A 59,642-nucleotide genomic window follows, 5' to 3' on the forward strand; every position below is an offset into this window, starting at 1 on the left:
GGGGGGGGGGGGGAGCAGGGAAAAGCAAACGTGTATGTGGATTATAGCAGTGCAGTCACTGCAGATTATATTGGTGCGGTCCATCGCACGGTGCACAAGGACACACTGACTTAGGGCTGGGTTGGCTGACAGCAGGTACCTTGTACTCTCAGTAGCAAGAGTGGGGCCTGGGCTCCTTACCCCAAATGACCTCCTTTCCATTAGGACAGCTGGCAGCAAGGGCTCTTGTCCCTTGCAAGGGCCTGGCACTCACTGCTCAGGGATGTCCAGGTCTGCAGCAAGATGGGTGCTCTGTGGCATGTGTGTTTGCAAGTGGGAAAATGTGGATTCACGTTTATTTTTTTATTAGTAGTGTGTGTGTGAGTGTGCACATGTGTGTGTGTGTATGTGCGTGTGTGTGTGTGCATGCACGCACAGGCTTTCCTTCTCCTTCATAAGCCTCATTTCTCTGACTGCAGATCCCTTCCCTCCTGCAGTCCTGATGGCTCGTAGCCTCCATACAGATCAGCGCTTGGCCAGGCTGCTCGCCGTTCTCTTGGGCTTCCTCGGCAGCAGTTTTTCGAGATGGGCCCAAGCAGCAGAGCTCCGATCCAGACCGCACTATACAGCAAGGGGTGAATGCCGGGGTTTGGGGGCAGGCGGTATAATTAGGACCCACCAAAGTGTCAAAGGGGTGGTTAGATACAGCAGTGTGCTTAGATCAGTATATAATGGGTGCATGCAGTCCCTTTTGCAAAGGAGCTTCAGAGAACTGCATACTTACAACCCAGGTAAAGCCAGTCAACCTGGGCAGGCACCCTTTTCCATTCAGGGGCTGGGATGGATTCAACTTGCCCCGTAAAGTAAGGCGATGTCATAAGGGCAACCAGAACCGGGCTCTGCCCTCCAGGTCATCCCAGGCGGTGTATGCAGGGCGCACGCGCACCCCACCCAGCCACGGGAAACACCAGGAAAAAGCAAAGCCCAAGAAAAATCTTCTTGGAGCACTGTTGTTATTATTCTTATAAACAAGGAAAGTACTTTAAAATCAATATGGAATTTCACTCGTAGCCTCTAGAGAGATTTCATCTCCTGAATTACACGATCGGATAAACTGGCCCCCAGTCCACCTGCCATCTCTGGTATCAGCGGCTATCTCTTCAAAGCCAGGCTGAAAGACCTGCAGAATTAATTAGAATAATCAATCCTAAAAATGACACAAGTATTGATTAGCATGTTCGTCCCTTCCATGCTGAGCAGTGCTGGGAGTCTGGCAGGTTTATCAAGGTGATAAAAAGCAAATGGCTAGAGATGGAAGATGCTTATCCAATGACACAGTGTGACAGCCTGACATCCAGCAGCTTTTATATTCAGAGAGGGTCTTGTTCTAACACTTTTATATTATGTTATTTTCAGGAATCATCATAGCCTTCCTCTTGCTCTGATCTATTTTATGCATCAGCTGGTTTTTAATGCTTGTTGATGCCTTAGTTTTCAGAAAGATAAGTATATGGGTGGATGGGTGAATATTCAGTTCAAATGTGAAAGGAGAAGTCACTTGTGCACAAGTCCCTTGCAGCCCATCTGTTTGATCAAGACAGTTAGTTCCTGGTACCTCCCAGGACACCAGGATTCAAAATCTTCCCCCCTCCCCGGCAGCCCGCTCCAAACATCCTCACCGAGCATCCGAGCCATTTGCTTGGTGTGCAAGGACACCATTTGCCTGGGAAGGTCCCACTGATGGGCCTGAAATGTCCTTTTCACCACTGGCCTTTGCACACAAGCATGCAGATGCTTTGCGTGTGCAACAGGCACCGATGAAGCGGGGCTCACTGTCCACATAAGTACGTTCAAAACTGGCCAGCTACCCCCTCTTCAAATTTTGGCTCTGGCATAAGCTGAACTGCAAATCTACCTGGGATGGCTAAGCGGCCAAACCTTGTGTCCTGCAGTGACACCAATGGCAAGTCCAGCTGATGCAAAGTCGCAGGCCTGGACTCTGCACCTGGACAGGATGGGATTTATCTGAGTACAATGAGGGACTGTACATTGGAGCATGAGATCGCCTTGCCTCCAGTTAGGAAATGGCCTAACACGCAGGAGGTCTGTAGCATCCAGAACAAATGATCACAGAGAACCGGGGTCCGGTAAGAAATTAATACACCTATTCTGTCTTAATTGCAGTGGCCAATGTGCAACTGGGGGGGTAACGAGGCGGAGGAAGGAAATAGAGGAGCAGAATTGTTTAAGGCCGACGTCAGGATTTGGTGATAGGATGCGAACAAGACTGCCAGGCTGCAAGATGAACCCAGCCCACCCCAGGCAGCCGTTCCCATCGCCAGCCAGGCTGCCACGAGCTCGAGCCACCTGGAGCCTGCTTGCCTCCTGAAGTCAGCCACAGCATCGCTCGCATCTGCTGAGAATCCCAGACAGAGCCCGCTTGCCGCGGCTCATGAAAAATTCAGAGCCCGTTGACTGTGGCCGAGGACGGCGCCTTCTCCACATCCGTCTCTTTCTCTCTCACTCGCTCTCCGTGTTTGCGAGCGTGTCTGAGATGTCTGCAGACATGGCCGCACGTGCCTGCCTAGACAGAACAAATCACGCTCGCTCCTTCCAAGGCCTCCGCGGGGGCCAGGAGTGCAGCTGCGGCGCAGCTCGGCGGTGACTGGCATGCAGGGAGTGCCCCGGGGGGCCCTAATACATTTTTCTGCACCTTCCTCATGGCCAGGGACTGCCCAGGGGCCCTGCAGCTAGCCGCCAGAGCCAGGGAGTCTGGCCTGCCATTGCTGTAGTCTTTGCTAGATGCAACACCACCCAGCCCTATAGACACAGGCAGGCAGGGCTTCACCTGGCTACCTGCAAACATTGGCTGGCTGCCCAGAGACCCCCAGGTCTAAGGTAGCAAGGCAATAAACTGGTTTGAGGATGGAGCTGTTCAGCCCCTTGCAGGGGACTCTGTGATGAGGAGCAGCGAGGGACCTGGGGAGCAGCCCCAGGGCCTTGGAGCGGGTACACCCCTACCCCAGGCAGATGGCTGCAGCGGGGGCATAGCTGGGAGGAGAGGTAGGTGGAAGGTGGATCAGGGCTGGGTTTGGGGTTCCTGGGGATTTATTCCCATGGGATTTCTGTTTGGCAGCCATCAGACCCGGCCTGATGTCTGCAAAGCTGCCCTGCCGTGCTACTCACTGACCCCTCGGAGAGCTCTGCTTTGGGGTTTGTTGTGGTTAATGAAGCTAGTCCTGTACAAAATAAGTCAGAACATGGTCGGCACCACCGTGCCAGCGCAGCACCGTCAGCTGGGGAGGGGAGGGGGCAAGAAGGGAGGAAGATATGGGACCAGGGGAGCAAGGGGGTCTTGGAGGAGGCAGGGGTGGGTTTGTGGCGGCATGGGGGGCTCGGTGAGGGAGTGCTGGAGCTAGGCCGGTGGGCACAGGCTCAGCACGGCCCTCTGCTCCCGGAGGGGAGCAAGGACCCAGTGGAGGACGTCACGGGCCAGCTGGCGTAGGTGGCAGCGAGGGGATGGGCCCTTTTTCTGCTCTGCTGAAGGCAGCTGATGACCCAGGAGCAGTGTCACGTGCATGTGTGTAGCAAAATGCTCCTCCCGCCGGGACCACAAAGCCCACAGGGGTTTCATCCGGCCTCACAGCACCCCGCGAAGTTCGGGAGGGTGGCTACCCCCGGGCGGGTCATGCAGGCACGCAGAGAAGGAGCGACCTGCCCCAGGGCAGGCGACGAGCCCGCGGCCGCGGCAGGGCTGACTCTACTCGGCGCTGGCTTGTGCTGGGCTGTCGGCGCGGTGCTTCTCCAGATACAGGATCCCTGCGGACTCCCCATGAGGACAGGCCGGTCGAGGGCTCGGGTCCCCGGACAAAGCAGCGCTGGCTGTGGGCAAGTCTTCGGCTGAGTGCTGCGAATCGGTGTCTTCAGAGGAAAAGCTGCTGTGTCTGGACACCTGGAAGTACTGGGCTGCTTCTGGCCTCTTACCCGCGCACCGGCGGGGGGCTGAGCTGGGCCCGTCACGCACGGGGTGGCTTGCGCTGCCCTCCAGACGCTGCCCGGTGTCTGAGCAACAGGTCAGTGGAGGCTCCTGTGTGGGTGCGTCCCGAGGCAGAGCCCCTGCCCCAGTCAGGGCAGCTCCCAGGACCCCCTCGGGGCTGCAGCACCAGGGCTGCTGGACGTGGCTCAGCCCGGTGCAGGGGTCCGGGGCCGCGTCGTCCGCATCCCCGCTCTCTGACTCGCTCCTCTCGCTGCCTCCCGCGGCTGCACCTTGCTGCTCACGTGCGGGGGGTGCCAGGTCAGGGTCGGATGGGGCTTGGCAGGCGTGAAGCTCGCCCCCTGCGGCACCCGGGCCCGATCCTGCAAGAGCTGAGCCACGCGTGCCCCCTGTCCCGCTACGAGCTCCTCCAGTGCCTTGCGCCTCCTCGGCCTTGCCCAGCATCTCAGCCAGGACCTGCCGGGTCTCGCGGTACCTCCCCCAGGCCTCGTGCCAGAGCCCCAGCCCCCAGCAGTGGCGCAGGGCACAGGCCTGTGCCTTCATCGCCTGGAGCCGCGATGCCGAGAACTCAGCCGACAGCTTCTGCAGTGAGCCCGCGAGGCGCCGCACGGCCTTCGGGCTGCCCGCCTGGCTCTGCCCCAGCTGCGCCCGGGCCACCAAGTGCTTGCAGTCCAGGCTCAGCCACATGACCTAGAAAACAGGGCAAGGGGGGAATTTATTGTGTGCTTCCTCTTGCTCTGCGATCTCCTGCTGCCCTCCCAGCCATCGCCGACGCAGCACCGTCTCCTGCAGCGTCGGCCAGCTGGAACGGCCAGAAACGCGAGCTCTCCCAAGTCATGCTCTCTCATTCCCTCTCTGCTTGTGTAAGTCGTTAGCTGCTCTTTCTCTTTCGCGGCTGTCTTCAGTTTGAGGCATCCAGAAATCCCGCTCGTGCAAACAGTCGTGCCGTTGCAGCGCAAGAAAGGGCAAAAAACGTGGCGCGTACAAACGCCGACGGACAGCGTTTCATCTCCCATGATGACGAGGGGGGTCGCGATCCGTGTTGGCTTTCTCATGCTGCCTCCTTGGCTGAACGCAGCACGCCCTGCTCAGGGATGCCCCTGCCCTAATGGAAAGCAGCTCCTCGTTCTCCCACCCAGCCCCATCGCCCCGTTCGTGGTCGCGTGGCCGTGGTCTGAGCATATTCACCTTGTCGTAGAAGCGGTAGAGGTTCAGCAGAGTTTCCAGCTCCGCTTGCTGCCTCTCCACATCGGCGTAGAAACTCATCAGCCTCGCCTGGAAGGCCCCTCTGGCTGCCTCCAAGGCTTCTGCCTCCGGGCCTGCGAAGCCGGCCGCTTCCTTGCACAGCACCAGGCCTTGGTTGTAACAGGCCTAAAGGAAGATAAAAGGGAAATAAATCTCTGCTCCTAAACTGGCTCTGACTCATTTTGCCCTGGGGACCTGTTTGCTGAGGGCCAGATGTTCTGCAGCTGTGAAATCCCAGAGGATGCTTTCTGTTTGGGAACAAAATCCGTTGTGGACAGCAGCGCAGAGACGGAAGGGGTGAGGAACTTTCCCCCGTGGGCACTTCTTGCTCCTCACCCTGCCCTGGTCCCGACTCTGCTCCTGGCGCAGTCACAGCACAGCGCTCAGGGGCTGCTTGTGTGGGGCTGTCTGTGTAGGCTCAAGTCTCAGCAGCTGCAGAAAGGCCCTTTCTTCAGCGCACCTGCCTAGGGACAGCCACGTGCTTGCAAACGGCTGGCAGCCGGAGAGGAGACCAGGAGGGTAGGCCACCCGGATTTCAGCCCCCACATACATATCCCAGAGATGCAGGAATGGTCTCATCGGGGCCAGGGCTGGGCTAACCCGGGAAAGCTCCTTGCAAAAGGCAGGTGAGAACCTGGAACGAGCCCCTTCTTGCTCAGAAATGGTTCCCCAAGCAACCTCCAGCGGCGTTTTGGGGAGGTTTTCAGTGAAACCAGGCTGCGTACTGCCAAAGCACAGTGAAAGCTAAGATGCTGTAGCTCTGCAGGGCCTGGGGGTCATTCTGGATATCTGCCCAGCCCCGCGTTGCAGAGACAGGAGAGACACATCCAGGATACCCTGCAAGGACCTACTGTCGCCTGGATGAAGAACTCCTTGAACCGCCGGTAGGATTTCTCTGGGCTGTCCGCACCCCACTCCGCCATGCTCAGCTCGCGCAGCCGCGACTCGCCTTCTTCATCCATCCAGCTGCTGAGCTGCCGGGAGCAGCGAAGGACCCAAGTGAGCCACGAGGTCCACGTGGGAGCTCGGTTATTCACCCCTGCCTGAGCTGGGCCTGCCCCTCTGGACGGTGACACAGGATTTGCCTAGCGAATAGCTCAGCCATTCGAATGCAGGCTGCAAGACAACCCTTCTCTCCTCCGCACGGCACCCCCAGGTGTCAGGGGGGACGTCCATGCTGCCCCGGTGCTGAGCCAGAGCAGACTTCAGTCCGAGGTGTAGTGACAAGGGCCCGAGGACCCCCCACAGCCCCCGCAACGCCAGCCCTCACCTTGCCGAACTCGGCTTCCAGCTCCCTGATCTTCTGGACGTGCTCCAGGCGCTCCAGGCAGCGGTTGGACTTGGCCACCAAGGTGTGGACTTCCTCCTCCACCCGGTTGTAGAGACCCAGGGCTGCATCCATGTGGCTCCTGCAGACCAAGGGAGCCCTGGATGGTCAGGCCTTGCACCCTGCTACGGCCACGGCCTGGTCTGAGCCAGGAGCAATGCATGTGCCTGCAAAGCCCCCGCTCTTGCCCCTCGCAGGGAGCCAGAAGTGCCAAGGGGCAGCTGGGAGCCGACCACGCCAACCCTGACTTCGGGCAGCGGCACCAAGGGACACAGGATTTGCACCCGTGCCAGCCTGCCCTTGTATCATCTCCTCCTGTGCGGGGTCACCTCCTGTCCGCTGGCCGAGTCCTGGGTGCAGCAGCGGGGCCAGGCTACCGCACCCCCGGGAGCCTGCACCGGCCGTGCGGGTTGGAGCTGCGTGCGGGGCACCGCGGGAGGGTGGCACCGGCCAGAAGGGCTGCCTGTCCCCTCGTGCTGTCAGAGCAGGCAGGCAAACAGGCTGGATGCAAGCGCCGGAGTGGGACCAGTTTCACATCCCTGGGGCCTGGTGCCATCTAGCGGCCCTTCGGACAGCAAACCGGGGTATGATGGGGCCCAGGTTGCCCCAGGGCCTGGGCTGCCGCTCTTCCCAGGGGGCTTGAGAGAGCCCCCCGGGGCCGGGCAGCAGGAGCCGTCCTGGCCACCACGGGCCCGCGACGGCGAGGGGAGCTAGCAGGGTGGTGGGATCCCCCGGGTGGGAACAGACCAGGTGAAGCAGCTGCCGAGCCCAGCCCAGCCCCAAGGGTGCGGAGACGGACGGGGACGTCCTGTCTGCAGTACCTGACGTCGGGAGAGGAGCTGTGCCGCGTCGCCTCCTTCCTCAGCCTGGCCAGCGTGGCCCCCCCGTCCCTCTGCAAAGTGACCAGCTGGGGGTCGCACAGCACCGTCCTCATCAGCTCCCGGTACCGCTCCGTGCACTCGGTCGCTTCCTGCAGGAGGATCAGACACCCGGGCAGGACTGCCCTGCTCGTCCACGGTCCACCCCGTCCACACCCGTTCGGAGCCTCTGTCCTTGCCATGGCATGTGCTGGGCTACGTGGCCCCATTGGGGTGGCAGGGGGCTGTCCCTACCAGGCTCCTTCATCGGGGTGGCCAGGATCTTTGGGAACTTATCTGACCCTGCCCAAAGGTTTTGACCAGAGTGCACCTCCGGTGCAGCTGCCTCTGGGGTGGAGCATGGCAGGGTTTGGGGCCAAGAAAAGTGCTGCACCATGCAGCGCGGTGGGTACCTGCAGGCCGTCTGGCAAGGCGCCCCTCTCCAGCTCCCCGATGGCACGCCGCAGCAGCTCCGACACCGCCGTGAGATCTGCGACGAAGGGGTGCAGCTTCTGCAGGGGAAAGCGCCCGCGGTCAGTGTGTTGGAGGCCGGGCAGGGCCAGCAGAGGGGCAGAAAAATGGGCCCAAGGGCAAGGAGCAGGGAAGGGATCGGGCAGACCCTAGGGCTGTCGAACCAGGCGGCACAGGGTACGAGGTGGATGGCTGCAGCAGGTGGGAAGCCAGGCAGTTAATGAGCAGAGAGGGGGCTGCACACCTCTGGGGGGGCTGGGGTCAGTAGCTGTGTGCTCCCCTTATTCTTCACCTTCTGCTGAGCTCTTGGCCTCACATGGGAGCCGTGGCTTGTCCCAGGACCCCCCCATGCACGTGTGCCGTGTTGTTATGACACTGCAGCATCACCCGCCGGGTGGCCATGAGGCAGGCCCCCATGCCCTTGCTGCAGGGCACCGGCTTCCCCCCATGCAGCTTGCCAGCGCTGCCAAGAGCAGGGACTGTGCCCCGGCCCTTTCCGCGGGAGCGGTGCCGGTAGGAAGCAGGCGGGTGGCGGAGGAAAGAGGGGAGAGCTAAAGGCCATGATTGTAGACACCTGGAAGAATTGCACCCACTCGCTGTGGCAGTAAGGGAAGGTGCCGTCCAGGTCCCGGGTCAGCTGGCCGGGGTCCACGTAGCGGCTCAGGGCTTTCAGCGATGCCAGCGCCTCCACCTGCGGGCGACAGCGCGGGTGAGCTGAACGGGGAGAGCTGGAGCGCGCGGTGGGGGCAGCACTGCCAGGCCGGACACTCCCCTCGCCTTCTCCCCCCAGCTCGGGCTTGTCCTAACCCCGTCTGTGCGCAGGGCCGCCGTGGTGCAGGGCTGCTCTGGGCCCGGGAGACGACAGACATGCTAATAATCTGCTAGGGCAGCCGGCGGGGTAATGGAGCTCATTAATATTTCACATTAGATTAATTAAACGGAGCCACATTAGCAGAACAATAAACCCTTTCCAGTTCTGAGTTATTATCCCACTGCCTGTGTCCGGCGGGTGGAGGTAATTGCTAGAGCGCTCGTGCCCCGGGCAGCTGCGGCCATTAGCGCTGTCTGGCCGCGCTGCCTGGGAGAGGCGGGGGCAGGCGGCCCTTTGTGATGGGGAGAAGGGGTCTCTGATCCCAGCCTGCCCCGGGGGGGTTTCAAGCTGCCGGGGGGTCTGGGTGCACCGGCAGGACGGGCGGAGGGGCCGCCGGGCACTGGGGTGCGGGAGCATGGGGGAGAGACGTGGGCCACGCTGGTCCTGCCCTCACCTGTGTGCCAGGTACCTTCTCCAGGTGTGCAGCTGCCTCCTTCTCCGCCAGCAGCAGCAGGCTGTGGATGGCGCCGGGGGACGAGCGCTGCCGGGAGAGCAGAGGGGAAGTCAGTGCGTGGATGCACCGAGCCCTTCTCGGCCAGCCCAACCGCTCGGGCCCTGCGCAGCGAAGGCGAGTGAAGCAGAGGACAAGCTCCCAGCCAGGACGGACTGCGAATCGCTTCTCCCTCATGCACTTGTATACGCCAGGCCCCAGTTTGCACACCCCCATCCCACGGGCAGTTTCCTGCCGGGCCTGGCTCCTGGCTGGTCCCTGCCTGGGGTGGGGGCATCAGCTCAAGGGCTCGGCCGTCTGTCTGCTAAGACGCCGGGGAGTCTTTGTACTTCTGGGACTCCACACAGCCGCGTCCCTCCGTGGCCTGGCCTGCCGACGATGGTAGCTGCAGCTGCGGGGTAGGGTGTGCAAGCACCGGTGCACGAGCCGTGCAAGCACCAGCGTGCACCCATCTCCCACAGAGCACAGGACCAGGTGCCAGGAGGCATTTGGCGGCGGGGAGCGGAAAGGTCTCCAGGGTAGCAGCAGGGGGAGGCTTGATGTTTCCTAGATCAATGCATCGTGCTGCAACAGCGGGCAGCTGGGACCAAGCTGAATAAATCATCACGGTGACGCCTGTAGGCAAAGCCAGGGAGGAGATCAAAGACGTGGCCGCTGGGCAGAGCAGGCGAAGGGCCTGTCGAGCAGAGGTGGACGCCCAGAGAGCCATGCAGGTGCCGGCAGCGTTGGGGTGCGGGGTGGCGATTAGGAAGATCTCTTGCTCCGAGGGCGGCTGGAGCAGAAGCTGCAGGGAGGCTGGGGCGTCTCCGTCCCTGGAAGTCTGCAAGTGCCTTGTCTGGGGTGCTGCAGACAGGCCTGGCCCTGCCCTGAGCAGGGGTGGGTGTAAGAGGAGCCCTCCGCAGAGCCTTGCCGGCCCCACTTTGCTCCTATAACGCGACACTCTCCAGGCAGAGCTCGAGAGGGGCCTCGCAGGACAACAGTGATGGGCAGCACGTGCCGTTTCTCCATCTGCGCAAACCCCACGATGGCCAGAGCAGCTGAGAAGAGGCCTCTTGGCTACAGAAACCTCCCTGCTACGATGCCCCCCTGCCTACCTGGACTGACGTGAATGCTGCGTTCAGGGCAGGGGCGGGAGGCTGCCGTCTAGCGTCCACCACGACGGTCAGTCCCAAGCCTCTTGCCTTCCTCCTAGGGGTGGAGCAAAACAGGGTGATGCCACACGCCAGGAAGCCCCCTGCATTAGTTAACGACGGCAGGCGATGGGCAGTCCTGACCCCTCGGCTACTGCCCTTCCCCGGGGACCCCGACCTGCTCATTGGAGGATTCGGCACCAAGGACCGGAGGCAGATTGGAGAGGGGCAGTTTTTTTTCCCAGGGTAATTGTGCAGTTCTGGGACACCCAAAGCAGGGTGAGATTGAACAGTGTCTTGCAGGCCCATGCTCTGCCTGCTGATTGCACGTATTTCTCGCACAAACCCTGTCTGTGCAACAAGGGGATCCCTTGTTCGTACTCCGATAGGTGACAGTGGTGAACATGCAGCCGGCCCAGCCGTGCGAGCGGGGAAGCCAAGGCGTTGACCCGTTTGCACGAGAGTCGCCCCCGGGCAAGGAACCCGTGTCCCCCCTTACCTGGGGATGGAGCAGAGGTAGAGGAGGAGCCGGGCGACCTCTCTAGCCGAGCACCAAGAGGCTTCCCACGCTCTGCTGCTCGTGCTCACCTGGATCAGGGCCCGGCCAAGCTTGTCCGTGCTCCCTGCAGCCGGGGGAGAGCAAACCGTGGGTCTCTGCCCTGCAACACCACTGAGCCCAGTCTCAAACCACCAGAGCCAGGTCCCCGCGCGTGAGACCGGCCGACAGCTCCTGAGGTTGTGGCAGGGTCAGTGCCGGGCTCCCTTCCTTTGCCATTTGCTCTTTATCTCTACTTCTCAGAGTCACGCCTGCGCCCTCTTCTCTCTGCAGCCAGGAGAGCTGAAGACCGACTGGGTTTTTTTGTTTTTAAAATAAAAACAGCAGACGCCCTGCCTTGTTCGCGTGACTCCAGAAGCTGGGGTTTGGAGGGAGGCGTCGTGCACAGCGGTGCATGCTGCTGATGCTGCGTTCCCTGGTTAACTGGAGACTGCAAACTACGCCAGCACCCTCTGCGCGTGCTCCCTCCGATGCACGGCTCCCACACTTCCCTTGCCCGGCCTCGAGCGACGGCCCGGGCATCACGCAGCAGCTCCGCTCCATTTTCCCCGGGGACCACGCTGGAGCCCCGCATCGGATGCTGAGGCTCCAGCCAGAGCTCGCTCTCAGGGCCGTGCTGTTTGCAGGTCACGGCCCAGAAAGGAGAAGCTGTGACATGGAGCTGGGAGCTATGACCCCTACATTTTCAGTTTTCAGGAACCCAAACCTGAACAACCTTTTAAAAAAAAATAACATCAATTCATGTTTTTGTCTCCCTGTTTTAGGGTTGTTGGTTGTAGCCATGTTGGCCCAAGGACATAGGTTCTTTGGGTAGATGCAATGTCTTTTACGAGACCAACAAAATTGTTGGAAACATAGTTGGAGAAAGTGTTTGTGCCTGAAAGCTCGCAAAGAATAATTTTTCCAACTATTTAGTTGATCTCATAAAAGATACCGCATCGACCTGACGAACCTTGTCTGCCTTGGTTCCTTCGGTTCCTGAAAGCAGAAACATTCCCACTGGCCAGGTCAGGCGAAAAGCTCGTTGCAGTGAAGATGCTTTCCCAGCCAGCAGGTTTTGGGGTGTGTTTTTGGGTTTTCTCCATTTTGAAGTTTTAGGTTTTGCAGCCGAGTCTCAGCCAGCGCCGAGCAATTCCTTCAAACCCTCCCGCTCCGGCCACGAAGCCGCCTCGTTGCAAGGACGTTTCAGGTGAAAGCCCCTGAGCGGGTACCTGGCAGGCACGCTACCCCTGAGAGCAGGAGCTGGGTGCTGAGGTCCTGCCAGCGGGGCAGCTGCGGGGCACTGCCTTCTGCGGGCAGAGGGTCTGGGGCCGCGGCGGGAGCACAGGGCCCATTCCTGCAGCCGGTGCCGGGGGGCGAGCCGAGGTGGAGGACAGCAGCATCCGCCTGGTCAGCACCTGCCGGGCAAACACACCGAGGGTGAGGCGCAAGCGGGGAGGGGGCCGAGGGCTGTGGAGGACAGACATGATGCGCTGCGGTGGCATTTTACACCCGTGTGCAGGTGCAGAGCCGGGGGTGCCCTTGGACTCCTGCCCCAACCCCGCATTTGAACCCCCGCGTGGCAGCCACAGCAGCGTTTCTAGCCAGGAGTCACTTGACTTCATGGCTGTGTCCTGTACCGGACCCCTGCTCAACTCTTCATCCCACCAGGGTTCACAACCCGCTTCGCGTCTAAACGGTCTCGACATCCCACTGGCCAAGCCCCGGCTCTGCTCCTGGCCAGGTCGCTCCTGCTTCACAGTCCTGCAGACTCCTTCAATGAAGCTGTCTTGGTTTTTGCTTCAATCTTACACTGCCCCAGGCCCCTAGCATGTTAGCACAGCTAGTAGCATCTTTTTAACCGGAGAAAAATGCACAATGTTTTACATGGGACGATGCAGCTTACCCCCTTTTCACGGTCCTAGATCCACCCGTGCCCGCGCGTGTGCACGGCCCAGCGGGCTGTTACCTTTCCCCGCCGGCTTGGCTCTGCTCATCCTGGGAGAGTAAAGAACCGACATCTTCCTCCGAGACCCCTCGGGCCGGCTGGCAGAGGTCTCGGCAGGGGCAGCCGGCTGCCGCGGGCCCTTCGAGAAGGGGAATTTGTGGCTGGCGGTGGGAGACTCGGACCGAGAAGGGTTTCTCCCTGCACCCGCCGGAGACCTGAGCAGCTTGAGGTATCCCTGCTTGGTCGCCTCCTCGGCTTTCGCTGCCTGGCTGGCCGCCCGGGGAGGAAAGCCGGAGGGGGGGGACCGGTGCCCGTCTGGGGGCTCCACGGCGGCGCTGGCGGGAGGGAGGTCACGGCTGGGCCCATCGGACTCCTCCTGGATGGCAGCCATCGGCCCGGCGCCGCAGCCGATGGGGTTCTGGATAGCGGCCACGTAGGACTCGCGGTACCGGCACCTCGGCCCAGGGCCCTGGGGGTCTCTGCTTAGCTTCCTCCTCAGACACGGCGTGCAGGGACCCTCTCCTGCGCTCGGCCCTTGCCCGCAGGCCCACTTCTCCGCGGCCGGCTCCCCGTTCGCGCGCAGAAGCCCCGGCTCGCTCTCGGACAACGGCTCTGCTTCTCCCAGAGGCGCCGGCCGCTCCGACCGGGGGGGCAGACCGGAGCCCCTGTCCGCAGAGAGCTCCAGCAGGTCCACGTACTCGCCCTCCAGGTCCCCGCTGAGGATGTCGCACAGGCTCGGCGCGACAAACCCCCGGGCGCCGGGCTCCCAGGGGCCTGCCTGCTCCACCTTGATGAGCCCCGGGTACTTGCTCGGGCCGCGCCTCCGGGGCACGTCTTCACGCTCCCGCACCGTGCCTGCCGCGTGCCCACCGGAGCCTGGCACCGGAGCCTCTGCTGCACCAGGGCACTCCAAGCCGTCCCGGTCCCGCGTGGTGGTCAGCGGGGCGGCTGCAGCCTGGGCCGGGTTTGGAGTGACCTTGGGCTTCTCGACGAACTCCGGCGTGGCGATCTTGCTCCAAAGCATGGGCATGACCCCGTTTTCTGCGGCGACCAGGCAGGTGCGCAGCGGCGCCCGGTCCAGACCGCGGTTGACTTCCTCCAGCCACTCGTTGGTGAAGAGCAGCGAGCAGGACGATTGGGGGACGGGGATCTCCTCCACCGTGCGCAGGTCCCGGGAGAGGCACTTGAGGACGATGCCGGCCGCCTGGTCCTGGCAGGGCTCTGCCTGCAGGTAGAAGTCGCCCGGGCGCAGGAGGAGCGGGTTGAGGGGCGCGAGGTGAACGACAACCTTCTCGTGGAGGCACAGGGGCCAGCCCTCGTGCAGGAAGAGGCAGTTGCAATAAGGCGCCTACGAGAGGGGAAGACACGCTCGTTAGTGAATCCGGCCTGTCTCTGCAACGGTCACTGATCCCCCAGGCCTTTTGCCCTGTGCGTTTTTGCTACCTCCCCATGTGACAGAGAAGCGCGCTCATGCCCATCTCGCAATGGGGACTGAGGCACTAAGTGAGTTGCCCAAGGCGGCATACAGAGCTGTGGCGGAGAAGCACCTGAGTCCCAGGCCAGGCTTTGACCCAGCAGCTAGATGAGGTCCCAGCCCATCCCAGGAGCCCTGTCCGGGGTGGGGGAATGCCAGAGAGGGGCACGGACCCGCCTGCTGCAGGTGCTGGGAGTCCTGCCCCATTTGGGCCGACACCGGGTGAGCCCCTGGCCAGCTCAGCCTCGCTGACCGGAGGGTCCCGCCTGTGCATCGTAGCATGTCTCTAGGGCTCTGGCTGCAGGATGCATTGCTGTTGTGTGAAATCAGGGCTTGCCTCCCGGGCCGGAGAGCCAGGGCACGGGCAACGTGGACGCGATGACCCACGGACTTACGCAGGCCGCCTGCCGCACGTGCTCAAAGAGGCGCTTGGCGGGGATCAGGAAGTCCAGGAGGCAGCAGAGCCCGTCCCCGTGGTAGTCGGCCTCCAGCAGGCGGAAGACCTGGCTGAGGACCGTGGGGGCCGTGGCGTCGAACGGAGGGTACAAGGCCTGGAGGGCCCTCTGCACCGCGGCATCCAGGGACCGCGGGTCCTGCGGGGGAAAGCATGGCCCGTTAGAAAGCACAACACACGGGTCCGTCGGTTTCCCCGTGGGAGCCCCCCGTCTCCCCATGCTTCGTGGCCATCGCTAGAGACCCCCTACTCGGGAGCAGCATGCAACCGCCCCGGGAGGAAATCCTCCCCAGAGCAGCGGTCCAGCCGAGCCGGCGGCGTTGCTCGGGGGCTCACGCGCTTTCAGTGTTGGGAAATACCTACCTGTGTGCATGTGGCACGGAGGGGCGGGTGGCCAAGCTCCCAGACATCCTCTGAACATGCAGCCCAGGGGGCTTTGGGCTTACGCTGCCTGCAGCCTCCGCGGAGGTTCGTGGAAATGTCATTGCACGACAGACCTGGGACTCAGAGAGCAGCTCTGGGGCCAAACCCCAAACCCCTCGAGGCTTCGGAGCACTCCTGCGGGGTGCACGGGCTCAGGTCCACACTCCCCTGGAGTTTGGAGAGGCTCAGATTTAAGCCTGTAGAAAACGGAGGGGCTGGATGGATAAGCAGATGAAGGACAAATGGGGGCGAAGGGGGGTCTCGTCCAGTCCCAGTCCCTGGAGAATCCAGTATGAATCCACTGCAGGGTTTAGGGTCTGCTGCACTGCGGCGCAAGCCCCCGCACCCAGAGCCGCGGCTGCAGCGCTCTTCCCAGCACTCTGCACGAGGTCCTTGCATGCTTCTCGCTTGCAGGGCTGCTGATGTAGCCGGGGCACAAAAGGGAGCAATCGGGTTGAGCCCAGATTCAATTTCAGCGGCATTAGGGAACGTCGAGGGGAAAATAAAACGACTGGAGAACTGGGCGCTGGTCGGAGGCTGTCGGCTTTTGGCCCCACGTTGAGGCAGCATGCAATCTGGCTCCCGGCTCCTGCGTGGGTCGAGCCAACAGCGAGTTGACGGGAAACACGAGCTGGTTTCTGAGCGTGGGCTTGCTGCAGATCTGGGAGCACCGCGCTTTCTCACACAGGTCCTGGAAAAATCTTGCTGGCTGCTCGCACCGTCTTAATTCAGCCGTTGGGGATGCAGAGCTGCATCTCCGGCTGTCCGGCCTCAGCCGCGTGCCCGGGGAGGAGGGTCATCGCCCCGGTGTAACTGTGCTGGACATGGATGGATTCCCAGCTCAGAGCAGGCCTTCACGCAGAGAGGCGGCTTGGTTAGCACGAGGGGTCCGAGACCTCATTTCTCGCAGCGGGTGAGTTGCACTGGCGGTGGCTTCGTGGTACTCGGGGGTGCATGGACTCTGCCTGGCAAGCGTGGGGCCGGGAGGTGCATCTCCATGAGGACATCCCAGAAAGTAAAGAGGAATTAGCCAAACATGCAAGTATGAAGGGCTGAACCCTGTGCAGATGCCCCAGCCTTGGACCCAGCCAGGGCTGGGGTCTTCAATGTGCTTTATGTCCTGTGCTTCGCAGTGAGTGCCACAAGCCTTCCTGGAGCGAGGCTCCAGGGCCCCATCTCCTGGCATCTGTGGCGTGGGAAGGTGCTTGGACGCTGCCTCCACGTGCCCTCACCCTGCGCTGGGCAGGAGAGAGGACCTGCTTCCTCCCAGCCCTCTGGCTCTGTGCAGCTTCGGACTGGAGATGCAGGACCACTGGTTTTCTCACCCCAGTTGCATTTGTTTTGCAGCGAACTGGACGACGGGCTGCAGCAGGGCTCTTGCAAGTGGGGTTCACCGCTGCCTCACGCCTCTTCCAGTGCCACTGGCTGACAGTGCGGCCTCAAGAGCAGCTACCGTCTCTCCCAAATCTCCGCGTCTTGCCCGGGTGAGGGAAGGACTCCAGTGCACGTCCCACTGCCGCGTCCTGCGATGGAGGCCGCAGCGCTGGGGCATCAAGGGAACCCGGCCAGCTCCTCCTGTGGCCATTAGCAAGAGTCTGACCCCAAGACCAGCCTCAAATCGCCTCTTTCCTTCCTGGTCGTGGCCTGGGCGAATGCTGCCAGGCTCAGGCCTTGCTCAGCACTGCTGGATTTGGGGACAGACGTGGGGGCTTGGAAAGTTAAGGTGCCAGATGTGCCCTCTCCAGATGTTGCAAGTGCGGGTTGGGGGTCACGTCTGACGGTGCCTCGCTGGCGGTCTGCCGGCCCCGGGTGACCCTCCCGCATCCTCCGACGAGCTCCAGGACTGGCTCTTTGTGCCGCCAAGCTGAGCTCCTCCCGGCTGAGCTCATCTGGAGCTGAGAAAAGGGGAAAGAAAGACCCTTCTGGTGACAGGGCCCCGGCTCGGCCCCCTCCCAGGACAGACACTGCCGCGTTGTTCCTGCCGGGGCCGAGGTGCTGCGGACCGCGGCTCCCATTCAGCCCTGATTGCACGACCCCGCGTGCTTCGCAGCCGGCTCTCGCAGGCTCGCCCCCCACCTCCGTGCTGATGAAAAGGAGACGTCCCTTGGAGGGGGCAGAGGCCGCGCCAGGGGCGGTTGTACGAGAACGCTCCTCTGCCGAGTGCCCACCATCCCTTGCACCGCGTCCCGGCAGCCTCCTTGCACCCCATCGTGCCTCCATCACAGCCCCTGGAGAAGGCTCTGGTGGCATCGGTGCCGGCAGGATCCGGCCTCCGCTGCCTCCCCGTCTCCAGCCCACAGTGGGAAAATGCTCCACACTGCCCAGTCCCCAAGGCATGCGCAGGGCACGGGCATCTGCACGAGGATTCGGGCCTGGCTGTGGCCGGGAGGAAGGTGGTGGGGCTGGGGAGGATGCCCGGCGATTTGGACCATTTGCTGGCTGCACAGTCGCGCTCCCCTGAGCATCTGTGCCCGAATTCACCACTGGCCCGCCGAAGCCGGGCAGACCCGAGCCATGCCGGTGGGGTCTGGCATGAAATGTTGGTGGATGTGCGCCTGTCCTTACCCAGCGGGTTTGGCCTCGCAGCCCTCGTCTTTGCTCCGTGAGGTTTCCCTGAGCTCAATTATCCCGGTTTGCAAGCAGCAGTTTGCTCTCCGGCCCGGTCAGCCGTGCAGCCTGCAGGCCCTACCCCGTGCCACGCAAGCCCGCAAACTTTGCCGTGACCAAGACGTGACAATTCAAACTCAGCCCTTTGCCTGCTGCTCAAGCGCCCCAGGGCCCCCGGTGCAAGGGGCTGCCGGGAAGCAGCATCCCAGGCAGCGCGCCCCGTGCCTCGGTTGCTCTCACCGACTGAGCCGTCGGAAACTTGTCACGGGAACAAGCCAGGGAGCAGGACGTGGCTCACGTGCACCGGGAGCAGGGAGGACGGCTTTGCCGTGGGGGCCAGGACAGCCCCCAGCACCCGGGGAAAGGAGCAACTGGGCTAAAGAAGAGAGATCCCCGAGACAAAGCCCCTGGGGAAGCTGGCTCGGCAGGAAATGGCCCAGCCGCACACACGCAGCGTAGCGTGCAAAGGCATCGTCCATCACCGAACAGCAGGCCCCTCTCAAACCTGTGTCAGGGGAAGAGAGGCAGCTGGACCAAGCCTCACATGTTGATCTGCGGTAAAAAGGGGTGTGGGGACAGGGAGAAAATGGGGCTTTTCAGAGACGTACGGAGCCAAAGGTACCCTGGCTGGGACCTCCCTCGGCTCCGCCGCACCAAGGAGGACGTGCTTTCGGCCCGGGGCGACTCAGGACGTGGTCCTGCGACATTTGCCACCGTCACCCTCTGCGGGCGGGGGTCTCGGTGATCCTGTAAACGCAGCATCACGTCAAGCCCGAGGGGAACCAGGCCCTACTGCTCTTCTCTGGCTCAAGCGAAAGGCAAAGAGGAAACAAAAGGCATTGAGAGCAGAAAGAGATGCAGGCGCTGAAAGAGGTTTCTTTGCTGGCCGCCCCAGGGCTGCTAAGGCTCTTTCTCCCCTAAGAGCCGCCACTTTAAAGGCCGGCGAACGAAGGTGGCTCGGGGCAGGAACCGGAGCCCCTGAGCCTTTCTGAGCTCGCCGGGAGGAACGCAACTCGGAGCCGCGGCCCCCTCTTTTCTAGGCACAAAAAAGAGACGGGAATAGGTCTGAAAGCTCCAACTGGCAGAGAATAACCGTCCCCTCTCCCCCTCCTGCAGCTCTTCCCTCAGTGGGAGCGTTGCCAGCGTGAGGGTTGCTGGATCCAAACTTTTCAGTATAGCCAGGCCGCGAGGGATGTCGAGAGCAGCATTCGGGAGAGTGGCCGGAGCGAGCCGGGGACGGCCAGGAGCCCGGGGACCCTTCCCCTGCGCGGGGCATGTTTTCCGGGTCTTGTTCCTGCGCCCGAAAGAAGACGGCGGGGGAGGATGGCGCGGCAGTCGCTCGCCGTCTCACACGCTTCGCTCCAAACAGCTGCTAGTGATCTCTGCTCGTCCTTTGCAGCGGTGCCAAAGCTGTGCTCAGCCTCCCGGGACGCGCTCGGCCTGGCAAGGGAGCGCTGCCCGCCACCCCGCCACCCCGCCAGGTGGGCTCTGCCACAGGGACTCCTGCACCTTCCCACCCAGCCAGGAGCGGCCTCACACCTGGCGCTGCTGCCAGCGCCCAGGGCCCGCCAGGCGTGCTCGGTGCTGTACAAAGGGTCGCGGGTGTGCTCCGCCACCGACAGCTCGGCGCGGGCTGGGGACAGGTGACAGGAGAGGAGCAGACGTGGGGAGGGGGCGAGGAGAGTGGCTGGAGAGACAAAAGCAGAAGGCATTACCATGGTGGCAGAGGGGCTGGGGGCAGCGGGCAACGACTCCGCCGCTCCTCGTCCTTCCCGGGTGCCAGCGCGTTTCCCTATTGCCTCCAGCTGCCCCCGGCCACGCGACCCTCCTCAGCGCGGTCCAGGTGTGCGCGGGAAGTCCCGATGGGGCCGGGGCAACCCCGACTTCACTGCCCCGGCGCCTGCATCCCAGCGTCGGGATTGCTCCCGTCCTCCGAGAGCGAGGGGAGGGCGAGGGGAGGGGAAAGGGGGGTGGAGGGAGGGGGATGTCTGCGAGAGACGCCTTAAACTCCGTCTCGCTCGCGGCCGCGCTCCTCTGACTGCAAAACACCCCCCGTGCAGCGCCGGGCCTGGGAACAGCGGCTCCCATTGTGCCCACGGACACAGGCCCCGCTTCGTGCCCAGCCGGCGGTGGCATTGGCTCGGCGCACGCTGCGGAGAGGGGAACGGGCCTCGCAAAGCCCGGGCCAGCCCTGGCGTCGTGCGCGGCATCCAGCGCGGTCCCCCCAGGGCTGAGCTTGGCCCGCGGCGCCTGCCAAGAGGAACACAGGACGCCCACACAGGCTTGTTTTTCTAACCATTTCTGCTTCCTCCCAAAGAGGTTTCTTTCTTTCTCCCTGAAAGGGGCCTGCCAGCCAGCACCGAGAGCCTCCTCTCCTGCCGCTGCGCCGCTTAATTGGCCGCTCATTTCCTTTTGTCATGTGGCAAAATCCACGTCCCAGCTGGGGCAGCCGTGGGGAGCGCGGGGGGAGGAAGGAGCCCGCGAAAGGGACGCTGCGGAGGGGGAGGCCGCGAGGCCCCTGCGGCGAGCCAGGTCTCCACCTCTGCAGAAGCCGATGGGGAAATGGCCCTGGGAAGAAACCGCTGGAGCAAATCCTGCGGTAGCGCGGCATCGGGGCACGCCGCAGGGCTGGGACGGCGTCGCGCGCGTGTAAGGAGCGGGCACATGCCTGCCCCGGACTAGCTGCCGTAGACGCCGTCAGCGCGCTAGGCCAGTCTGCACGGAGCAGGCCGCTACCCCGGGCGATGGGCGCGGGGAGCAGCACGCACAGGGCGCTTCTCCGAGGGGGAACGGTGGGACCGGGCCTGGCAGGAGGCTGCCCACCCGTGGGAGAGGCACACACCAGCTCCGGGACTCGCTGCTCCCGGGTGCCGATTGCCCGCCCTGCCCCAGAGCGGCGTGGGCCTGCTGGGAAGGGGCCGCGGCGGGTCGGCAGCATCAGAGCGCCGGGACCCTGGACGAGCCGGTGGGGAGGCAGCTGCAATAACAAGCCGGCGGCCAGGGATCGGGCCACAGCTGCACAAAGCGCTCGGCAAACAAGCGGAGCCGGGGGAGGTCCGGCGAGGGGGAGCGTGGCGCTGCTGCCACGTGGACTCTGGCGTGGGGACCGCTTCTCCCCCTGTCCGCGCGGGCTGGACGTCCATGTGGCGCTTCGGGAAGAGCTGGTTCCAGCTTCGGACCCGAAGCCGCTGAGAGGAGGCTGCTGCATCCTGGAGGAGACAAGGGGACATCCTCGTTGCAACGCGGCCTGGCCCCAGCCTCACCCCCGCAGCCCAGATCCTCCCCCCAGTTAACCAGTGCCTTCAGCCCAGGCTCCCGGGCTTCAAACCACTTCCCCTCCACCGGCTGTGCCCCAGGCTTAAATCACTCCCGTGCTGAGAGTCCTCCAGCACCTTCCCGCAATCCCCCCCACCCCTGCCCTGTGCCAAAAAGGACAGGTGAGTTCTCCCACAATGCACTGGGAGAGCATCCTGGAGATGCTCGTCGTTGCAGCTCAGAGAGGGAGTGGTGCAGCGCTCCTGAGGATGCAGGCGCGCCGCCGGCCAGGCTCGGTTAGCTGAGCTGCTAAGCTAACCCTGGTGCCGGTTTCCCGGGTCTCTGCAGCGAGGGCGCAGCTTGCACTGGCAATCCCAAGGCTGCTGGGCAACGGGACCCAAATGCTGACTTCTGCGCCGGATGCGTCCAGGGAGGAGGCAGCCTGAGCATGAAATGGTTCCCCGAGGATGCCCCTTCCAGCAGGTGAAACAGCGTCCCAGCTGGGCAATGCCCAGATGTCTGGGCACCGCGTGATGCCAGGCAGAGCTCCTGGGGACAGCCGTGCAGCCCCGACCGGGGCAGACGACACCCCCACTCCCGCCTCTCACCCCCCTCCTCTGCCTGGCTGGGCTCCAGCAGCTGTGCGGACGGCTGGACACAGCTTGTCTGTCTGGCTCTTCCCAGCACAGAGGCCCATTCAGAGGCCGGGCGGCCTGGGGTCTCTCCGGGGTCACTGCTCCTGCGCCCGGAGCCGGATTTCGGCAGAAGCATCGTCCCCGCGGCTCTGTGTCGTTATTGTCTCCCACGAGGCTCCCAGACGTGGTGTCACAGGGAGGGGAGCGCGTCTTTCTGGCGATGATGTCACCGCCTTGGAGGCTTGCTGGGTGTCACAGCGATGCCGCTAAGGGCTGCGGCCACGGGGGCACGAACCCCGACCCCTGTGCAGCCAGCAGCTGGGTCTGCAACTGCCAGCCGCCTCTTGTGCTGGGGACCCGGGGGCACCCCAGCTCTGCACCCCGTGGCCTAAGACTGCGTGCACAGCACGGGACCCCTGCGGGCTCCTGCAGAGGGTCCCCCTGAGCTCTGGTACAGCTGCCCCCCACGCCGTGACCTGTCACTAGGCATCAACTTGGAGGTGCTGGGGAGGGGGGCAAAGATCTGGCCTCCAAATTGCCCGTTCTGGGGTGGGTGAAGGGGTCTAGTGTGCTGGAAAGCCTGGTGCTAAATGGTCCCCTCTGGGTCCAGGCGCGGCCTGTCTAGGAGCACGCGCGAGGCATGCAGAGGTCAGTGCACCGGGGCCTGGGCAGGTGGCACGTTTGCAATGAGATCCAGGTGAGCAGATGCCAGCCCCCGGGGCTTGCCCTGGCAGGGGGAGCAGGTGAGAGCCTGTGTGCAGGGAGCCCGTGGCCACGGGGGAGGGCAGCAGGCAGAGGACAACGCTTGGCTCCAGCTGCTGCCCAAGTTACTGATAAGGTTACTTCCTGGCGCATTTCCCAAGCGCCCGGGGTGGGTCATAGATTATAGATGTTAGATGTTATGGTCGGAAGGGGCAGGAAAGCGTGCCGCGGTAAGATAACCCCAGCCAGGTGCTTGGGTCAGCAGAGCAGCTCCCGGTGCCAGATCAGCAGCTGGCGGAGCTGCCGCGACAGCTCTCCTTGCACTATTTCCGGCTGCAGCGGGGAAGCGACTGGCACCGGCTGCCCCCCGCCCCCCAAGCCTGGCCCTGACCTGCAGTGCCGCAGCCTGGGCCGACCGCACGGGGTGCCCCGAGCGGTGCCGCACGCTGCTGCAGGCAAGCAGATTAGTCAGGTGTGATCTACCTGCTACAAATCCACGCTGGCTTCCCTGCTGCATTGTTTTTCCCGCTGCACTCCCACAAATATGATCCTTCATAATCTTTTCAAAGACCTTTGCAAGGATGGAGGTGAGACAGACTGGCCTATAATTACCCGGATCCTCCTTCCTCCCCTTCTTGAAAATAGGGACCACAGTGGCCCTTTTCCAGTCCTCTGGGACCTGCCCCGAGCGCCACGAGCTCGAGCAGCCGTGCCCGCGGTTCTGCTACGACACTGGCCAACTCCTTCAGGGCCCGCGGATGCAGCTCGCCGGGGCCGGCCAACTCGAGCATGCCCCGTCCAGCCGCGTGACTCCGCACCAGGTCAGCGTCGACGGCTGGTGTCCCTCCAATGCCCATCTAAGAGCCCGTTAGGAGACTCATCTTGCCCCTGTTCAGGAACACCGAGGCCAAAAACTCATTGAAGGGCTCAGCCTTGTCCCCCCTGCCTGTCACTAATTGCTCCTCCGTGTTCAGTAGGGGTCCTATGCTGCCCCGCGCCTTCCTTTTACTCCCTACATACCTAAAAAAAGACTTTTTATCTTTAATTTGTGTTGCCAGCCTCAGCTCTGTAGTTGCTTTCGCGTTTCTCGCTGCCTCCCTGCAAGTAGGTGAACTGCCCCTTGGTAGCTTCCCCCTGCCTCCACCGCCTGTATGCCTCCTCTTTTGCCCTTAGGCTCCCCTGGATTTCCCTGTTTAGCCAAGGACATGTTTTGGCTCCTAAAAGCCCCTAACCATACGAGTGGCCCTTCTTTGGACCCTCTTGTGAGCCCAGCATTCATCCCTGCCTGTGGCCGGGGGTCAGGCGAGATGACCTGTTCAGGTCCCTCCTGACCCGAGCTACTATGAAACTATGAAAACTGGACGTGGTATCCAGCTGCGGTCTGACCAGTGCCGGACAGAGGGGAAGTATCACTCCCTGGTTTTGTATCATCCGCAAACCTGGACAGAGTACACGTCACTCCCTCGTCCAAGTCGCTGATGAAGCCATTGAAGAGGATCGGTCCAAGGACCGAGCCCTGCGGGACCCCGCTGCCCACGTCCTTCCAGGTCAATACTGACCCGTCCTCCACCACCACTCTCTGGGTACAACCCTCGAGCCAATTTGCCACCCCCCAGGCTGCGCAATCATCCAAGTCCCAGCCTCGTAACTTGTTCACCAGTGTGGGGTGGGATGCCGTATCGAAACCTTCCTGAAGTCTAAGTAAATGATATCCACCCCTGCTCCCGCGTCGAGGTGTTTTGTAACCTGGTCATAAAGAGACTCGATCAGTCGGGCACAATCTACCCACTACGAACCCGTGCTGCTTTCCTCTCAGCATAATTTTTCGTGCTGGGCTCTCACATATATGAGCCTTAATAATCTTTTCAAAGACTTTGCCAAGGATGGAGGTGAGACTGGCCTGTAGTTGCCTGGATCCTCCTTCCTCCCCTTCTTGAAAATAGGGACCACATTGCCCTTTTCCAGTCCTCTTGGACCTGGCCCGTGAGCCACAAGTGCTCAAATGTTCTTGCCCGTGGCTGTGCAATGACATCGGCCAGCGCTTGCAGCACCCTCGGATGGAGCTCGTCCGGCCTGCCGACTTCAACGCATCCAGTCCTCCCCAGTGACTCTGCAACATCTCAGGGTCAACGCTCGGTGGTCTGGCGCCCAGCTGTTGTCTCTCTACGAACCCATTGTGAGACTTGTCTTGCCCCACATTTAGGAAGACTGAGGCAAAGACCTCATGGAGGAGTTCAGCCTCATCCCCCCTGTCTGTCCCCAATTGCTTTTGCCCGTTCAGTAGTGGTCTTATACAGCCCTGGGCCTTCCTTTTATTCCCTATATATCTGAAAAACATCGCCATAACTCATGGCCCCCCAGAACATGATGATTTGGCGTGGCTGGGATGCTGTAGCTGGGGATGGTCCTGCTTTGAGCAGGGGGTCGGACTGGATGTGACCTTTCTAACCCTGACTTTCTATGTTTATCTGATGCCGTACAGGACTGTGCAGATGATTGCTCCTCTGCACACGTTGCGCAGTAGTCGTGCCCAGCCCGGCACCACCCTTCACCCTGTGCACGCACAGCTACCGGCTCTTGAGCAATTTCTTTGTTGCACAAATGTCTTCCCCCAGGGCAGGTGGACTCCGGCTGCTGGCTGGGATGCCAGGAAGGCGGCAGCGTGCGTTCACCTGGGCAGCCCTGGGGCCCGCGTGGCCTGGTGGGGACCCTGGCCCCGTCCAAGTCCCTGCAGCTATTCTGAAGCGCTGAGCTCTGCCCGGGGAGCAACGTCTGTGCGTTGCAGAAAGGAAACGGTTGCAGCCGCTGCTGCTTGAGCAACTTTCTGCTTCCTCCCCGCCCAGCCCACCTCAGTTTCCCTTTTTAAATGAGCTGGAAATGCCTGGGTTGTGCCATGAGGGCTGGAGGGCCGGGGACCCCTCAGACCGCTCGGCACAGCTCCGGAGCCGCGCGGCACCTCCTCGCGCCCGTCGGGATGGCGGTGCAGAGCCTGGCGCTGGCTGCCCTCCTGCTGGCGGTCTCCACCGCGCTAGCCAGGGCCACCAACCCCGGGCTCGTGGCTAGAATCACCGGTCCGGGCCTGGACTACGGTAGGTTCCCAGTCAACCTTGCTGTCTCTGTCTTTAATGCACCCAGGGGTCGAGCTGCAAAGTCACCTTCCCCCGGCTTCTTGCCCCCTCTGGCCGCCCCGCCCGGCTACCTCACCCACCATGCCCTCGTGCTATAATGTGACTAGGGTGGGCAAGCCGAGCCGCTGACCGGCCAAATCTTGTCAATTGACCAAGCTCTACTTGACCGGTCAAACAGCCAACCCCAAATGGGACAGGGAGGCTGCCCCTAGACGGCAAAGGGTCTCTGTCTGGGCTTCAGCCCATTTTACTGAGCGGGGCCCCCGCGCCCGAGGTTCGCTGCACCAGGACCCGAGGCCGTGGGGACCAGCCCTGGCGTCCAGGGACAGGGTTGCCACCAAGCAGCCCCGGCTCCATCGTGAGGGCCAGGCTGCGACGTGTCCTTTCCGTCCCCGCAGCCTGTCAGAAGGGCATCGCTGCCCTGGAGAAGAAACTGGCCAAGATGAAGCTGCCGGACATCTCGGGGTCCCAAGGGACACCCGTAGGAGACGTGTACTATGAATTGTCCCGGTGAGATGGCTGCTGGCTTCCCCTGGGGAGGCTGGAGGAGGTTTGGGAGGGAGGCAGAGCGGGGTGGGCATGGCGAGAGGAAGACGCCTGTCCTGAGAGCTGGACGCAGCCCTCCAGAGACAAGCGGGTGATGGCGGGAGGCAGCGTGGGCAGGGAGGGGTGACGCGCACAAGCAGGGCTCGGACAAGCGGTGGGTGCTGGCGGCGTGGGGACAAGGACGCTGGTCCATCCAGGCCCAGCCCCGGGCTCCGGCTGACAGCGCCGCGCTCCTTTGCAGCTTGAACCTCCTCAGCTTCCGGCTGCCGAGCTCCCAGATCATCCCCATCCCCAACGCGGGCGTCCAGGTGTCCGTCTCCGATGCCTTCGCCCAGCTGGCGGGGAACTGGAAGTGGAAGAAAGGGATCTTGTGAGTGCCCCGGTGCAAACCGCTTTGTCTCCTGGAGGCGTTCGGGCTCTGCAGCTCGGCTCCTCCTGGCCACGCGGGTTGCAGGGGACGCTTTTGCTGCAGTCCCTCCTGCCTCTATACAAGCGGCTGCGGGGGGCAGCGAGCAGCACAGCGCGCAGCCTGAAGCAATGGGGGACAGTGCACGCAGGGCCAGTCCCTCCACACCCCCCATTCAGGGCCCGGTGTTGAGGACTGTCAGGGTTATCTCCCAGTCCTTCCTTCCTCTGGTCACAAAGGAAGGGGGAGAAAAGGCGGCTTGATGTGACGACGCCTCCTGGATGCGCCCCCGCCGTAGGGACGCCAAGCGAGCTGGAGCAATCTGCACCAGGGAGGGAGGGAGCGCGCCGGCCGTCCCCATCGCGGGGTCTTAGGAGCGCACCTGACTCCCCTGTCCCCTCCTCCCATTAGTGGGGACGACGGCTCATTTAACCTGAAGGTCACTGGTCTCCGCATCTCTGCCGGGCTGAAGCTGGGGAGCGACGCCTCTGGGAAACCCACCGCGACCACCTCTGCCTGCACCACCTCCATTTCGGATGTCAGGGTGCACGCTGGGTAGGTAACTCCCCTTCCGTGGCCAGGTTCGGGGGCCGTGCGTTGGAGCCCGTCTCCCGGGGGCACAGATCAGCCGCTTGCTGCCTCCTCCTCTTGGACCGGATCCTGCTGGCCCACCCCGTGCTGCTTCCCTTGGAAAGGCCGGAGGGGGGACCTGGATCCAGCAGCCCTGTCCTGTGCCCTTATATTGGCCCTAAGGCATTATCGCTGCTATCCCCTGATGTCGGCGGGGAGATGGGCTGGTCGGGGCGGAGCTGGCTGCACATTCCTGCGCTGTGTTCGAATTTGGCCTGCGGCGTGGCCTGTTCGACGGGGGTGCTTTCAGTCCGGGGGCACTGCTTTGACCAGGCCGGGTCTTTGCCAACGCAACATTTAAGAGGAAATGGGGCAGCCGAGCTTTGACCGCAGGCCGATATGGAGAAGCATGCTTTTGTCGGCGGGAAGACACCGTCCTGCGGCTGGAGAAAGGTGACTCTCTCCTGCTCTCTCCTTAGCTGGATTTACAAGCTGGTCTTCAACATAATCAAGTCGCGCATCAGGGCAGTGATGGAAAGCAAGGTATGGTGCGCTGGGGACGGGGGCCCTTGCCCTTACCCGTCACGAACGTGCTCGGCGTCCTGCGGCCTGATTGCAGTCGCCGTACGGCTGCTCGTGGCAGCCGTGACCAGCGGGTGGGACGCCGGATGAACGAGCGTGCACTAACTGCGGTCACCTCGGCCTTGTGGCGGGTCACATCGACGGCTAAGCCTGCCGTGTTTGCGAGCGCCGGCCGTAACCGATTCCCAGTTAACAAAGACTTCTCCTCCCATGCAATCGGCTAATTAGACCTCGCACCTGAGCCAAAAGCATAGCCACCCCAAAGACCAGCCAGCAGCCTGCCACTTGCATTGATTTCTGGGGCGGGGGCAGCTCTGGGTACAAACGCTCGCGTCTGGCTTCTCAGGCGCTTGCTGCCTTGTTTTAATGGGGCCCATCAGGGAAACCCTCGTACCTACGGCACCGTACAAAAGCCTACGTGCAGGAGACCTGCAACAGGACACGGAAACAAGCTGTTAGCAATAATTGCTACAAGGCGAACTGGCACGAGCTGCAGCCTCTCTGGATGCGAGGCCTGTGCAGGAAGGCGGCGGTCGGATGGGAAACGCGGGGCCGGCGGCATCGCGCTACCGCTGGTGCCATCTAGCAGCTTTCCCGGGGCCGCCGGGACCCCCGAGCAGACGTGCCGGCCCCGGAGCGGCGCTGGGGGGCTCAGGGCAGCGCTTGCCTCTCGCAGGGACGAGGAGAGCGTGTCTCAGTAACGTCTTTCCCAGGCCATCCGCGTCCCTTCCACCCCTTGCCGCAGTGTCCAGCCCGCGCCTGTCCGTCCCGGGAAGGGCATCGAGCCGCTTTTTCCCTCCTGGGATCTCCCTCTGCACCCAGGAGCAAGGAGGCCTTCCCCCTTCCCGTCGCGCTGGGCCACGCTCCGCTCCGCAGGGCTGGGTCGTCACCGTTATCCCCCTCCCCGGCACAATGCTGTCACAAGCCCCGCTCCCGATCTGCACGGACCTCGGGCAGCTTGCCGGACCGCCGGGTGACATGCCCAAGGAGAGCCGCTTGCTGCGAGCAATAGTTACTACAAAGCAAACCGGCGCGAGCTGCAGCCTGTCCGGATGCGAGGCGGGGGTCTCCACGTTGTTTCCCGCAGGTCTGCAGAGAGCTGAGGAGCTTCGTCAGCACGCGGCTGCAGCCCTACCTCCACACGCTGCCAGGTACCGAGCGGGTGCTCCCCCCGGCCAGGGCCCTGCTCCTGCCCTCCTTGCAGCACCCGGCGGGGCCGCGTCGTGGGGGGAGGAAGCCAGCCTGAGCTCCCTGCAGCATCTCGCGGATGTTGCGCGGGAGTTTTCCCAAGCATGAAGGGCTCGGGGGATGAGGGTCGGCTGGGACCTAGAGACCCCCCGGCCCACTGGGAACAGCGGCTGCAAAGCTGAGCCCCTGCCCCGTGCCGCTGGGACACGGCACTTCCACGTGGGCCACGTCGCTGGGAGCAGGTTGGTGTCCCGATTCCCTGCAGGGCCTGTTGTCTCCCCTGTTTCCCAGTCACAGCAGTGATAGACACGGTGGCCAGCATCGACTACTCCCTGGTGGCCCCCCCCGTGGTGATGGCCCAGTATCTGGACGTGAATCTGAAGGTACGAGGTGCCCAGGCAGGGTTTTGCCTCACATCAACCCTTTTGGGCTGCCTGTGGCTGCAGCCCCAGACCCGGAGGACGGAGGGGAAGATCCTGCGCAAACCCCGGGCCCGTGGCCAGCCCGCGAGTGCCAGCGCCTGGCAAGAGTCGCTCTTCGCTCTCGTCTTCCCTAGGGCGAGATCTTCTCCCGGGCTCACCACGCGCCGGCCCCCTTCTCTCCCCCCGCCCTGGCCTTCCCGACGGAGCGTGGCCGCATGGTTTACCTGGGGGTCTCCAGCTACTTCTTCAACACCGCCGGCTTCGTCTACCAGGCTGCCGGGGTCCTGGTCTTCAACATCACCAACGACATGGTGCGGGTGTGGGGAGGGCACGAGCCCCGTGGCTGTGCGGGAGGTGCCGTGGCTGCACCGTGTGCTGTTCCTACAGTGAACTGAAGCTTTCTCCTGCTGCAGCTTCCCAAAGAGGGCTTTTTCCACCTGAACACCTCCACCTTCTCCCACTTCATCCCTCAGGTAAGTGGGCTGCTGCCAGCACCCTTGAGCCTGGGAGTCTGCAGCCCACGCCGCTGCGGTGGGTGCAGGGGAGGGCACGGCCGCCTGGGCGAGGAGGGGATGCCTCGGGCTCCATCCCCATCACCGCCACCTGCTCGTGCAAGCCTGACCCACGCCCCTGCTCTGCCCCCAGCTGAAGCAGCGGTACCCCGACCAGCTCATGAAGCTGCAGCTCACGACCCCCTTGGCGCCGTTCCTGACCATCGCACCCGGGGGCCTGGAGCTGGCGCTGGTCGTGGACGTCCAAGCCTACGCCATGCTGCCCAGTGCCAGCCTCGCTCCGCTCTTCCTCCTCCGCCTGGTCAGTCCGGGCTTGGCTCCGGGAGGGGGATGGAGTCCAGCTCGGAGCCCTCCCCGTATCCCGACGTCTCCTTGGCCGCGGCACGGCTGCAAGCTGGGGGGTGCGCTGGGTGCCCTGACGGCACAAGCTGACACGGCTTCTCCTTCTGTCCCCAGTCAAGCAACATTTCTGCCAGCGTCACCATGAGCGATGCCCGGATACACGGGACCTTGTCATCTGGCAGGTGAGCGGCAGAGGGGGAGTCAAGCCCTGACCCTCCAGCTCCAGGCATCTCCTAGGTCAGAGGAAACCTGCAAAGACGTCCCCGGGCTGGTTGGGGATGCTCGTTGGCTCCGTGGCCACAGGGCTCGGAGATGCTCCACATGCAGCCGGCAGCAGAATTAGCTCCCGGGCCAGAAACTGCGATGACTGTTAGCCAACACGTGGAGGGGGGTGCTGACACGTGTCCGTCCCCACACAGGCTGGAGCTGTCGCTGAAGCACTCGGACATCGGCCCCTTCTCTGTGAGTTGCCCTCACGGCCCCCGATTGCACTGGCCCTGCCTGGAAGACCTGGTGGGCTGGGGTCATCCCCATGCACCCTGCAGCCAGGGGAGGGCAGGGAGCGGCGCAGCTGCCACCCTGCCAGGGCAGCTTGCAACTCCAGCCAGGCCCCCTCGGACCCGTTACCTGCTGGCTGCACCTGCTCTGCCCTTCAGCACCCGGCTGCGGCCTCCTCTGCCCCGGCCCCGAGCTCCAGAGCCACCCCGGCCCCGGCCCCGGCCCAAGCATCACGGAGGGGATGCTTTCCTCCACCCTGCACCCCAGGCTGCTTGACCTGCCTGCGGGCTCAGCTTTGCTGCTTGCACGATGGCCTCCCCGTGTACTCGGTTCAGTCTCGTCCCCCAGCGCACGGCCCCTGCAACCCCCTGCTCCCCGCTTTCCTCTGCTTCCTCCGGCTGATGGGCTTGTCCTCCCCTTCGTCTTCCCCAGGTGCTAGGGCTGCAGCAGGTCATGAACTTCTGTGTCTCCCACATCCTGCTGCCCTTGGTGAATGGTGAGCGTCTGGCGGGGGGTCCACGGCAGGCCTGGGAGCTGGGGTCAGTCAAGGCCCCTGCCCACAGTCAGCTCTGGAGCGTGGCTCAAAGCTACCGCAAGCCAAGGGGCCCCGGGCAGTGGGAAAGCAGTGCAGAAGCACAGCCGGAGCGCATGGGGCTGCAGGAGGAGGGTGGCTCGGCAGAGACGTCTCCGGGCCGCGACTCTGGGGTTGAAGCAAAGGCAATGGAAAGAATGAGCCGGGCACGTGGCTTAATGGCTTCCAGACCCCCGCTCCCCGCACGCGGAGCACCAGAGCCGCGGGGGGACGGCTCGCACGCGGGGGAGCAGGGCCAGGCAGCATGCACGAAGCCCCCCAGCCCTGTGCAGCGGCTGGGGGAGCTCCCCTGCCCCCAACCCCAAGGGTCTGAAGCCTGGGGCATCCGGTTCGTCTGCCCCCCACCCCGGGCTGTCACCTGCTGTGTTTTCCAGACAAGCTGAAGAAGGGCTTCTCCCTCCCGCTGCCCAAACACATCCAGCTCTCCAGCTGCAGCCTGCAGCCACACCAGGTCAGTGACACCGGCCACGGGGCTGGGGGGCTCAGGGGATCCTTCCCATCACCGCTGGAGGGAGAGAGTCCACTGGAGCGGACCCAGGGTTTGTAAAGCTTTTGGGGTCCGTCTCGGGGATGCTAAATACACCCAACCTGTTTGTTAGTGCGTCCAAGCCCTGGGGCTGGCCTGGAGCACGGCCCAGCCCGTCCCCAGGGGAGATGAGCTGCAGGACCCTCCTCCCCCAGAGGGAGAGGGATGCTCGGTCCAGCTGGCACGGCTCGCTGAGCACAGGCGAGGCTGGGAAACAAGAGCTGGTGTCGGCCCCGGCCCCTCTGATGTGCAGCCAACTCGCGTTCCCGGCGCTGAGCCGTGCACGTGCTGCGCGGCTGCTGGCTGCAGTGCACTGAGTGCCTGGGCCCGGGGGAAACCGCCCCTTCCCCGCGGCAGGCCGGGGGGGTTGTGCTTGGAAGCCCCCGCACCTGACGGCATTGTGGCCTCTCGCCTAGGACTTCCTGCTGCTGGGAGCAGACGTGCAATACAGGCGCTGAGGACGAAGACGGTCTCCCCCTGCATTGCACCTGGCCTTGCACCCAGGCCCTTCTACCTGGCCCCGATTCTCCCCCCATGGGTCTCTTCTCCCTGCCACGCACCTGTGCTGTGATGCCAGTGGGGTCTGATGCTCCCTTGCCCTGCCAGCCTGTGTTCCCAGAGCCCCGTATCTGGAAGCTGAAAGCCGCAGCAGCTCCCTGGCTGCCCTGGGCATCTTGGGCCCCGGGCACAGGGAACACACGTGCAAGTATTAAAAAGAAATTGCAAAAGGCAAAGCCGTGCCTGGATCTCCCTTTGTCCCGCAGACTTCGGGGCCCGGCAGAGCCAAGTGGAGAGCGGTGCGGTGGGACCGCCGCAGGCCAAGGGTGCGGAGAAGGGCTCCGTGTCCAGCTGTGCAAGAGACCAGGTGGGCACGGAGAGCAGGGCCTGGCTCTCCCAGAGCTGGGGTCCACCCTCCGGGCCCCTACCAGGCTGCAGCGGGCTGGACTTTCTCGTCCCTAAATGCTCTGCAAGGTGGAAAGATGCCCTGGACATCTGCACGTGGCCTGGCTCCCCACCCACTCCTGCTGCCAACTCACCCCTGGGGCAGTGATAGCAATGCCCCTCATGTCCCCTCAGTGGATGGTAGCAGCTAAAGGCAAGAGGTCTCCTTGCAGACCCACCTGGGACCCCTCGCCCAGCCTGTTCTTGCACTTTCCTAGCCGAAAAAGGCCTGGATGGAGGGGGTGGTGGAGCTGCAGGTCCTGCGAAGTGGGGGTCCCTGCTGCCTTCCTCCCCCAAACCATCCCCGCTGCGGCTCGCCTCAATGGGGAAGGTGCTAGCAAGTTTTAGAGCCCGTTTTAGCGGGTTACTGGGAAGCAGCTTGGGATGATCAGGGCCACGGGGTTTGGAATTGCTGGCGCTGTAAGTGGAGCGGGATTTTCGGGTGAAGGAAATATCTGAAATAACAACACACTGACACAGCCTTGCAGACGCGGCTGCAGCGTCGGCGTGTGGTGAACCGGCTCACAGAGGTCGATGGGAAATCGTCCACCGCCTTCGGTGAGCTCTGCCGCAGCCCCGGCCTGTTTCTGCTCCAAGAATTTCCCAGCTCCGTTGCAAACACTAATGGCTAGAGCCACTTACCGGCTTTCCATCACAATGTTTTTTTGTTTTGTTTTTTTCCAAGTGAAAAACAGCATTTGACACAAAGGGAAGTTTTGCAAACATGTTTTTGCTGGGGAGCCAAGAATATGGAAACCAAATGTTTTTAAGCAACCAAAACAATGCATTTCTTTTTTTCTAGGTTTAAAGTAAAAATGTGGGAGCTGGGTTTTTCCAAGTAAATGTGAAAAAACTCTCAAGAATTTTCCTTGTGACTAAAACAAAAACAATCTTTTTTCTTCCCCAGAGGTTTCCCCGGGTGCTGGGGAATCATTTTCTGAGCAGCATGGCTAATTTAATAAAGCCAGCAGGTGAAGCACCCATTTCACAGGTGGGAAAAGTGAGGCCTAGCAGAGCAGTTCAGTGATTAGTGTTAAGGCAGAGGCAGGAATAGAAGCCAGGAGTCCTATCAACAGCACTCGATGCACGGGGAAGGACAGACCAACCCTCTGCCCTGGGCACTGGGTCGTCTCTCCCCTGAGCAAGAGGGAGGAGGGCAGAGGGTGGCATCTCTCCCCCTGGGAGCAGGGGCGGGCTGCAGTCCTGGCGACCCCCACTGCAGCAGTGGGCACCCTCAGGGCTGGGCAGAGCCCGCGCCTTTTCAGCCAGGTGGGATGTTTCTAAGTAATGATCGTACAGCGGAGCTGCCAGACCTCGCCCGGGCGTGCTGCTCAAGGCTCCAGCCCCCAGACGCAGCCAGAGGAAGGAGGCTGAGCTGGTCTGCGAGCTGCAACCCAACGCCTGTGGTGCAAGCCCCCTCCCTGCAGAACCAGGAGCCAGAGCCTATGGCCCTTTGCTTTTCCTGCTGATGGCATGCTTTGCACCCTGGGCCTTCTGGCTTTGGCATGCCCCCAGCCTCTCCCCACAGTCATGCATGCTGCAAATGGACAGTGGAGGTTCACGCTTCATCACAGGCCTCCAGGAGCTGAGGCTTTACTTGGAAGGGGGAAGAAAGGAGCATCACTGTGGTGGTAGATGTAGCACAGCATGGGACAGTCAAGGGGTAGGAAGGAACGGTAGTGCCAGGGCCCAAGGTTGCAGGGGAGCTGCATGCCCAGCGCAGGCTGGGCTGAGGCAGCTCCATGCTGGCTGGGCAGCGGCTGCAGGCTGCAGCAGGGCTGGGCTGGGGGCATGCACTGCCCCCTCCTCTTGCAAGGGAGCCTCCATGCGGCAGGACCTGGCACAGCTCCCTCCATCCCCCTGAAGGTACAGCAGGCCCTGCTGCAGCAGGAGCACTGGGTTTGCTCTCCGGATGGTCTCTGCTCGGGTGTGGGGCAGGGAGAACTTCCCTCCCGGACACCCTGGCAGCCCCTGGCTCCCTGCGGCGCCAGCATCGCTGGGCTCCTGGACTTGCAGCTGCAGCCCGGGTCCAGGAGGGAGCTGACTGTGTGGTGGCAGAGGTGATATTTTTTATTAGACCAACTAGATATTTGCAGAAAAAATTCTTCATTTCCAAGCTTTCAGGCTTAGGCACCCTTCATCGGACATAGGAGATTGCAAGGAGAACTTTTACAATCTTTGCAATCTCCTATGCCTGATGAAGGGTGCCTGTGCCCAAAAGCTTGCAAATAAAGCAATTTTTTTTGCAAATCTCTTTTTTGGTTCATTACACCCTCCCCCACCCCACCCCAAACTCTCACACACACACACATAATTTCCTGCTGCAGTCACTTGCCTGGATGACATTGGTACACGCTGCATGCCCTGGCTGTGTGCCCATCCCCATAGTACACGCAGACAGGGTTGCAAGAAGCCCAGGGCAGAGAAGGCATCCCCCTCCCCAGGCGGGCTCATGGTCTCCTCTGGAAGCTGGCCAGCCCCAGGCATCTGAGAGCAATAAAGAGCCAGGAGCTGATGGTGCCATATTAGCCCCGACACGCAACATTGTACAGTAATTTTCCACTGTGATCACTGATCGTTTGCTCCTCATTATCCAGCTTTAATGGGCTTTAGGCTTGTTGTTATTCTGTGCACATGTCCACACCGCTCAGTCTGTACCAAAGCCAGGAGCGCTCCCCTCTCAGCCCGGTGCCCCCAGACAGGAACCCAGGCTGCTTGGCAGAGATGGGGCAGCTCACCAAGGCCTATTTTACATGGATTCAGGAGATCTGCTCCGTTCTGTGTCCGTCCAGCACTGCCATACCGGGGCAATAGCGAGGGTTTCTGCTGTGCTGGTGGACAGCCCCAAGCACGGTGGTCCAGGCTCCCGAATCCTGGTCTCCCTCAGCCTTGGCCATCACCCCTGCTCTGGTCTCCCCTCCAGCGCTGCACATCCACACACGGAGAAAGAAGCAAAACCTGAGCGCAGACCCAGTTCTCAGGCCCGGGAGCCCGCCTTGCACCTGCAGCATTGTTTTCACATGGGAGATGCTCAACATGGCAAGCAAGAGCTAACTGCCCCTTCAATGTGGCTCCCAAAAGGTGCAGAGCCAGGCGCGCTCAGAAACTATTTGCCATTGCCAGGCACAACCCCTCCAGACTGAGGGACCCTACAATGCTGCCAGGGCATCCAGCGTGCCCCATACCACACTAAACTCACTGCTCTCCACTCCAGAGATAGCCTTGACCACACTAGGCACAGCCCAGCGTGTGCCACCCCACCGGCTACTGCTGGGTCCAGGCTCAGCACTCGCCATGCCTGGCAGGAGCTGGACGTGGCAGTAGCCAGCATGGGGAGGCAGGGGACAGCACCCACCGTGCCAGACACGCTGAGTCAAACCCTCCTGGCACAGCACATTCACCTACAGGTGCAGCACTTACCCCGCCAGGTGCCATGTGCCCGCCCAGAGGCACCACGTGCCCGGTTCAGGTACAGGATTTAGCACGCCAGGCCAGGGCTGCCACACTGGGTGTGAACCAGGCACCGTGCTGCCCACAACTCGGCAGAGCTTTCACCCCCGGAGGTACCGGACCCCCTGCTCCAGGGGCAGCAAACAGCGTCAGCAAGTTCCCACCTCATGCCCCTGCACCGGTCGCTGGAGACCTGCTGCCGTGGGGCTTCGGAGATATCAGGACCACTGTCATATCCCATGAGTGCAGGTGACAACGGTGCTTCTCTGCTGCAATCTGAGCACAAATCACAGTAGAGAGAGAGAGACTCATAGACAATGGGGGCTGGAAGAGACCTTAGGGGGTCACATCCAGTCTGACCCCCTGCTCTAAGCAGGACCAGCCCAACTTCATCATCCCAGCCAGGGCATTGTCTACCCAGGTCTTAAACACCTCCAAGGATGGAGACTCCACCACTGCTCTGGGAAGCCTGGTCCAGTGCTTCACCACCCTCCTGGTGAGGAAGTTTTTCCTAATATTCAAACAAAACCTGCCTTGCTGCAACTTGAGCCCATTGCTCCTTGTCCTGTCATCTGCCCCCACCAAGACCAGGCCAGCTCCATCCTCTTTGCAGCCCGCCTGCAGGGAGGTGAAGGCTGCTATTCAATCCCCCCCGGTCTCCTCTTCTGCAGACTCAATCAGCCCAGCTCCCTAAGTCCTGTGCTCCAGCCCCCAAACCATTTTCATCGCCCTCCACTGGACTCTCTCCAAGGTATCCATGTCCTTTCCTGCTGGTCCACAATTACAACGGATTAGCCCCTGCATCCGGCCAAATCCCCAAGTTTCCAAGCACCTTCCCCCTCTCCCCGAGCCCTTCTCCATATTCTAATTGACAAAAGATGCCTGGAAACATGCTGTAATATCTTCCCGGCGGCCCAGTTGTGGCAGGAGACCTGCCGTTTACATTTCTGATTGTCTACATGCTCTTTCCATTAAATTGTCTCTTCCTAATAGCGTCTGTTCTCTCCGCGCGTCTCTCGCAGGGCTGGGAGTTGGATGGCATTTGCGAAGCCGGGGATATTCAGCAGCCCATTGTATTTCTCGGGCTCTGTGGAGCAACAATCCGAAAGGCTTATGGATTCCATGTGCCTGTCTTTGATAGCAGCTCCCTCGGCTGCGGTAATAAATGGCAGTCACTGGGAGTTTTACATCCTTTCTAGCTTCCCAGTGAGAAATTTATCTGCTTTATTGGAGGAGGCTATTGAACGTGCTGCATTTGGAAGGAGGAGTACTCGGGCGTCCTCCGAGGCCTCTGATTTAACCCGTGCTTTGTGTTATTTATAGCTAACGCCATCTCCCCGAGGCAGTGTTATTTCATACCAGTTTTCTGATTGATTTATTCGTATCCCCTGAGCCTCCAAGTGCTTTTTTCTCCCTCAGTTCGGCAACCTGCTCAGTGCTCTGCACACCAAGAACTGGAGGCTGATGGGCCTGCTGTCTCTACGCAAATCTACGCATAGCTTTAAGCCTCCTTTGCATTTAATGAACCTTGCACATGGGCGCGTCTACATATGCGCTTTAATGCGCATTAGCACATTTGAATGTGCATTAAAGCCTCACGTAAAAAAACCGTGCTTCATAATGCCCATTAAAATAGGCTAATTAGCATTAAGCATCACTTAAAAAGTGTGCTCTTTAGGTAACGTGCGTTAAGCCAGGTTAACACGCATTTTCCTAGTACCTCACAATGGAGGTACTTGATTTAATGTATATTAACTGAAGTGCATTAATGCAGATGTAGAAACACCCACTGGTTCCTGGAGAATCCTGTCCATCTGCAATGTAGCACAGACATCCTGAGCCAGTTTTATACTAGCCACGGCAGCACAGAGCTCACCTCTACCCACCTAACACCAGAGCAATTAGCCGGGGCCAAGCCCTGCAATGCAGCTACACTACTAACAGCAGCCATGCTCGGGTCTTATGTCATGTAGGTAGTTTCCAACTAACTCAGGTACTTCCGTATGACACTGCTCTGACCACGGCACACACAGACTTCCCCGAGACCAGAATCGCAGCCACTGGATCCATTGCTGCATTCCTGTCATCGGAGACTTCGGATGCAAACCCGAATCTAAATGCTTCTGGAACGTTACGGGTGCCCAAATTAGGCTCATCAATAGGATAGAGGGTCGGTGTGAAGCCAGACGTGGAATTTTGTCAAAGCTCGGAGGAGTTAGGACCCTGAGTCTGGAGTCTGGCACCTTCATCCTCATAATCCTCATGCATTTGGAATTTGGGAAGCTTTGGAAAAGAAAATAATGAGAGCAATGCAGAGGGAAAAGATGTTTATTGAAGGAAAAATGCTGCACTGTCATCATGATTTCACAGCAATCGCAAAGGTTGAGGGCCACGAGGGAATTTTACTTAGAAAAGCCCAAGGAGCAACAGTTAGCATCAAAGGAGAAAGAAGGGGATTTTTTTTGTCTTCAAGACCTATCATCTGTGTCTTAACCAAGCCCCAGGAGCACCAGCATGAACTCAGCGTTGGGGCAAAAGGAAGAGCATAGCCCAGCAGCTTGCCATCCTGTTGGCCTTGCCGCGTGCCTCGGCGCACAGCTCAGACCTCAGGGACAGGCAGCAAGAGCCAGTTCTGCAAGACAGCGAGCAACCCCAGGCGTTTTGTACGCTGGAAACGTTTGGACCTTGCCTGTGCTGCAAGGAGGGGATTCAGACACGTGCATTTTTCACCAAGAAAAAAGTAGACGCCTCCAACAAGGGGCAAACGACAGCATTGCCGAGAAGTGGTACCATTACCTGCTGAGGCATAATCGTGGCTTCCTCAAGCGAATGCCCTCCGCGAGCGGCCATGGGATCCCTTGGATGAGGAGCTCTGTAATGAACAGACACAGCTCACACTCCTGCGCCAGGGCACGAAGCCGGTTCCACGGTTTCGTGTCCCCGACGGGCCTTTCCCCACCACTTCAAGCTTGCACAGGGCCCAGGACCTCCAGTGCATGGGCTGAGGGGAGGCAGCAATCCTAGGACAGGACCGCCAGACCCTCACATCGGCCTCAGGGGCCAGACTGAGCGAACACCAGGACTCTTTGCACCGACGGCGAGTGCGTGTTTTAATGCAAGGGAGGTGCTACGTGGCGGCACTGCAGGGAATTACCCATCCCATCAGCCAAGAGCTCGGCATTACAGGCTTGTACAGGACCGACGCACGCCCCGTGATGGTGCACTACACACCACCAGCGCCGCGCGGTCTTGCCGCTCTCCTTTAGCAGCAGCATCGCGTTCAAGATGCGTTCGAGACATCTAAAAGTTCATTCCACAGATTGCCCTGCAAGAGATGCGAGCAAATCCACGGCGCGTCCTGCTAAGCGCTCCCGTCGAGACACCCCGGTGCGGATCCTGCTGATAAAGCACAGCTCTCGGGCTGCTTTGTTTTATCGAAGCACCGCCTGTCAAAAACAGCTCGGATCCGCTCCCTCTGTTTCCATCACAGCAAAGGGAAAAATTGAAGCCATTATTATGCTGGGAATATCTATTAAGCGGCTCTGTCAGGAAATGAAAGGGCTCAGGTTGTATCTATTGAGCGGAGCCTGGGAAGAGGGAATATTTGTAACAGCCGTTCACTTGCACGCAATATCGAGCAGGAAGAAAATCAGGCGCTCGTATCTCCAGAGTCCAGGGGAAAGACTAAGCCGGGCAGAAGGGAGCACAAACGGCTCGTTAGAGGTTATTTTATCAAGCAGTCCCCATCCCCTTTGTAGCCCTCATGGAGATGGGGTGATTTCGAGGCATCCGACACATCTTCTGGGGGCCTAGCCCTGCAGCCCGTGCCTACCCAGCCGTGCTCCTGTGGCCTCATAAGGGCCATAACATGGCCCTGCCCTTTCCCCCTTGCACTGCAAAGAACGGGACAACTCACTGAACCAGCTTCTTTTCCAGGTCTGACTTGAAGCTTGGGGCGCGAATGAGACAGAGGAGGAGGTCCGGGAGTCGGCGCTGGGCTCCCCCAGACACGGCGAGTGCCAAGCAGGTGTCGTGCATCTCTCCTCGCTTGCAGCTTCTCTGCCCAGGGGCGGGTTGATGGAGCCCAATTCCTGGGCACTGAACACGTGCTCCACTGCAGCTTCGTTTCCCTGCCCGGAGACCGTGGGAGGTGGGGAACGGTTACCCTCAGCACCACATCTGTCTGCAGAGGATCGGGTCCCCCAGACACGGATCATCTCCTTGCTGCCGCCTTGCACGAAAGAGCCCAAGGCACGCTGCTGCCCACAGGACAGAGCTAGCCGCCCGCACCCACCCTGCAGCAGGCTTTGCACACCAAGTCACAGGCTGTGCACGGCTCTGGGAGTCCAAAGCCAGAAGGATATTGCTTTCCCTGCTCGTGCATCTATGCAGATGCCAAACACCATGACAGGAGCCTGCTGGGGATTGGGGACGAGATGTTTTCCCATCAAAACATGCTGGATCGTGGAAACCAATACGGTTTGCACGGCCGGGTGACCTGCCCTGACTCAGAGCGCTGGAAGATTTCCCACGATGACATTTTTCAATGAACAAAAAAACCAGGCTGACTTCCCAGGTCAAATCGACGGCTCTGTTTTGCCGGGTTATGCTTCGGGAAAGAAAAAGCAGCGGGGAGCGAAAGGAAATCCTTGAAACAATTTGTCGCCGTTAACCCCAAACCCATTTGTACCCATTTCTTCATCTGCCGTTTGGCCTCTTTGTTCCTGGGCGGGCCAGGAAAGCACTGGGGCACCCCAAAGATTTTCCTCGTCCCTGCCCAGCTCCCGCAACAGCAGAGCCTTGTCCCCAGCAGCTCTTGGGCACGCTGCTAGCCGACGTGGGGACACGGCAAAGCCCTGACCTCCGGCAGTTTTACGGAGGCCCGACAGCATGACCTAGCAACGGCGCATTGAGCAGGAAGGAACATCGCTCCTTTGACAGTGACGTCGCGGCTTCCCGGCACCGAAATCCCCAGCGAATGCTGCAGAACCGGGACCGCACAATACGCACAGGTCAGCTCGGGAGAGGGGCCACCTCCACGTCCTAGTCCTGGTGCATCCCAGCTCCACGGGAAGACAAATCATTAATGCGCAAAGGAGGCCTGGATGCCGGCGGCCCCCCGCCTTTCTGCAGGCAGGAATGAACGGCAGGAGCGTGCACAGCGACGGGTGCGGATCGACGTGCGGCAAGCACGCTGCCTGTCGCGTGGACTCTGCACGCTGCGCTCCCCGGGCCTTTCCCCCGTGGACCCTCCCGTGACAAAGGACTGGGAATGACGTTTGCAATCCTGGATGGAGCCCAGCCAAGGCACCCCCTCATCTCCCCCCACGTCCTCACCGTCTCACCAAAGGGCGCGAAGCCTTTTGTTCTTCCACCTTTACGACCCATCAGCTGTGGACGCCAAGTGCAAGTTGCTAAAGCCACAGGGACATCAGCATGCATTATATACGGTAGCCGCGGGATCGAACAAAGAGCTCTTTCTCCGACCTGCCAGCTCACAGCGGCCTTTCTCCAAATCCCGTTGCCTCCGGTGCTGGTGTTGGCAGTCGGTGCATTCATGGTGTAAGCAAGTAACTCGAGTGGAGCAGGACGAGCAGCTGGCGTGGCTGTAAGGAGCCTTCTGACACGTCTGGTCTTTCAAACCTTTTTTACAAACCCAATGCCTTCTGTCTAAGTGAGACACCTAAAGGAAAGGGACGAGGAGAAGCACTCAGGGCCAGAGCCGGGGATGCTCAGCACCCGGCCTCTGGGCCAGATCCAGCTTGCAGAGCCACGTCATCCAGCCCACAGAGTCCCCCGTGGGGGAGCGATAGCAAGCAACACTCCTGCTGCTGCCCCGCCACCAAATTCCCAAGCCCTGGATTCACCCCAGTTGGACCAGCGCCACATACTGGACTGGGCCCAGGGACTGAATCCAGCACACAGCGTAAGCTGACGCTCATTAACGTTGATGGCAAGACTCCCGTTGCAGCTTTTACTGGGTGCGTGCAGAGGCAAGAGACCCGGGTGGGCATGGAAAGAAAGATGGACTGTGTTGCTCGTGGCCAGTCCCATCTGGCCTCCCATATCATTCGGGGAAGCCTTCTGGCTCGTGTTCATTCCTGTTTGGCTTTGATCTGATCTTTCAGGGCAGCATCCAGCCAGGCTTTAAACATGTCCAGCCTCCTCCTGAGAGCCAGTGGCCTGTGAATGCTGAGCTCCTGCCCTGACAGCTCCCAGCACGCCAGGCTTCCCCAAATCTTCACCAGCTCAGCTCCCCAGCCCACATTGCCCACATGCACCAACATTAGCCAAAACAGGATGCCTAAAGCCAACACCAAAGGATAGCCTGCACTTCCTAGCTGACGTGGCACCCCTGATATCAGAAGAAAGGTAGCAAGCTAAAAAGAAGGATCACGGCAGATGGAAGACCCCAGGTATCCACTCTATGGTCACACAGAAGTAACTAAATGACTTAAAATGCAAAAGAGCTTTGCATTTTAAAATAGCGCTTGGACATGCTGGCTGATGGGACAACTGAGGTTACAGAAGAAAAGCTTACGTGCAGTCGGGTGCTGTGGCCAAACATCTCATTTATGACAAGGACGCAAGAAGACGATGGACAGGGAGCTCCTCAGAGGGCAAATGCAAGCTCATTCCCTTGGCGAGGGTGCACCGTTTGGCTCGGAGGCAGGGGAAGGCAATCCAAGCCGAAAGTAGCTGAGCACGGAGCGGAGAGATGCCAGGGGTCAGACCCAGCTGCATGCCAAGGCAAGGGGCACCACACTGCCAAGGTGAAGCCAAGCTGCACAAATGCAACGAGCTTCTCAGGAAGTGGACGCCCTGCACTGCCCCTGGGAATCTCTGCCCACCCCTGTTTCCAGCTGGCTTTGTCATTTGGCCTTTTGGTGCAAGCATGTGAATTTGGGGTGGGAGGGAGCTCCCCTCCAACCCGGCCCCACCGCCCCAGCTCTCAGCCTCCTGGCACCCAGCAAGGTTATTTGCTGCTCCCTCATCCTTCACATGAAGCAGAAGGGGTGAGGAGGGACCCTGAACTTGCCTTGCTTCTAGCTTTGGCAGCAGCAAGCTGCATCGTGCAGGGTCTTCTGGGTGCAAGAAGCACGCTTTTGCCTTCAATGCTTTGTCGGCTGAAAGGATCTTTCCTCTGCTGCTTTCCCCCAAATAACTCTAGAAGAGCGGGATTGATCCGTGCGCTTATGACAGCATCTGCTCAGCTTTGTTCCCTCCTCCTGCTACAGCCTGGTCTTCAGCCTTGCTCTGACAGATGCCAAGCGATGCGCGCCGGGGTCTCCGTGCACGCTCTGCCGCTGTCAGACACGGCTTGTATTGTCTTTGCCATGTCAGGATAAACACGGAGTCCCCCAAAGATAAGAAACACCAGGCAATAAACTGACAGGACTCATTAAACTCTGCCCTGGAACAAGCTGGGAAGCCAGAAGTGGCAAAACTCAGGGCCCTCGTTTATGGAAATCACCTAGCGCAGGGTACGCAAGGGGCTCTCGGCCTTGTCAGGCGCTAGCAGAAGCAAAGGGTCACTTGCACCCATACCGGCGGCCTTGGGCAGAACATGTTTCACCAGCAAGAAGGTTGTATAACAAATAACCATCAGACTGGTGCGGCAACCCCATGGGGGACAGCGGGAAAGAGAAGTGGCACAGCTGTGCCCCTCGCGTACGGGCAGGGTGCCAGGAGCCGAACCTCGGCTCTCCAGCTCCTAGGAAGTGCCTGCCCAAGATGGAAAGCCCTGGGCAGCTGCTACAGACAGCCTCACGGTCCCGCTGGCCCCCTGCAAATCACTTTGTAACTCAACAGAGCATCATTAAGCAGCGGAGAGCGGCTTCCTTCCTCCCCGACACAGGCTTCACTTGGCTTGGCAACGCAGACGCTGGCTGGGAGGAGAACGGCTGTCTGCAAAGCAGTCGATGCCGCGTGCTAACTCTGCACAGACCATCGAAGGTGGTGTTAGCTGGCAAAGACGCCAGGCACCATCAGCCTGGGATGCATCCCTGAGCCAGCTACGTCCCTGGCATGCAACACAGGCACCTGATCTATAAAGAAAGACTTCCATGCAAGATATTCATCCCTTAAATCCAAATCAGCAGAACTCTGAGTTTTGCCCTCGCATCTGATGCTGCCGGTCCAACTTTTCAGAAAGGCGTTTGCTCACAAAGAGCTCTTGGTTCAATATTATCATTTATTGTTATCATTTATTCTTCCCCACCTGCTCTGTGGCTCTTGTGTATCCACGTGAAGCCATTGCTCGTCTCCTTGGCTGGCCCGAATGTACCCAAAACCTGCTGTAGGATGAGACCAACACAGCGGTGAGAGCAAAGGGCCTTATTTCTGACATATTGTTCTCCTATTTGTAGTTGATGTCCCCCAGAATAAATCATTGGGAATCAATATGAAAAGTGCATGGCCGATCCAAAGGTAACGTCCAAGCAGGCTCTGCTACTCGGGATACCTGCCCTGTCCTGGAAGGAAGCCTTGAGCCTCCGGCACGCTCCTGAAAAGCATGAGGCTGCTGGTCAGCACGGTCGTGAACATAGTGTGCAAGCCTGAGAAGTGCATCCAGCCAGCCAGGTTTTCCTCTGCCTGGCTCAATAGGGGCCAAATCCAGATGAACCGTGCTGCCCTGAAGAGATGGAGAGTCACAGCGCATCCTCTGCCCACCCCAGATGGACTGAGGCGCTGCCCGCCAGCTTTGTGCCCGTCAGCACTTGCACCCGACCTGCGTTAGGGAGATGCATTCAGGATTTTGCTCAAGCCCCGAGGTTCGCGCGGGGGAGCCTGCAGGGTTTGACTTGATGGTGCAGGGGAAGAGTCACAGGAAGGACCTTGCTGATGTAATTGCCTTTTACACAAATGCGATAGAATCACCTTTGACGCGGAGCGGTGTCGAAAGCCTTCTTAGAAGCGCAGGGCTTTTTATCTATAGCCGGTCCTATCACCAGCACTTCCTCAAAGCACTCAATTAGTGCAGTATCTCTTGGCTTTTAATCAGGCTGTCCACATAGGGTTTATCGAAGAACTTACCTTTTGTCAATAAAAAGCAAAATAGATTGACTAAGCGCCATGACATTCAGAACAGCGGGTCTGTCTCTGAGTAGCGCAGACAATGTGTAATCTTTCAGGATTGCTAATTTAATTAGGTTAATCACTGATACTGCTGCTTTTCTCAATAATGCCATAAGTGCCACTCATTTCCCAGGTCCTCCCATGGTTGCTCATGCTGCTGCTGGTCGGGAGCGGAGGTCTGGGCTCGTATGAGCTTTTCCTGGTGCCTTGCACATTAAAATAGGCTAATGCGCATTAAAATAGGCTAATGCGCATTAAAGCACATGTGTAAGCGTGCCCTGAGGTACTAAATTTAATGCACATTAGCAAAAGCGCATTAACGAACACGTAGGTGCACCCTTTTGAGAGCCAAATGATGTTAGCAGCTTGACAAGCACAGACTTCTCTGACTGCTCTTTCATAAGAGCTGCAGGACATATTGTGCCAGCCTTATGCAGGCAAAGCAGTTGCCGCCTACACTGAGATTTTGGTCTGCAGAAATTGTTCCCTTCTCGTGTTTGTCGACAAATTGTTCAGCAGCAGGAAAACAGCCTTGTTATTCTCACCCTTTGTTCCCATCCAGAAGCAAGCTGTAATTGGGCACAATTTGCTGCTCTCGGCTGCATTGCCTCAAGAAGCACTTTGGGTGCCACGTGGCTCGAATACAAGCAGTCGAGGCTTAGGGCTGAGGGAGCCGGGGGGCAGATGGCCCACGGCGCTCGGGAAGGAATTACTGCCGAAATGCCGCAGGTGCTCTGAATCCTTCTGCTACAGGACCAGCCCGGGGTCGGAGGGCCGCGGGCATCAACAGGGGCTCAGACTACTACTGCCCGCGTGGTGAGAAAGCTTCCTTCACACTCCTCTGCATTTCTTCTCCTCTCACCAGGCTGGGGCTATGCGGCTGCCGGCCGTGGAAGAGGCACCGGCTCTCCATGGCTGAAGTGGTGGGGAGCTTGGGGGTGGGTGATGGAGAGGAGACATGGGAACGGGGCCAGTGAACCTGCCATTTTTCCCGGAGGGAGAGTTGCGGGTCCAAGTGACAGAGAGATGACTGCAGTAGGGGGGTCACTGAGCCGCCCTGCTGTGTGCCCCCGAGCAAAGACCCCCCTTCTTGCAACAAGGCTGGGCAACTAAAGAGCAGCCCCTGCGATATCAACACCCAGCTCGCTGGGAAAGGAGAGGCAAATAAGAAAAGTAAATGAACCAGAAGACTCAAGAACAAGGGCAGCATAAATCTGCATAAACACAACTCGGGGAAACGTTCATTTTTCATCTCCGGTTTCATTTTTGCAGCTACTTTAAATTGCAAGAGGCCTGCCGCCTTCAGGGTCGGGCAGGATTTAGATTCCAGTCCAGGCTGGGATCTCATTGCAGCGCCACGCTTCCCCGATGGGCTTATCTATTCAATATTCGTTGGACATCAGAATAACTTCTGGAGCAGAAAGGAGAAATGAATAGCAAAACCCTCGCAAATGCTAAAATCCTTTGCCCATTTGGAAGAGAAAATAACCTCAGAGGCAGAAGGCAGATGATAAAGAATCTTTTATTGGAAAGAGAAATGCAAGAGATGCGAAACACCCAACCCACAATTGAATGCTCACCCAAAGCCGCGTGGAGATTATTTGCTGGGGTAATATTGATTCTGATCATTGCAAGGTGTAAATGCTTGCCCACATGCTTGCTACCTGTGCATTTGGATTATGCTTTTTTGGTTTTGAACTCAAATCGCCAGAAACACCACAACATCTTCTGCATGCAGCCAAGCACTGGAAATGCTGGCGGCAAGGAAAAGAAGTTGAGTGCAGGCTCCTTTGGTCTCACTGTTCTCCCCCTCCATCATGTGGGATGCTTCCAAGGGGTGCAAGTTTCTTCCACCAGCAGGATTTCCCGGAGTGGTCAGATGCCAGGAGAAAGCCCTGTCCGAAAGAAAAGCTTTATTTGATCTGGCGCCAGGGCCCAATACATCAGCCTCAGCCCATGCAAAGCTGCTGCTGAAGTCTGGGAGGGTTTTGCACGAAGGAGCTTTTCAGGTGCTGATCCGTATCCTTTAACAAGACCTACTGATGCAAGTGGGTTTTATGGCAACTGACTCAAAGAGCGTTACGATCAGGAGGTCACCAGGATGTGACAAGCTAGAGAGGAGTACCGACTGGGCATACAGCAAGTGATAGTCGGTACTGGGCACTAAAACAGATGCTCTGGAGAGGTTGCTCATCCTCAGAAGTGCTTGAAAGCAGATTAGACAGACACGCAGATGAGACAGTTTAAAAATACCCCTTGGAAGAGTTTATTTGCTGCTAGTGTTCATGGGCTATGCTTGACAAGCTCTGTTCATCTTTCCGCAGGAGGAAAAGCATTTATGGACAGTTCTGCTGATCAGCAAGTACTCTGAAAAGGTTCAGAGAAATGGGTCAATGATCATTGCTGTAGACAGTGTTGATGCTCCTTGCATTAGCCCCGCACAAGGCCACAGACGGTGCAGCATTACGTTCCCACGTGTAATCACGCGAGCATCGTTCACAATGCAGAAGCACTTTGCTAGCAGCAAGGTTCCCGTGCGCAGGGTATAGGCCAGCTTCTTACCCAGCAGCAACGTAGCAGCGGGCAGGCAGGCGGCGCTTCACCCCGGCTAGTCTACAGGTAGCACTGCATGCATGTGCTTACCCGCCCGTGGGCTCGCAGCAGCCTGCCCGGTGCTCTAACTCTACTGTGTGGACGTGGCAGGCGAGCTCTGCATTTGGGGCTGCCAAACCATTCGCCACCTGGTCCAGCCATCCTTACCCTGGGTTGCCTGCTGGGGTCTGCCAGGGAGGAGGTCACTGACTGAGCACTCCAGGATTGACACCTGCGGCTGGGAGAGATTCAAGCAAACGTGCATGTTATGAGAACTTCGCCTCCCACATTTTGCCGTCTCTGGCTCTCCGACCCCCAGCTGCAGACCTTTCTCATCAGCTCAGATGCTCCAAGGGTGGCTTCCCCTGAGATAACTACCTACCGGCTTCTAGGCAAGTAGATAAAAGTAACCAAGATTCAACCACCCTCTTCCCTAGGCTCACGCGGTCTCCGAGGAGAGAGTCGTGCTAGACACAAACTTACCCTGAAGGAGCCAGTTGATGAAGACACTCGGGAAAGGTGTATCCTACAGAAAGAGCCCAGAGCTGTTCATTAAAACCTAATGAATGCCAGGGACCACCCAGCCGATAGGAAGGCACGCAGGCAGGACCGTGAGCGAGGCAGATGGTGTTTGAAGTCCCTGTGGTCTGTGGCTGGGTCCTGAGGCCACTAAGTGGGAAGGGGCAGGCCTCTCATTTTTGGGGGAGCAACTCAAGCATCTCTGTGAGGGAAGCCACACAGAGCCCACTTCCCGACACCCCTTCCCGCAGGCCAGGGAGATGGGCTAAGAGGGGCAGGGGTCTGGGACAAAATATCCCCAAGCCCCAGCAGTCAACGGGTGTGAAACACAGCCTCAGAAATGACAGGTGAAGACAAGCCGGTACCTGCAAGTCCACTTCAAAGAACTGCCCTGTGGACACGGGCAGGGCGGAGAGGGCGGCGTGGATTTTGCCCAGCAGCCCAAAGGAGACGGTGCCTGCACGGAGGAAGGAAGCCCGTTAGGAGGAGAGATGCAATGCACCAAACGCCATCCAGTTTGCACCTCGGAGACCATGCACATCCCCGTGGTCTGCTGCTTCTGGGGCGCCGGAGCCTGCGATCAGCTCTAGAGATGAACAGAACGGGCGGCCTGAGACCCCCAAGCATCAGCAGAGGAAAGAAAACCCGCGCCAGACACTTACTGTCGAGGAAGTGCAGCTGCATGTTGATGATGTTGGTCCAAACGTTGACTAAAGGACACAGCTGCAACAAGCAGAAAAGCCTCAGTGAGGGAGTCATAGGCAGACGGACAAGTTTCGCTAGCACGACCGGCCACCTCCATTTCGGGGCCTTGGAAGCAAGTTGGAGGCAGCTTTCTCCATGGAGTAAAGCCATACAAATTGCTTAGCCCCCTTTGCCGAATGGCACAGACTCTATTTAACAGAATAAAAGATTTTTCTAACAAGTGGCTTGTTACTAAGTGATCCTGTCACTTCTGTTTACCGTGCCTTCTCCAGACTAACAGGCATTTCAGAAAGCAATTGCTTACAAATTATCCCGTAACGTTGCATGATGGAATTTGAATTACCTTTAAGAAATAAATCCTGGCTCCAAGAAAGATCAAGGAAGTATGCACAATTCAATTATGGCTTTTTGTCTGTGACTATATATACGTCTATACGGATTGGTCTATTTTTTTTAAAAACCTGCCAGGCAATTTTGAACATAAAGCAGCTCTGGTCAAGTTACAGCTTCCCGCTTGGCTCGCAGACTTACCACCGTTGGCAAGAGGGTGCGAAGAGTGTTGTTCAGCAAACCACTCACCAGACCGCTGAGCAGACTAGGAAGGAAGAAACAAAGAAGTTCAAGATAATGTCAATGTGCTTCTCAAAACAGGAGTCCCCGAGTCCCAAATGCCTTGCTGGTCTGGATCCAGGACGAGCCCAGCATCCCAACACATGCTGGGTGCGAAAGGCACTGAACATCCGCGATTCCCAGGGGCAGCGGGCATCCAGCGCCTTTGAAAAACCCTCTTATTAGCACGTCTGTCCACATTCGGTTTGGAGGCAGAAGCACTTCTCCCTTGCACACATGCAGAGAGCCGTCCTTAGGTCTGCATGCTATTTTAAACACGGCTGTTTGTGCAACAGAGGTACGTGGCTCCCGCGCTCGTCTATGGAGAAAGCTGCTTTTCTAGTGGCCCCTTCTGCTCCCTGTGCAACGAACCCGCCGTGCACCGCCGAGATTTCCTCTGAATTACTCTCCTCTCTGCCACACCGAGTTCTGGAAATCAGTGCACGGCCGCTCTGGGGTGGTCGTGGGGGGCGAATCCTGCATCCTGGCTGAAACACAGGACTGGAGAGGCGGCCACTGTGCAGATCACCAAGCGAGTCCCGCTCGGGGCATCCAAGCAGGACTCAGTGTCCGACCCTTCTTCGCAAAGCACGTGGGATGAAAAGCTCTCAGAAATGCAGAATCATTTGTGCCCAAGAAACGAAGCCCCCGAGCGCAGCAATTTGTGATGCAGGACTGCCCGAGAGCGCGACTCTTCCCGGCACTCACCCCTTCTGCAGGTCGACTTTAATGCCACCGAAAAGGCCATGGCAGTCCTTAACAACCAGCTTGAGGTCACCGGGCATCTCCTGCGTGATCCCGATGTGCGACGTGAAGTTCGCTTCCAACGAGGCTCCGCTCAGGAGCAAGAACATGCTGGAACAGAAGCCCAGACAGGTCGTGCATTTGGGAAGGGGGCCGAGCTAACCTGGGAAAGCAGCCTGTGCCATCCAGTCCTGTGTCTAAACCATGCTGTCGCTGGGTTTTACGCGGCGGCAAAGCCATCACTGGCTGGGCCCCAGAGGCTTGGATGAACGGGTCACCAACAAGGGCCGTACCAAGGGGCGGTTGCGCTTGGCACAATGCCCATGTCTGCCTCTCCGCTGCATCTGCATCTGCTTTACAGACTGGCAGCTTCTCAATGGGCAGCTCAGGATGAAATCCTGATGCTACTAAAGCCAATGCAATTTTGCCCATCACTTCAGGAGCTGGGACATCACCCTCGAGACCCCGTACGTGCCAGCAGAAACGAACACGTGCACGAGGCAACAGGAGCTCTCATGCTGGGCACTGAGGCTGGTACCTCACACCAATGCTTTCGCTCTTTCTTTTTCAAGCTTACAAGCTTGGAGAGCCTCCCTTTAATTTGGTGAAAGCTGGACACTGAGTGGTTAAATGGGATGGGAAATGTTGGGATATGCCGTTAGCTACCAAGCTGTCTTTTAACGTTTGTTATCGTATTATTACAGGCCTGGCTCGTGCCGCAGCGCTCCGGTTTCTCGGCACTTGCCGGCAGCGGCCGTGCCTGCTAACCCCGCTGTCGCCTCCTCACCCCGGCAGGTTCAGGGTTAGCTTGGACTGCAGGTTCAGCAGTAACTCGGTTCCTTGGAGGACTTTCCACGACACACGGATCTTCTCCAGGTTCAGCATATTTAACCTGCGGGGCAGACACAAAAGCAAAAGGACGGGAGTGGGTTGGCCCTGCCGTATTTCCCAGGACACCCCAGCCCTTGGTCTTCCTGCCTGGCATTGCTAGTCTTGCCCATAAGTCAGCCTGGTCTTCTGCTCCCCCCAGCAGCCAGGTACTCCCCGGCACAGTCATACGGGGACGCCAGCGTGGCATTCGTGCGAGTGACGTCTCTCCAGGAGGAGCAAACAAAGGGGCTGAGGAAGCGAGGGGCCACTGGGGTTTGTGAAAATCCACCACTGGGGGCCCCTGGGCAAGTACAGGTACTTCTCATGTGCTTAAGGCTGGGATTTTCAACAGGGCTTCAGGGAGTTGCATCAAAGTCTTTTGGACCCAGCTCCTTTGGGTTCCTTCGAAACTCCCAGACTCAAGGAACTAGTGCCCGCGGTCTTTGCTCCTATGCCAGGCACGTGAAGGCGTAGAGTTAAAAGGCAGAAGGGGAGGCAAAGGGACCCGCTGTCAGCATCACCTGGCCAGATGCAGAACAAGATGCCGGCTGCATCAAAGGGCCTGCCGCGCCTGCCCGCAGCAGGGAGGAACGTACTTCCACAGCCATCCCACGTAACCCCCTTCACTACTGTGCTACCGCCTCTCCACCCTGTTAAATCAAAGTGGTGACACCGGCACAAACCAGAAACCGGCAGCAGTGAATCAGACCCACCGACTGCATGTCCTTTAGCAAGAGGCAGGGGGTAATGGGCCCAACTTCAGCTGCTGCCCTTTGCTGTGTGGAGCCATTTAGATCTAACTAAAGCCCCCACGTTCATGGTGGAGTCAGTGGAGCTGTGGCAATTCGTGACACCCGAGGCTTTGGCCCCTCGTTAGTAACAGAACTAATAATGCCACTGAACGTCATTGCATGTTCACTCACAATGTAAAGCCCGGCACGGGCCCCTGAGGGCCTTCTTCGCCCAGAAGACCTTGTGCTCCCAGCAGGTTACCCAGGCCAAGCAGATTTCCATTGTCGAGAAGACCTTCGCCGCCAAGAAGACCTTTGCCTCCTAGAAGACCTTCGCCGCCAGGAAGACCTTTGCCTCCTAGAAGACCTTCGCCGCCAAGAAGACCTTTGCCTCCTAGAAGACCTTCGCCGCCAAGAAGACCTTTGCCTCCTAGAAGACCTTCGCCGCCAAGAAGACCTTTGCCTCCTAGAAGACCTTCGCCGCCAAGAAGACCTTCGCCTCCTAGAAGACCTTCTCCGCCAAGAAGACCTTCGCCACCAAGAAGACCTTCGCCACCAAGAAGATGTGTGTCAAGCAGACCACCTTTGCCAGACTGACTTCCAGCATCAAGTAGGCTTCCATTACGTGGTTGACTTCCCCTACTCTGGGAACCTCCGTTAGCAAGAAGACCCGTACCAAGCAGCCCACCTTCTCCAACCTGACCCGTACTGATTACACCACCTCCGCCGCCTTCATTGCTGAGAACAGCGGTACCCGCCAGACCTCCTTTGTCAAGACGACCCGTGCCAAGCACACCTCCTGCAGCAAATAAACTTTCGTTACTCGCTTGACTCTCAGTGCAGGGAAGAACTTCATGGCTGAGACCGCTTCATTTAGGCACAGAAAGACCAGAGCCATGTACACCTTCCTGGCCATGGGGGGCTGTGCTAGACGTATTTTCATGGTCTAGAAGACACATGCTAGACACATTGCCATGACTCATGAGACCCAAAGAAGGCTTGGCTTCATGGCCAAGGAGATCTATGCTATGTGCACATGCCAGGCCTGTGTCCATGAGCGGGAAGGTCGGTGCAAGACCCATTTTCGTGGCCTAGTAAATCAGTGAAAGATGCATTTGTGTAGCCAGGAAGTCTTGTGCTGGGCATGCCTTGATGGCCAGGAAGATCTCTGCTCTGAGAGTCTTCAGAAAGCCCCATGCTAGAGGCATTTCGGTGTCATTGCCTAGAGGGCCTGTGCAGGGAACAGAGCCCTCCCCTAGTAATGCACCTTTGGCAGGCAGACCTCCTGAGCTGGGGAGACCACATGCACACCTTTTCCTAGCCCACCTCCACTGTCAGGGAGGCCTGGAGAGCTACAGCTTCACGGCCAAGACCTGTGAGGGGCATGCCTTCTTTACCAAGACCCGTGCCAGGCACCTATCTATTGCCAGGCACATTTCTATTGCCAAGAAGCCCTATGCCGAGCAAACCTCCAGTGCTGAGCAGGCCTGTACCCAGCAGACCCCCTTCACCAGCCTGTGGGACGGTGGTCTGCAGCACACTGCTCACCAGCCCACCTTCCTGCAGCAAATCCGCAACGGCTAACAAGAAATCTCATTGGGTCACCTGCTCTCCAGCTAAACCGGCCTTGCGTCCCTCAGACCGCAGGGATCCTGCAGCCTTTGAAGTCAATGGCAGTTTTCCCACTCGTTTTATGGGAGCCGGGCAGGGTCCAAGTCCTTTAGGCTTCCCATTAATCTATTCTGGGCGAACGTGCCCTTGGCAAGGGGTTTTTTTGTGTCATGCCCAAGGAGCTGATTTCCTATTTTCCTGGGTACCAAACAGCAGGAGAGGAAAGCTCACAGCAGTCTTGCAAAACTGAACGTGCAGCTGGGCTTCCTGATGGAGCCGGGGCAGCGACAGGTGAAGAGCAGAGATACAGAGAGGGACTCTGAGAATTGAGAGCAAGGTGATATTTGCCTCGCTAAAAATGCAAGCTGGTCTGCTGCGACGGGAAGCTCAGAGAAACACAAGGGAACAGGCTAGCTCACCACCATTTCCAGACTTGTCTTTCCCTAAACCAAGGAGCCCTTCCAGGCTGAAGAGGCCTCGAGCCGGGGTCAGCAAAGCACAGCAGAGGACGATGCGCCAGGCCGCCGACATCCTCAGTCCCGATGCCTGCTGAGAAAACCATATCAGCACAGGTGCAAACCCAGTTCAGCAGGATGCAGGCACTGGTCCTGCTTGCCAGGATCCCAGCATCTGCGCAGAAGTGGCCTGGGAACAAGGAGGGTGGAAGGAACCCCCCAGATGGGATATTGCAGGTATTAAAACAGTGCCAGTCTCTGCATTACCAACAACCCCTCAAATCATGCTCAAGATCTAATTCATTTTTCCCTCTGCAAGTAGCTTGCTTTTCATGGCGGGGATTTCACTCAACTCAGACAACAAAAACAGTCAATTTTATATGTCTGTATTTTCACCTAATTTAGTTCTAATCAAAACCAAGTCCCCTTTCAATTCCCATAATGTAGCACCACGTTATACTTTTGGATTGAGAGCGCTGTTCCAGAATATCTCTTTATGCAAATAAATCTGCTTGCCTTGAAATTAAAAAAAAAAGCAATCAAAGAAACATTTCTCCAGGTCTTCAGCTTAATGGAAACAGATGCTTACCAAATCTAAATGACAGGCCAAATTGAACCCACCCTTGTCCCTTTAATGAAAGGCACTGTGCAATCTGCATATTGCCGAGTTTCAGCACAGAGAAATAACATTATTTAGGTCACACTGAACAACTTCTTTATCTGTTCAAGATACTTTTTTAAATCCCTTTATGACAGTTCTTGGCACAATTAAATTAGACTTTAATTCGCTGGAATGTCTCTTACATTTTCCCTTTGATCAGCACATAATGATTCTCAGCTCCTGTAGCAGTGATTATTGAACAGAAGAGAAAGATAGAGGCTCAAGCAGCTTCGATTGAAAATCACGTCAAATAAAATCAGTGGGATTTGTTGGAGGGTCTCCAAAAGACGTGCCCAGCATTGGAATAGGTTGCGGGGACGGTTTCCAGAGGAAACGCACATAGTGCTGTTGGTGGAGATCTGTGCATCTCAGTCACGATCTTGAGAGTTTTTGTTCATTTTTAGTCACTTAGAAAAATAGATGGGCCAGAGCCTCAGCAGATGCAAATCTGCGTACAGCTTTCCACACGCCAGCTAACAGCCAGGCCCAGTATTTCCAAACAGCAGGTCAAAGAAATCCTCCGCTGGGGTTAACTGCTGCAGCCGTGGCTGCTTTGCTTCCCGCGCCAGCGGAGGAATCAGCCCGTGGCTACCAAATCGTGCTGAGTTTTGCCTCCCCTGCCCAGAGCACCTTCTAAATGATCCCAGCTATACACGCTCACTGAGGCATCATCACAAATTTAGCACCGCCACAAGCAAGCGCTGCGGATTTGGCATGCCAGATCTTCTCTCCCCACTTTAAAATTTAATTTTCATAAATGATTAAGGAGGTTGCTACAGCAATCAAAGGAAACATCATTAGACTCCCTTGCTCGGCTACAGCTGGGCTCCACTTTGCAGTCGACCCTTTCAGTGCTGCAGAGATGGGAACTTTCTGGCTCTTACCTGCCTCCTTTGAAGTTCACGCGCAGTTGCCTGGAGCTCTCTTCTGTGGTGCTGACACGCAGCAGCTCTTATATAGCTAAGCAGATGGCAGGTGTGGCAGGAAGCCACCTTCAGTTTCTCCCCAAATCTCTGCTCGGTGACAATGTGATGAGGATCGGCCCAGCAGAGGAGACACCCCTTTACCCTATCTCTTTAGGTAACCTGAGCTGGCTACAGTCCTGAGGGAGGGGGGACCTGCTCCCTCTGCCTACATGACTGGTATCACCTACCTGGGTGAGGGGCATCTACCTGGGGGGCTAGAGTCTGCCCAGCAACTAGGGATGTATTTCAAATTGGTTGGCAGACAGCCAACAGGTGCTGGCGTCCATTGGACCAGGGGAACAAGGTCACAGGGGCTATATAAGTTAAGACTGCCCAGGAGGAGGGGGCAGTAGCCATGCTGGGGGCTCGGACATGGAGAGGAGCTTGACCATCTGAAACTGGCTCTCTCCCCCATAACTCATGAGCGAGGAACGGCCTGCCTCCAGAGGGGATCTCCCACAGCCTCGGGAGGAGGCTTGTGAGTAAGCTACTCGAGATCTGATTAGATATCTAGCTGGCAGTAACTCAGATGCATGATCAAAAGGCTACCTCAGCCAGACTGTTTTGCTCGATGGGATTTCTATGATATTGCTCTATTGTTATACCCTATTTTCACCCTACCCCCATAAATCAATACAGTTCTCCTTTGTGACCAGTGTAGGAGAGTTTTTGAGGGGTGGGTCTAAATTATGCCTAAGAGGCCCCTCAGGTCTGCGGACTAAGGAAGACTTTCCCTTTTGGCCCCCGACTTGGGGAAGTGCCCCAAGTGCCTGTGCTGGGTCAAGTACCCATTGGACTATGAGGCCTGTGTTTCCCCGAGGCCCGAGACAGTCCCCTCTCGGGGTGGTGGCAGCTACGTTACCCCCAGGCTAGCAAGGGTGCTCTAGGAAGGGGGTCGGCCGGACGTGAGGCACCCCAGGGAGGCGCTCGGGGCCTGGAAGGTGGGCGGGCGCAGGGAGGTGGGCGGCTCAGCACAGGAGCACCCCCTGCTGGCCCACCACAGCAGGTATGAGGAAAATAAAAAGGGATGATGAAAGTGCAAACAGTTCTTGGCCGGGGTCAACCAAAGGGTATGCTTCAGCTCCCTGCACCAGCCTGACCCTCGCAAGGACGTGGCTGATAGACTTCAAGGGGTGGTGAACAAAGTGCCCTCCGCGCACGGGCTTGGGAGCAGAGCGCCATCCCGCATTTGGTCCAGTCTCCCCTGGGGAAAGGGCTGGAGTCTGCAGAGAGGCTTGGGGGACCTGTCTCAATTAGCAAAGAAATCTACCGTACAGCATTAGCATCCTGCCAAAGGCTTGGGCCATTTCTCACCAGGAGAAAAGTGGTATGTGCGGTTATTGCCACCCCATGTACTATGACAGGCTTGCAGGGCTGTGCTCAGTCCTGCATTGACGGGAGACACTGCAAGGACCTCTCCCTTGCGTGCCGCAAGTCCGGATGCCGGGGCAGCCCCTGGGCTCCTTTCAACCCAAGCACCGCAGGCCGGTGCATCTGCACAGTGAGGATAAGCATGCTCCTCTCCATCACAAACAGCTGGCCTGCTTTCCCCAGACAACCCTGTTTCAAAGAAATCCACACGAGCGTGCTGGGTCTGACAGTTTTCAAAGGCAAAAAGTGCAGATGATGAAACTGCAACGGTGGCGTGCATGCCATGTCTCTCCTTTTGATTCACCCCAACTATTTTACCTTGTTTGGTTTGGTTTCCAAGTTTCCTCCATTTTGTATTATAGTAATGGCATATCCTTAATTTTGTATTATATTAATGGCAAATTATATGATGTTAAAGATATACTAGGTGTTCTATTAATAGGATGCAGGTTGTTTAACATCATCTACTGCAGTCGGTTCTTTAGAATAGACCTTAATACTATCCAAATAATAGAAAATGAGGGTTGGAAGGGACCTCAGGTGGTCATATCTCGTCTAGCTCAAAGCAGGACCAGCCCCAACTGCATCATCCCAGCCAAGGCTTCATCTACCTGGGTCTTAAACACCTCCAAGGATGGAGACTGCGCCACCTCTCTGGGTGACTCCTTCCAGTGCTTCACCACCCTCCTAGTGAGAGGTTTTTCCTAATATCCAGCCTCAACTTCCCTGGCTGCAGCTTGAGCCCATTGCTCCTTCTGCATCTGCTCCCACTGAGACCAGTCCAGCTCCGTCCTCTTTCACTCACCTTGCAAGGAGGTGGAGGCTGCTATTCAACCCCCTTCGGTCTCCTCTTCTCCAGACTCAATAAACCCAGTTCCCTCAGCCTCTCTGCACAAGTCATTTTAATGCTCCAAGATCGAAACATTTCAGAACAATTCATCCCATGAAATATTTAGAGATTTCAAGGTCTATCTGGATTCAGGGCAAAAACAGTTCATTGTCTGACATGCGGGACGTTCTTGTCAGATAGGATTTCATTTCCCGGCAAGCTCCAGTTATGAAGAGCCTCAATACCTGTGGGACGAAAGCACTCGGGGTTAGGTAAATACTGCGTGCGCGGTGCCCTGTGTGGGTGACTGATCACGTTTCAGGAGAGCATGAGAAGCTGGTCTTGGGGTTTTTTACATTCAGGGAAATTGTGTTTGAATAAGCAACTGGCAGAACATTTCCTACTCCCATCTCATGCACTGGAACAATGCAGACCGTATACGCCAAGGCTTCACAACCCCTCAAGTGCTTCCTTGGCTTGCTTCAGTCTTAGCACATACCAGCTCCCTTCCCTCCTCCTGTCTACGTGCTGCAGATTCAAGCTGCCCTGGAGGTCTGCAGATGCGACTTGGACCCTGGATGTCGGTCTAAATCAAGAGCCAGCCTGGGTTGCACGGGGGTAAAAGGCTTTCAGAGTTTTCCGTAGTGCCATGGGTGACATTTTAGGCAAAGTGAATTGTTATCCAATTTGCACAATCACAGATAGTTTGCATGGCACTAAGACGCAGTGTGGATTTACTGAGGGTGGAGGCGCGGGTGCTCCCTTGCAAGGCTCCCCCGAGCCCAAGTGGGCAGAGACGCTCTGAGCCTCTTCCTTGCACCTCTGACAAGAGCTGGGGGAGCTAGTCATGGAGTCGATGGGATGTAATCGGAGGCTTGGTGAGCTGCAGACTGGAAGTCACTGCTCCAGGGTGATGGTAGCACATTTAGCACCTTCTCTCCTATTATCCCCTATGCCTTTCCTTCTGCCCTGCCCCCTAGTATTTCTTCCCACCTTCACCTGCTTATAGAGTATCCAACTCCAGCAGTCACTGCAGTCACATTGCACAGCCAGACACAGCATTTTTCCAGCTTCAAGAAAAAAGTGAAGCAAATGGGGTATCGGATGCTGAAAGACACTCATGCAACACTCACCCCAAAGGCCAGGCTCACAAGCACTAAGGGTTTTCCTCATTGAAAATGCTGGAGGAAAGCTTTTCACTTCATTTGCACCTGGTTTTCCCCTCCCAACATGTTTGGGGAAATTTGCTTTTTTCGTTTAAAAAAAACCAAACCGGAATTTTTCCAGCTATTTTGCAAAACCACAGCAACAAAATGGGCTCCTGAGGTCCTGTGCGATGGTGGTGGGTGATCCAGCTAAACCTGAGCCAGGTGCAGAGAACTCAAGTGATTGCATGTGGCTGGGGCTGCTCCTCTTCCTCCCGCCAGGGATAGTCTCAGGTGGGCACAGTTAGGCAGTTAAGGGACCCGCAGAGGAGGCAACGCAGCCTGCAGAGAATCATAGCAAAATGGGGCTGGAAGGGACCTAGCCAAAGCCCCTGCCTGAAGCAGGATCATCCCTGTCCAAAGCATCCTAAACAAATCCGAATCGCGCCCCCATTCGCAATGCAGCCCGACGGCTACTAGGTGTCACTCTTGCTTTACGCACAGGTCAACCTAGCTGACGCAACGTTAGCGCAAAGCAGCCAGCCGTGAGACCGAGACAGCCAGCCAAGCCAACTGCCTCGTCCAGATTCATGCTGCCCACCTGCAAGTGCTCAGAGGCCTGAAGTCTCCTGCAGGAGCACAGGCTTCGGTGGTAATATCGTTAGCATTATCAATGCTGCGCTTAACCCAGCGGC

The 59,642-nt window shown here is 58.8% G+C and overlaps 3 protein-coding genes and 1 long non-coding RNA gene across 5 annotated transcripts; 1 reads left to right on the forward strand and 3 right to left on the reverse strand.

Annotated features, from left to right (window-relative positions):
• Window positions 1-2,980: 2,980 nt before the first annotated feature.
• KIAA1755 (KIAA1755 ortholog) lies at window positions 2,981-19,622 on the reverse strand. Its single transcript, XM_019509951.1, has 15 exons — window positions 19,482-19,622; window positions 14,678-14,875; window positions 12,830-14,156; window positions 12,093-12,278; window positions 10,825-10,948; window positions 10,290-10,383; window positions 9,139-9,225; window positions 8,448-8,564; window positions 7,816-7,914; window positions 7,367-7,515; window positions 6,489-6,627; window positions 6,070-6,192; window positions 5,162-5,344; window positions 4,390-4,663; window positions 2,981-4,344 (listed from the first exon to the last, which is right to left on the reverse strand). The coding sequence occupies exons 1-15, from the start codon at window positions 19,482-19,484 to the stop codon at window positions 3,740-3,742; spliced, it is 3,708 nt and encodes a 1,235-aa protein (XP_019365496.1). The 5' UTR covers window positions 19,485-19,622; the 3' UTR covers window positions 2,981-3,739.
• Window positions 19,623-25,279: 5,657 nt separating this feature from the next.
• Window positions 25,280-32,404, forward strand: BPI (bactericidal/permeability-increasing protein). Of its 2 annotated transcripts, XM_019509953.1 has the most exons (15): window positions 25,281-25,447; window positions 25,885-25,996; window positions 26,274-26,402; window positions 26,850-26,993; window positions 27,488-27,551; window positions 28,678-28,741; window positions 29,070-29,161; window positions 29,335-29,511; window positions 29,614-29,673; window positions 29,846-30,013; window positions 30,169-30,236; window positions 30,474-30,516; window positions 30,985-31,048; window positions 31,519-31,595; window positions 32,087-32,404. In XM_019509953.1, the coding sequence occupies exons 1-15, from the start codon at window positions 25,333-25,335 to the stop codon at window positions 32,126-32,128; spliced, it is 1,419 nt and encodes a 472-aa protein (XP_019365498.1). In that variant the 5' UTR covers window positions 25,281-25,332; the 3' UTR covers window positions 32,129-32,404. The 2 variants fall into 2 exon arrangements, with proteins under 2 accessions (XP_019365497.1, XP_019365498.1); XM_019509952.1 differs by lacking the exon at window positions 32,087-32,404 and having other exon boundaries at window positions 25,280-25,447; window positions 30,985-31,590.
• Window positions 25,550-31,408, reverse strand: LOC109292500. Its single transcript, XR_002096132.1, has 3 exons — window positions 31,395-31,408; window positions 31,236-31,237; window positions 25,550-25,721 (listed from the first exon to the last, which is right to left on the reverse strand). It is a non-coding gene; the product is annotated as an uncharacterized LOC109292500 (long non-coding RNA).
• Window positions 32,405-46,711: 14,307 nt separating the features above from the next.
• On the reverse strand, window positions 46,712-53,507 carry LOC109292348 (uncharacterized PE-PGRS family protein PE_PGRS3-like). Its single transcript, XM_019509742.1, has 9 exons — window positions 53,467-53,507; window positions 52,103-52,777; window positions 51,097-51,201; window positions 50,274-50,420; window positions 48,914-49,551; window positions 48,617-48,708; window positions 48,216-48,258; window positions 47,901-47,970; window positions 46,712-47,035 (listed from the first exon to the last, which is right to left on the reverse strand). The coding sequence occupies exons 1-5, from the start codon at window positions 53,505-53,507 to the stop codon at window positions 49,452-49,454; spliced, it is 1,068 nt and encodes a 355-aa protein (XP_019365287.1). The 3' UTR covers window positions 46,712-47,035; window positions 47,901-47,970; window positions 48,216-48,258; window positions 48,617-48,708; window positions 48,914-49,451.
• Between the last annotated feature and the right edge of the window lie 6,135 nt (window positions 53,508-59,642).

This window comes from Gavialis gangeticus, unplaced genomic scaffold (assembly GCF_001723915.1).
Source record: "Gavialis gangeticus isolate Ggan-Ray unplaced genomic scaffold, GavGan_comp1, whole genome shotgun sequence".
Lineage (NCBI taxonomy): Eukaryota > Metazoa > Chordata > Crocodylia > Gavialidae > Gavialis > Gavialis gangeticus.

What these genes read in the sequence shown, in the direction of transcription:
- KIAA1755 (XM_019509951.1), bottom strand. An exon ending in AGTGGGTGCAATTCTTCCAG is followed by an intron (nt 7,915 to 8,447) that starts GTGTCTACAATC and finishes TTTCCCCTGCAG; the next exon opens with AAGCTGCACCCCTTCGTCGC. An exon ending in AGCTCCTCTCCCGACGTCAG is followed by an intron (nt 6,628 to 7,366) that starts GTACTGCAGACA and finishes CTTGGTCTGCAG; the next exon opens with GAGCCACATGGATGCAGCCC.
- BPI (XM_019509952.1), top strand. Translation starts at nt 25,333, where the DNA reads ATGGCGGTGCAGAGCCTGGCGCTGGCTGCCCTCCTGCTGGCGGTCTCC. An exon ending in TCAACATCACCAACGACATG is followed by an intron (nt 29,512 to 29,613) that starts GTGCGGGTGTGG and finishes CTCCTGCTGCAG; the next exon opens with CTTCCCAAAGAGGGCTTTTT. An exon ending in TCTCCCACTTCATCCCTCAG is followed by an intron (nt 29,674 to 29,845) that starts GTAAGTGGGCTG and finishes CTCTGCCCCCAG; the next exon opens with CTGAAGCAGCGGTACCCCGA.
- LOC109292348 (XM_019509742.1), bottom strand. Translation starts at nt 53,507, where the DNA reads ATGAGATTTCTTGTTAGCCGTTGCGGATTTGCTGCAGGAAG. An exon ending in CCCGTGCCGGGCTTTACATT is followed by an intron (nt 51,202 to 52,102) that starts GTGAGTGAACAT and finishes TCTGCCCCGCAG; the next exon opens with GTTAAATATGCTGAACCTGG. An exon ending in CTAACCCTGAACCTGCCGGG is followed by an intron (nt 50,421 to 51,096) that starts GTGAGGAGGCGA and finishes CTTCTGTTCCAG; the next exon opens with CATGTTCTTGCTCCTGAGCG.